The sequence below is a fragment of the Quercus robur genome, chromosome 10, assembly GCF_932294415.1.
Source record: "Quercus robur chromosome 10, dhQueRobu3.1, whole genome shotgun sequence".
NCBI classification, from domain to species: Eukaryota; Viridiplantae; Streptophyta; class Magnoliopsida; order Fagales; family Fagaceae; genus Quercus; species Quercus robur.
Window position 1 is genome coordinate 44,184,690 of NC_065543.1, and position 53,447 is coordinate 44,238,136.

Genomic DNA, 53,447 nt, shown 5'->3' on the forward strand with positions numbered 1-53,447 from the left:
GAAATTGAGCTTATACATGGATGCTGGTGAGAGGACAAATGCCCGTATAAAAGGATAAGAGAGGCAGTGTGAGAAGGGGGGGGGGGGAGGGGAGAACCCGTCCTCCCATCCATGGTGTCCTAGAAACAAGGAGAATAAGAAGAGCATAGAGCTCCCCAGACTCCTCGGACGAGATTCACTGACCGGAGCCAACCCGAACTACCAATCGGTGACCAAGACCTAGCCTTTCAAACCCACGCTCTATAAATGATATTGTTCGGGTCTTTTTATGTGCGAACCTAACATTATTATGGGTCGTTACAAATTGTGTCCTTACATTTACTAACTAATGTATCATAAGAATATGATTAATGTCAATTCAATAACATAATATATATAAATATTTGAATTTTTTTTTCTTTTGTAATTAATGATGCATCAATTTGTAAATTTTATATTATAAAATTATAGTCTCTCTAGCATCATTCTAAATGTGATAGACATTATGATAAGCAATAGTTATTCTTCATTTAAAAAAAATAAAAACTAATCCTAAATCCTAACTATTGCTCATTAAATATATAAATAAATATATATATATATATATATAACTAAACAAGAGAATAGTTATTCAATCCATTACAAGTTTACAAGGTATATTAATTATTGCATACCAAACAAGTCTTTGAGTGATCATTCATGAAGAAACATACACTTCTCTCCAAAGAGAAGGAATTTCAAGTTGACAAAGGAACGATCACATTCGTGGGATAGTAGAAAAAGACGAAGACCTCCTAGTAAATATATAAATTGCTTCAAAATCAAATGTGTACAATAATTTTGATTAAGATTTCACAATCAAATAAAGATACTATTCCAGCAACAATGTCCCATGCACCCGCTAAGAAAAGAACTAAAGCACCAATAAAACAATAAAGAACTTCCATCTTGATCGATAGATTCGATATAATAGCTAGCAATATTGAGATTTGAGTATCAATAGAAGAAAAAAGAAAACATTATTATGCAAGATAATAATGCAAAGACAATAGAAAGATAGCTTCAAATACTCTGACAAAGAAGTCATTTTTGCTAGTGCAATCCGAGAATAGATTTCAATACATAAACTTGCAGCCTCAAACGCAGAATGCAGCTAGCTGTATGAACAAAAAGTCTATCGAGCTGAAGACCATGCCCACCAGGCACAATGCTCTTGAGCTTTTGGACTTTAATTCGAACTAACCTTTGCCTTCTTCTCCTCCTCAAACCCATTCTTTGGTTACATAAATACCTCCTTGGAGCTAAACCCATTATAACTCTGATGATCAGCAAGCTCAACAATTTCAATAAAATCTCATGCACGTACACACCCACATCAAGAGAAATAGACTATAGGGAATGGAAGTGAGTTAAGGGTTTTTTATATACAAAGTAAGTAAGATTGATCAGGTAAAAATTGAAAGTAGCCATGTGAGGCCTAACTGGCTATGGGTTTGATTTTGTGGAGAGAAATGTAACATGAGTCTAGAAGCGGCCCAGTTATTTGTTCCTATCCGAAAGAAGTCAATTTTTGAATCGGTTTGGAAGGGACTACTCACGTGTATGGCAGCTTTTGAATTTATTAGCCACTAGTTTTTCTGAGATCATGACAATATATCTGTCCTCGGAATCCTCGAATTCTGGCACCTGTCTTTCCGTGATCACATGCATGGAACTGAGCTTATTAATTTGGTCCCCCACAATACGAGAAGATCGAATCGATTAATTGGCTGACAAGATTTGAATGATCATGATACAATTCTATTGATCATTGTGTGCATATAAGACAGTATTTCAGAAATTGCAACAAAGAAATGGATGAAGCTTGTGAGTTGTGTGACACTAATCTTTCTGTCGGTTTGGAAAAAACAACTTCAGCACAACATCTTAGTTTTCAATAATTTTATCTTCTTCTTTTATGGTCTGTTAGTGAGGCCATTTCTCTACAAATCTTATTCTTAATCACCTTAAAGGATTGAGTTTAAAAATGGCAATGTAAGTTTATCTTGGCCCAAGAGAATGAGCTCAAACATGTTCATGTATTGAGGTAGGGAAATCTTTTTTCCTAGGGTGCTAATCTGCCCACCAAGTAATTCATTTCTAGTTAAAAAGGGGAAAAAAATGGATTCAGCTCAACAAAGCATGATCATTATGAGATAATATGTATTGAGTGTTGCAGTACACCATGATTTACTCGATGAGATAATAAGTAACAAGCTCTTTAAAACCAATTTAATTAGTTTATTTGTTGTTGTAACTTGTAATGTAGTACACACTGATTCTATCTAGTTCAGCTTTATCTCTGTTAATTAGAAAGTGGTAAACATTCATTTCTGTGGTTTATTCAGTCCTATAACGAATTTTCTTTGATATAATTTCAAGATAAATTTAGTTATTCCTTCCTCCTCGAATATGCTCGAAGCAGGCTATGCATGAGTTGAACTAATTTTCGGGTTTACTCAACTCAAACCCAACCTAACTATATTGGTTTTGCCGATAACACAAATTAACCACCAACTTAATTGTTTCTAAAAATAAGTGAATAAAACAAATAGAGAATTATGTGCATGATAAAGACACACATGACGTACGTTTCAGGTTAATTTGGCTATGTAAGTTTAGTTTTAGATATGCCCTTCAAAAATAGAAAGTTTAGTTTTAGATATAAAACTAAATTTTAGTTAAGCTCGTTTAGCTTATCAATCTTATGAAGAATAAGCTAAATAAGGAATTGACCCCTAATTAAAGAAATTTTGAAGTAGCCTACTCTTAAAATCTGCATTGATTTATTCATACCACAATGGATTAAGTAGCTACTTTATCCATTCTCCTTTCTCCTTAATTCTAATCTTGACATTATGCATAAACTCTTAAACATGGGCACTAGGTTTTACACAATAATTGGCAGAAAATCAAAGTCGCTGCAATAAATTCTAGATTTTGGTATATATAGGAAGATATATACTCTTGCATACATTGTCTACTCTTTGATGAACTATAGGAAGAATGAAAATGGTAAAAGCTGCGATCAAAGTGGTTTTCCTATTTAGGCATTATCATAGTAGCATAAATTACAAGAAATTATTCTTGCATGCATCATCTACCCTTTGATGAATTTATTTGTGTTTTCCTTGTTCTTTGTAGATGTTACATTAAAAGTTCCTTGGGTGGATTTTCATTTACCTAAGAAACACAATTCCTTCCATATTAACTAGCTTATGGCCAAGAGCTTAATTGTTCAACTTAATTATATCTCCTAGTGTTTCCAACAAAGATGTTAGGAAATATCTAGGATTTAAATCCACCCCCCCCCCCCCCCCCCCCCCAAATTGCAATTATTGAATTTATCAAAAAAGAAGAAGTAAAAAAAAGTATATTTTCAGCCCTTTAAGTTTGAGATTATTTTCCTTTTAGCTCTTTACATTTCTAAATTTTCATTTTGGCTCTTCATTTTTATGATTTAGTTTTCATTTAAACCCTTAATTGAAAACAACCCTAAACTTTAAGTGCTACGAGTGTACTCTAGTTATTAAAAAAAAAAAAAAACACACAGAAGTGTAATATATATATATATATATAACTTTTTAGTATACATAGAAGTGTAATAAGTTCAAATTAAGGTTTTTTTTTTTATTAATAATGTTTTCTAAATTAGATGTATGAATTTGCACAAAATTAGAGTATAATTGGAAGCATCTTAACATAAAATTGGAGTACATTGAATTCAAATTTATTTATATTTTCTAAATTTAAATACATAAATTTGCATGTAAATATTATTAACAAAAATTAGAGTATAATTAGAAGCATCTTGACATAATTGGCTCACATTGAAAACTTAAAAGGTAATTGCTTTTGCGATTATAAGACGGTAAAAAGTAGCCTTTTTGGATGCAGCAAATTTTCTTGGGAGAAGTCTCCGTCTTGGCACCCGACAATACCTTGAAGGATTAGTCTTAGAATAAAAACCTAGGGACATATTGGAAAACCAAAAAAAAAAAAGTTAGTTTTTTGCGCTTTTTTTTTTTTCTTTTCCCCCTACCATTTATGGATTCTAATAAGGTCTTGTAATAATGAAGCTTCTTTTTTTGTTTTTTTTCTACAGCTGATTGTTCAACCAGTTTTGGATCTATTTGTGGGTCCCAGTTTTATGTTTATGTTTAAAAAGTTATGTCCAATTAACTATTTGTAGGTCTCACTTTACAATTTTGTTTGGAAGTTAGATTAATTAACTATTTGCGTGTCTCACTTTATTTATGTTTTTTATATATTTTTTTGTTTCAGTATTTTTAATAAAAAATCAATCAATTTTATTTAACCTTTAACTTTATAAATAGTATTTTCAACGATAACAAAATAAAACTTTCAACAAAAAACTAAATAATTAGTTGTTCTCAGATGAAAATCAAATACTGTTCTAACAGCCAAATTTTTCCTAGTTTATAGTTCATGTATGTTTAAACCAAGTTGGACGCAATATCTTTATCTTGTTTTCTACCGATTCTTCCATGAAAATTATGCTAAATTGCTAATAGTTTGACACAAGGTGAGAAATTTTCCACTTCCATTTGGACTCAAAAAGTAAAGATGGAAAAATTAAGAGTAATTAATATCAACTTAATCATGAAAACTTACGTTTCAGTCTTCTGCTATCTAATACATGAAACTTCTAATCCCACACGTGTTCTTTCTCTTCATTCATTCCCTTCTGTCTATCTACTTCCTTCCAGCTCCAACCAGCTCCAGTGGTTTGTGAGGGGATAGAAAACTCAAGTGGTGAATAATCATGCAAGTCATGAAGCAGAGGTGGGGATGGTGTTGGCACTACAGAAGGGAGTTTCGAGAGGAGCGCCTCGAGGCTGCTCATTGAAGGAGTAATCATCAGCTGCTGATTGAAGTTAATATTATAGAGATGTTCCATTGTTGATAAGGAAGAGTGAACTGTATGAGACGGTGAAGTGTAATGTGGACTCCAATGGTTGAACTCGTGAAGCTTGAATGGTGTTGTTGGTGATGATGATGATGTTGGGTGAGGTAGGAGGAAACCAGGGACACCATGAAAATAATTGAATATATTTTGTACTTGAGCAACGTAGCTGGGGTCTTCTGCTACCTGAAATGCCATGAATGAGAGAGATGATGGATATTGATGTATGTTGAGTGAGTGTACAGACATGCATATCTAGCTAGTTGGAGGGAGAGAGAACCTTGTTAACAGCTCCCAATTGAAGAACACCTTCTTTTACTGCAATTAGAGAGATTGTCTGCAACATTTATGGAAAATATCAATTAATATTTCAAATATTTTCTTGTGCGTAAATATGGTTTCCATTTTTAAGATTTTATTTCATTTACGTGACACTGACTTGGTGCACATCTTTCTTCTTCTTCTTTTTTTTTTTTTTTTTTTTTTTTAAATAGAATTCTACTCTAATTTAATCTAAGCGTATATATATGTGAAACTTCTTCCTTAAAACTTAAACCCCGGCTTTTACCCCACACCTCACAAATACTTATACTTATTCTTAGTGCACATCTTAAAATGTGTATTACTAATCTAAACCATTAAATAGTTCCATTTCTTGGTGAATGGAACTACTAAGACCATCACAAGCCCATGATTTTTTTTTTTTTTTTAAAGAAACAAACACACACGGGACATTAGTTGCACTTAATTGTAGTAACAAGTATCTCTCTCTCTCTCTCTCTGTGAATCTGTAAGAGGCAAACTCGAAATTATAATATGTTGGAATGAACATTCTACCGTGTAATTCATTTCATGAACCTCCAAATTCTTCCTTACTAACTTTCTTATAGACTTGTTTTATTATTATTATTATTATCAACATACGCTATTAGGCCTATTCAAGACCCGACCGGCACTAACAAAACCAGCTGGTGCCAATCCAAACCAGTCATTTCAGGGCTCTACTATAGGTGTCTGGCGTGGTGGTCGGCGGTATTTTGGAGGTACCAAAGACAGCCAACATGATTAGCAGTTGCTGTTTTTACACTTTAAAAAGAACCTATAAAAAAATGTTGTTCGAGATTTCAGTTTAAAAAACTACCTATAATTTTTTAAAAATATATGTAACACCTCAAGGTTTTGTTATCTCTATAAAAGAAAAGCTAATGCTTAATTAAACTATGTCATTTTGGACTTGATATTAACATCAAGTCTAAAATGATGTTGTTTTAGTATCAGATTATTATAAAAATAAATAAATAAAATCATACAACTTCATTTTAACATATAAGCCACTAAGCTTTATACAAAGTCGTTTCAATTTGAACCATTAGGTTAGATTTAATTAGGTCATATCAGACATTCACCCTCTCTCTTGTTAGCCTCCCTAAAACAAGTCTCCCCCTCTTCTCTCTCTCTCTCTCTCTCTCTCTCTCTCTCTCAACTTCCATCGTTTGCTCCCACAATCCTCTATTGCTAGATGCCACTATTCTCAAAGTTTCCCGTTCTCCTCTGTCCTCTTTGTCACAACTATTTTTAATTAAAATTTTCTATAAATGGTTTTGATACTCAATCCCTACTATGCTCCTCCTTGCAATGCTTTCTAACAGGTTCATTTGTGTATTCTATTTTCAACTGTTTTGTTTTTATCTTTTATGGGTTGGGTTTTGTCTTTATTATTTGTTTTTACTTTTTTTGTGATTTGAAATGGGATGTTTTTGAGAGAAAGATTGTGAATTTGTGTCTTTTTTTGTGTGGAATATTTGGATTTTCAATGACTATGATATGGTTTAGGGTGTTGACTACACTGTGTCTAGTTTCAGAGAAAATTGAAGAATAACCGAACTAACTACATCGAACCATTACGGTTCACCACACCTTTTATAGACCGATTTTCACCCCTCCACAAGTGAGGTACAATTAGGCACGAGGGAAAACTACCTGGTAGCCGGTAAGTGTAGTGTAAAATATACATATATGTATATATAATAAAAAACTGGTTGCACCACACCGTGTACAAACCTAGCCATTATTTATTTTGTGTGACGAATAGGTACAATAATTAGCTGTAAGTCCAAGGACTCCATGAACACCAACACCGCCACAGCAAATATCAATAACGATGATTATGATAATAAATGTTGCGTCGATGCACAAAAAGAGTACCAAGAAGGTTAGTAGGTGACTACTAGATAACATAGAGGAAAAGTGATGGTTGTACTCAAACCTTTATACCAGATTGAAACTGAGCTTTCCATGTCCTTGGCTGATACAAAAAGAAATGCAGTTCAAGATAGTCTCATGCATTTAGTAACGATGGATGGATCAAAGCTTTTAAGTATCCAAGAAGGCATGCATCAAGAAGAACTCACCCAGTCTCCTATGCTTTTCCATGCAGATGAGTTGTGTTCTTGATCACTGAATTCTTTGTGAAACCATCTATGAGTACTGTTATCTGCAGCAATTTGTCCAATCAAACTGCAAAGAGAAAATTGGCTTTTTAAAAAATTTAATTCGTTTGATTTTGAAAATCCTAACAAAGTGAGACATATACATGCACACGATGGTTGTTTAAATCTTACCCTTCTCCAAAGTTGTAAATTTCATGGGACATCTTGAAAAAGAGCTCAGGTTGCAGTCCAAGTTGAGGATCAAAGTTTTTGTGAACATATGAGGCGGTCCCAGAATCAAAGTCAGCTATTGGTTCAACAAAGTTGCAGAAGCCATCCTCCCATGCCAGCATCCTGAGCATATTGGCCGTGAAGCTTTACTTTAGTGCCTTATATATTGCATAAGAAAGTGCACAAACTAAAAAGGAGAGAAGAGTGTAACTTTGACTGAGTACCAGTTCCTCTTATTTATTCTTGATCTGTTTTTTGCTACTCCTTGGAATCCCCAACTGTTAAAAATACACAAGGGTTTAAAAGCAGAGAATATGAAAAAGCCTTGCAATTAATTTGGAATCATGATCATATTATCGTTTTTGTCTTCCTGGTAGAGACAAAACTCACTTTTAAATGTGGTGATGCTTACTTGGGTGGAGGATAATTTCTAGGTAAGATTCTCCAAAAGACTGCATAAACCCATTGAGAGTTCTCTTGTATACACAAGCTTCTCAATGTGTGTTGAAGGAGATGGGTGATAGGTATTGGAGCTAAGTATTCCTCCATCAAGCCTCAAATATTGATACCTCTCTGTCGTTTGTGTCTAAAGAGGAAATTCTATTATCAAAAGGAACTTCTACATTTATATCTCAACATTTTTGTCTCTTTGAGCTATCCCTGTTCATTTCCTCCCTAGTGAACTTTCCCTTCATCATTTTCATTTCTTCATCATGTAGAGAAAGAATATCGTGTGGTGTTGAGGATAAGGGCATTTACTATCTGGTGTCAGTAATCTTATGTATTATTTTTATAATTATGCATATGTTATTATTGTTTGTATTGGAGGGAAGGTGTTCACACCAAAATAATGATGCACCCTCTCACACAAGATTTCATATTCATGTCTCCTAGAGAATTGGTTTTAACTTCCATGCCATAGTTAGTAAAATACGGCACGTGTACATTACGGTAAGTATACAGACGGATATAATTCGGCATCTTTAAGAAAAGTACATTTCAAAAATTTGGCAGAAAAATACGGAAACGGAGAAATAACGATACGCGTATAGTACGTGTATAATACGTTTATTATTAAAAAAATCGCCATTTAAAATACGGAAACATTTGTCATAGAGCAATACTACATCCACAATATTTTCACAATAATTTTACAACAAATCCTAGATAGCTATTAGTGATATTAATGGTGACTCAAATTAGAACCATTAATAACTTATCACTTAAAATTTGTTATAAAATTACTGTGGACGAAGCATTACTCTGTCAAATACTTTCTTTTTTAAATTTATTTATGAAAATATACTTCTTTTTAAATAAATACAATAATTTTTATATTGCATAAGATTCTCACCAATTTAATTTTAAATAATCTATTTAATATAAAAACTGTTTTTTTAGAAATAAACACACACACAAGGGATTCAACAGACGTTAATAGCAACATTATTAAGTACTAATTGATATTCATTCAAAAGCATAATTGAATTATTAGCTATCATTTATTGCAATTTTTTAGGAATTGTTTAATTGCTTATTGCTATATTTTAGGAATTGTAACAAAGGATAAGTGTTTCACTCTTTTAAGGCTATTTCTTAGGAATTGTTTAATCATTTATTGTTGTAGTTGACTTCAACTTTTTCTCTTTAGTATTTTATGGCCCGTATGTTTTTGCAGTTTATAACTTTTGTGCGTTACAAACGGAAATGAAACTCTCATTCCAAAATAACGCGTAATTTATCGTACAGTTGGAAACAAATCGACAAACGGGAGTTTTATTAATTGTTACGTACGTACGCGTATTTTACATGTAACATACGCATAATTACCAACTAGGTTCCATGCAGCTAGTTTCTTTAGCGAAGGGATGTATTGGGTATTGATTCTCACACATTTTTTATTGTACACCATCTATACATATTATCTATTTCACATTTTAAATGTAAACATAAAAAATTTGATTATTGTGCATGAAATTATATACGTTGTGTGTATACAAAGTATACATTAATGAGCGTAAGAGAGCAATTATGGATTTTTATTTTATGTCACAAGGATATATCCAGTGGCAAAGCCATATTTTATTTCCAGGGTTGCCAATTCATAAAATTACATATATTTTTTAATTTTTTATTCTGTAAAAATTACAAGGAGGAGAAATTTTTAAAAGTTAGGATGGCCCTTCCCTTCCTTCGTTTGCTAGTAAATATATCACACTTCTCACACATTGGATTTGATCTTCTCTTTGGACGCTTCTTACTTCTTAATTACGTTGATGGGATTGGGATGCAAAGGATTAAGCTTGATCATATGCTCAGGGTGACATTTTAGTTATAGAACCAAGGTTTGGGAGTACTAATGCAAGACAATGAACTCTCCAAAGGGAACTTGATGTTTGAGGAAACAAAAAGAACAAAATGATAGGACTTAGGAATCACTATTTCACTACCAAAGTAATGAAAACAGAACTTAGGAATCATTACCCAGGATAACTTGGAATCACTACCAAGCATGAGATAAAGAGAAGAACCCTAACTTCATTAGCCGATGATCTACAGTCCACAATAGTAAGTCCTGGGATGACCTTTAATTTAATAGGCTCGTGAAATTACATCAAACATAGAAACATAAATAAACTCAAATGAGATTACATAAGTTATGGAAATAAAATCAAATCCCTCCAATAACATTAATCAACGTCAATCACCATAAATCAGGTCTAACGAAATTAATCAAACATTAACAGTTCCAATATGTTATTTGCACCAGAAACTCTATACAGCAACACCATCAAATTGACCCATCACAGAGTCTATTTTCTCCCCCCCCCCCCCCCACCCCCCTTTTTTTTCCCTTGGAAGCTGCTTACCTCAAAGCCTTGCAAAAGCAAATGTAGACACATATAGGGGTGTCCAACCCACCCGCCCAACCCAACCCGCCACCACCCGATCCGATTGCTCCGGTGGTCGGACGTGGGTCCCAACCCCAACGGGATGATTAAGGTTCTCCTCTTTCAAAACCCATAAAACTTGACCCACCCAAAATACATCGATTTCGCCAACTTTTCAAACATTCTAGACTAGATCTGTTGAGATCTCGTCGAAATCTAGTACAGATCCTTCAAGATTCGATAAATTCTCGTTGTTATCCAACGAAATCTAAGTCATATCTCGATGGATCCAGACAAATCTCGGCCCAAGTGACAAAATTCAAAACCAACTACTACAACCAAACACTTGACAAGACTCAAACCGGCCGATCTAACAAGTCTTCCAGGTCAATTTCGGATTACGTTTTTATCCATCCGAAGTTTTCGGTTTAAGTCCAGATTGGCACAAACCCGTCCCATGAACAGCCCTAGATGCATATATTTGCAAGAATAATATTAAAATCCAAATCAAGTTTATAGTAGAGAGAGAGAGAGAGAATAATAATGTATGTATAGAATCTTTCAGAGATTAGATAACTTGTAAGGTAGGCGGGGCCCTTTTGAAAGAAAATGAACTTTGCCTAGTGCCAAAAGAAAAGCGTGACAGACCATTATTTGATTTCACACTGACAAGCCAATAGGCATCAGCCAAGAAAGTATACTTACTGACAGTAAAATTTCTAAGGTAAAAGAGCCTATCATATCAAATTTGTCTTCCATCTCTTGATAATGACAGGCATTACTATTCAGCCCACGAGAGAAAGAAAGAATCAAAAAGACAACGCCTGTGTAAAAGTTTGTCACTTCTATTCTCAGAACAAAAAAAAAAAAAAAAAAGGTTGTCACTTCTTTTTAATCAATCTATCATAATGTGGAATATCAGTTCCTGTAGTTCTGCCTTCTGCGTATGACCCTTTTTTTATTTTTTAATGAGAGCATACGAGCAACTTGGGTGAACAGAAGTGTGATTTGAGCTGCAATTATATGAGGGCACTGAGCAATGTTTGTTTGCAGGAGTGGTGGCCAACCAAGAAAACTAATAGGTGAACTTTCTAGGGAAAAACAAACAAAACAAAAGTGATTGATGCATTTGATATGCACACAATTATACTAAACATCAACAAGAAGTTTATTCTTAAATAGTTTGCAAGGAACCGTGCAGGTGCGATGCTTCTCACCACATGCAAACAAGGGAATAATTATTTGTCGGATTTGTTATATTTGTGACTTAGTAGAGGGGGGGAAAAAGTAAAAAACTATTCATGGCAATAAAATTGCATTAGATGACAATATATTTGATCAGGATGGTAAGATTTAATTAGCAGGCCCATCCGAATGTCTCTGTAATGGATTTGTTATCACTTATCATTATAAAATTGTACTTGTGTTACTAGGAATTGGATAAATTGTTTAGCTTTTGAATCAATCTTATTTATTTTTAGCGTATAAAGATGTGTTTCTTTTAATTTGAATGTCATGTTTATCTTATAAAATCATTTATTTATATAGGTTGATGTTGAATAAGAAGGAAAACAAATTACTCTTTTTATGTTTTGATTTGTTCATTGTAAGGTGCTACACATAATGATTAGGGTCAAAGCTGCTCAATGCGTAAATTATCCAGAACTTGACTCTTATACCAATTAGGGTTGTCTAACCCTCCCGCCCCAACCAATTTTATCCAACTCGAAAACCAACCAACCCAATCCTATGGCAGACAGTGGCAAAGCCGATTTCAACCAACCCGACCAATCTCTATCATCTAGATAGTGGAGATCCCATAGTTCCATTACTATCTCATGTAGTAGTTATTGATGTAACCACAAGTATCTCTGAATCTACAAACTCTTCTATTTTTGTATCTGTTGCACGTGAATGTCCACTCAAGACTTCAAGAACACCTTTCTAAGGTTTAGACTCACAACTTAGTTGTAGACTAGTTGCAACAACTTCACTTTTGTTATCAAAGAATAATACTAGGGACACAATCTTTATCACAACTTTTGCCACAACTTGCTCACGTGACAAGTCGTGAGTGGTGGAGTTGTGAACTCACCACTTTTACTCCACCACTCATGACTTGCCATGTGAGCAAGTTGTAGCAAAAATTGTGTCCCTAACATTTTCCGTTACCAAAAGTTGAAATCACCAAGCTTCTAATTGCTCAACATGTGAATTATCCATAACTTGGCTCTAACACCACCATCAAGCTTAGCTTCTAGCCACTCAATGTTTGAACACCAAGCTTAGCATCTGGTACTCGATGAGTGATATTGGTATTTGTGGCACACTTCACAACATAAAACAAAACTTGGTTTCATCAAAGGAAACCAATGTTGAAAGTGATATTTCACTCAATAATAATAATATTTTCTAGCCTACTTTTCCAACATCAAACCATAAAATAAATGATATTATAAGATAAACATAACATAAAAAATTTATTTAAAAAAAAAAAAAAAAAAAAAAAAAGCTCATATTTGTTCATAGACTAATGTAACAATTTATCCATCCTTATTTAATTTATTTACCCAACTCCTAATAACAAAAATAAAACTATAAAACAAGAAAAAGACACTTGAGTTCCAGTTTGCTAGAGTCTCAAGTGTATACAAAAAAAAAAAAAAAAAAAAAAAAGGTTTGTTTTGGAGAAAAACCCTTCAAACTCCTCATATATCATTTTATTGGATGTGAATTTTGAAAATCTAACCGTTGAATTGCATGTTCCTTATATTCTTAACATGCATATCAAATTTTGTTCAAATCAGATGTTATTTACTATTTGATCAATAAACTTATTTCTTATACACAATTTTATATTACAAAAACTGGAAATTTAAACATTTAATTGATGACATAGCAATTAATTTTTTATCTTTTTGAAATTTTGCAAACATGAAGGGTATAATAAGAACATGCAACATAACGATTACATTTTCAAAATTCACACTCAATATAAAAATATATGAAAACTTTGAAAGATTTCTCTCCAAACCTTTTTCCAAAGTCACATAACAATAACTATAGCTATAGCCTTGTTTATTACCACTAAGATAAAACTAAAGGGCCGCTTCAACCCTGAAGTCACTAACTGGCATGGTATCCAATATTAATCTGTGTTCAGATACATAAAAGTTGCAGTTCCTTTAGCTGACCCTTAATCACCTCAAAGGGCAAAAATATGTGACCAGTTCAAATTAGTTAGGCCATCCCACTGGACCACAAGTTTCAAGATATGGAGCCCAAAGTGGACCTTCGATTAGTGTGCTTCCGTGAAATGAGCATCAAATATTTCACTCAGATTTCAAATAAGTCGTAGTCCTATACAACAGTGATGATGACCGATGATAATGCGGGAACATGGCAATCATCCAAGGTCCTTTTGTAAAACATGAAAATCTATGATTTGCAGCTCTTGTGTGGTTGGACACACACAAGTGGTACAATCGTCAAGCAGGTACACTTCAAAAGAAATGCCAAACTGCAGTTGGGGTGATTCATATATATTGAACATTGGCAAACAAACAAGATATAGGCCCCTCCATGCCCGGGGGTAAAATATAGCCATAAAGGCCCCCATTTTTCATTCTCAAAAAAAAAAAACAAGATATAGGCCCCGGCCCATGACAGGCTTCTTTTTGAGTTTAGTGGTTGACATGGTAACACCAGAGCCCTTCAGCTGTGTACTAGTGTTTGAGGGGCAAGCTCTTCAACCTCAAAACTTGACCAGTGAAGATCTACAGCAACCATGATACATGAAGGACCGACATGGGCTACTAAACCCAGCACCTAATCCATTCACTATTAACATGTGACGAAATTTGTCATATGAGAGCCTTGCTTCCTTTTTCCTTTTTCCTTTTTTCACATAATACTAAATCTCACTAATTAAATTTAAGATAAACTCACCATTTATGTTTCCTTTTTCCTTTTTTCACATAATACTAAATCTCACTAACTAAATTTAAGATAAACTCACCATTTATGTGTGAGAAGATAACATTGCTCCCAAAGTTTTAAATAATTTTCCATAAGAAAGACTGCAAGCCTTTTTTGATCATATAAAATCATATATACCTCGTCAAAATTGTTTAATACAGAACATCTCCAATGTTATGAATTTTTTAAAATGCTCTCATTTGAAGTTCCTTATTCAAATCCTAACCTGTTGGAGTTCAACTAAAGATACTTGCACTACTTCATCTAGGACAATTGCTATATTCAAGAACTAGTCATTCATGCAATAATTATCTTTGTAGAAAAAATCAAACAAATTAGGGATAATTACACTCTTTCACCCTAAACTATACCCTATTTTACAATTTACCCTCCAAAGTATCAAAATGCACGCTTGACCCCCTAAATTCATAACCCTGTAACACTTAACCTCCTACCATCTACTTTGGTGTTAAGTATACCAGAATTTAGCAATAAAAAACCAATTTACCCTCTATCGGCTGTTTTGGAAAGAGGGGTAAATTGGTATTTTAATGCTAAATTTCATTAGACCTAAACCCAAAACAGACAGCGGCTGTTTTGGAAAGAGGGGTAAATTGGTATTTTAATGCTAAATTTCATTAGACCTAAACCCAAAACAGACAGCAAAAGATTAAGTGTTACAAGGTTATAACTTTAGAGGGATAATCGTGCATTTCGATAGTTCATGGGACAAAATGTAAAATGAGGTATAGTTTAGAATGAAAAAGTGAAAATTTTCCAAAAATCTGAGCCAACTTCTTTTCCATCTCATCTAGATTCCAAAATATATGGTATATTGCAAACTTCCTAAAAACCATTCAAATTACCAAATATTGTCTTATTTTCTGAAGACCTCATCTCAGCCATGCTTTATATTATAGCAATCGAGTGACCAAAGATAGAATCTAGAATCAGTTGTACATGGATGGAATGCCGCGAGCTTATTTAGTTACTCATCAGACATAGACTAATAGCACTCATTCTGGATCTCTCTGTAAGGTTATTTTATTCACCATAGCTAATATATTGGCATAAAATTGCATTTCAAATTTGCGTCAAATGAAGTTGTAGAATAACATTGACTGTTGCTGACAGACAAAATCACCATCAGCTGGAGAGCTGGGGAGGCAGGAATCAAGAGCAGTTTACAGGGTCTATTTAGATCCCCAAGGACTCTCCCCATAGTAGTAGGCAGTACCAACCATAAGTGCTACTGTAGCACCTTGGGCAACCACACGAGCTCTCATTAGCACCTGACCCAACTGAGAATTGCCTCTTCTGAAACTGACTAAGCCAGCTGTGAGCACACCAGCTGTCATAAGTGCACCTGAAATATTTACATCCATCAAACAAACAGATACTGAGTATTCATTGGAGAGAAAAAATAAAACATTTTAGGTAGTGATGAAAGGAAAGTGTGACATAAATGTTGAACTTCAGAAAGTCAGCTTATAAAACCAACAACACACAGCTCAAGAATTACATTTTAAAAACCAAAGCCAGGTAAAATTTATTTATCTTACCCCCGAAAAAAATCTGTGATGGTAAGTAAACATTAAAAGACCAACACAAAAACATTGGAGAAAGAGAATCAACCAACAATCTAAAACGTATAACATTTAAGTGAACGGTTCCAACAAGCAAAGATTATGAAACCAGCAATCCAAAGACATAACTAAACCCTTGAAAATCCAGTTGCTAAAAAATTCATTAAGAGGTCAGGTTCATGCCAGGTAACAATGAAGTCCAGTTGAAAACCCAGCCATAATCAGTCCAACACAGTTATACTACTGAATTTAAATGATATATTTGGTAACTAGCCCCAAATGCATTCAGTTTGTGTTAGAATTGAAATTAGAGTAGCAAAAAGTTAAAGAAAGCATAACATTATTTCAGCCTGTTAATAATGTGGATTAACCTGACTCCATTTATTAGCAAATCATTAATAGTGAGAGGATTTAGGCCAAATCTTGCTACCTATAGAAAATGATACTTCCCATGAAAAGTAGGGGTAGAAAAAAAGGGGGGGGTAGAGGAGACAAAAAACTCATAATACTCCTAGCCTACACTCCACGAAAAAGAGTCTTCAGGTTGGAAGTTGGTAAAAGCAACAGTTAGCATTACATTTTTATGTCCAATTTACCATCCAAGATATGCATTGTACTGAATATCAAAGCCATTTTGCAAACCTAAGTGATCTATGTTTAGAGTAACATTCATAGACCTGAACAAATTGGGAAAGTCTTCCATTAGGTTACCATTACCACCCTAAATGTCTTTCTAAAATTCACCTTCGAGATCAACTTTGAAGTTTGAAATACCACCCATTATGAAATTGATTAAAACATTTTGACATAGCTTCCAAATGGCCAACCCCACAGCTTCCTTGAAGCTCCTTGGAAATCATTCCTCATCATACAACCATATTTCAACGCTAGAATAAACCCCCACAATCTGTCATTAACCAATCTCCAAAGCATTTCATTGCAAAAACATGAATCTTAGAGAAGCAATCAGAGGGTTAAAAAAAGGATTAATGGTATCCATGAAGCCCAACAAAGCTTCCAATTCCCAATCAAGGACAGCCCTGAAAAAACATACATCCCAATGAAGGACCACATTAATGAACTTCATAAACTCAGCCACACTTGCCTCCTTATCTCAGCAGATTCCAAATAATGATGTATTCTGTAACTAACCCCAAATGCATTCAGTGTGTGTTAGAATTGAAATTAGAGTAGCAAAAAATTAAAGAAAGCAGAACATTATTTCAACATGTTAATAATGTGGATTAACCTGACTCCATTTATTAGCAAATCATTCTAGCGAGCGGATTTATGCCAAATCTTGCTACCTATAGAAAATGATACTTCCCATGAAAAGAATGGTAGGAAGAGGGGGAGCGGGGTGTTTAAAGAGGAGGAGACAAAAAAAAATCAAAATATTCCTAGCCTGCACTCCACAAAAAAAGAGTCTTTTGAGTTGGAAGTTGGTAAAAGAGACAGTTATCCTGTTACATTTTCATGTCCAACTTACCATCCAGGATATGCAGTGTACTGAATATCAAAGCCATTTTGCAAACCAAAGTGATCTATGATTAAAGTAACATTCATAGTCCTGAACAAATTGGGGAAGTATTCCATTAGGTTACCATTACCAACCAAAATATCTTTCTAAAATTCACCTTCGAGATCAACTTTGAAGTTTGAAATACTACCCTTTATGAAATTGATTAAAACATTTTGATATAGCTTCCAAATGGCCAACCCCAAAGCTTCTTTGAAACTCTTTGGAAATCATTCCTCATCATACAACCATATTTCAACGCTAGAATAAACCCCCACAAACTGTCATTAACCAATCTCCAGAGCATTTCATTGTAAAAGCAATCAGAGGGTAAAAAAACAGACTAACACTGTTCTTAGGCAAGGAAATGGAACCCTGATGGACAACATAATACTTATAGGGATAAGATAAAAATTGAAAGAAAATATTAGAAGACAAGAGAGAGAGAGGAGCATTGTGGATCAAGATCATAACAAACTAGCTGACCAAGGAAGCACAGATATGGGTATAGGTACAACACAGTGACACAAGCAATTTCTGAAAAATTATAACATAAAACGGCCGGTACGACACCAATATGACACAGATACAACACAGGTACGGAACCCTAGAATGTGACATATGATTCAAATAGATACAATTCTCCACGAAGTATGCAGTCCAAAGCTCAGAGCAGTAAGCTTTCACAATGGAGTAAGACTATAATAATTAATAACAATGGCAAAGAAATAAGTCAATAGAGAACTCAACCAGTAAAAAGAAAACCATAGGCAGATTACATAGAATACCACCGATTATACCCGAAAAATATCGACAAAATATTTTCCAAATGACCAAGAACATTTCTAACATTAGAATTTAGAACAATCTAACAAATACACCCAAAACAAGACAAACCATCCCACACCCAGATAAAATTGCCTCAATCTGCACCAATTCTATTAGACCCACAAACTGAGACTTTCCCCCAATATCTCATACAAAGCTATCTCTTTTTCCTCTTATTTAAGGAAACCCAGATGAACATAACCTAACCCAATCTCAAAAAGATCCCAAATTTACATAAACATGTCATCAATATTAATAAAAGTCAAGACTTTACAATCACATACACATGTTAAGGTTCAAACCAAAGTACAATGAAACAACAACAACAACAACAATAATAACAAAGACAAAAATATATGGAAAATTAAGGAATCAAAAATGGGGTTTTACCAATAGGGACAAGAGGGTTCCTGATACGCTTCCTCTGCTCAAAAAACTCTTCCAAATTGGGCTCAGTCGCACCCACCTTCTCCATGTTAGTATAGTTATAAAAAATAAAAATAAAAATTTTAAAAAAATATTAGGAATTTAGAGAAAATGGATCAGATTCAGACCACACATAGACAGGAACAAAGGAGAGGCTGCAAAATGCCTTTAAATTTCAACAGGTTGGTGTTGGAGTTGGTGTGGGAGATTGGAATTCGGAGCGGTGGGGATTGTGATATTTTCAATACGGGTCTGGATGGTCCATGTTGGGATTGGATTTTCGGGTTCTAACTTTGAACAGACACCTGTGACCTGTTGGGCTTGGATGGGCTAACTGGCTAAGTTCATGTTATTATCGGGTAAAAGTTAATCAATGCCTCCCAAGAACATTAAAATAGAAAATATTTTTGTCTAAAAAAAAAAATAGAAAATACTTTTAGAAATTTTTTATGAAAAAATAAAAGTGGGTTTGAAGTAGTTTTAATAGGTTGTGGGTTCCAGTTAGCTCAACTGGTAAAGTTTCTGATGGTTGAATAAGAGATTTAGGGTTCAATCCCTGCCTACACCAAAAACTGATTGGTGTATTGGTCTGATGACAAAGAGCTATCACCAGGAGCGGATGCCATAGGTTGAAACTCTCTTAAAAAAAAATAGTTTTAATAGGTTATAGGTAATTTAAATTGGGGGACACTTGTAGAAAATTAGAACATTAGAAATCTAATTGGAATAGTGGCAGTTTCACAAAAGATCTATATTTATATATTGAGTTGAGTTCAAGTTACACCTAGTGTAACTCTAAGTGATATTACACCACTTAATAACTTATTATTAAATGCAAATTTTGACAAATCTACCGTTGGATTATATTATATTCATATACTCTCCATGCTTGCAAAATTTCACGATGATCAAAGATTAATAATCATGTTATCAAACATTTTTTTAAATTCAAGTTTTTATAGTTTAAAATAATTCATAAAAGATGAGTTTATGGATCACAAGGTAAATAATATCCGATTAGTATGAAAATTGACATACATGTTAAGCACATATAGAACATGTAATTTAACGGCAGAATTCTTAAAATATGAATTTTATAATAAATTATTAGGTGGTGTAACATTACTTAGAGTTACACCAGGTGTAACTTGAACATCTCTCTTATACGTTAGTCTCATCACAAGCACAAGCTTTGCGTGTGCAATGAGAATTTTTTTTTTTTTTTTTTGGGTTTAGTGAAATAATGTTTAAAAATGAGATAAAAATAGTGTCCTAATTTTTAGGATTTTTCTCTGCATAAGAGTTTATAAAAGTTTAAAAGCCTAAAACTTAAGAACTTTTTTAAAATAGTAAATTACTCTTTTAACAAATTTGTGTTTTTGAATTTAAAATTATCTAACTAAAATATATGAGTATTTTAAAGAGTTTAAGGATTTGTGTGAGGATATTTTAGTATGCAAAATAATAAAACTTAAATAGGAAATCCTTTTATTAGTAGTATAGATGATACATATTTAATTAATTAATAAAATTTAAATTATAAAAATGGTATAAAATAAGCCTAATTTAATTAAATTTGTTTATAGAAAATCAAATTCGATTTAATCAAAAAAATTTAATTTTTGATTGCTTTATCCAAAAATATAATGAGTTCTAATTTGTAACTTCTCTCTCCTAGCCTCCTTTCTCTTTCGCAAATCAATTATTGATTATCATTGACCTACGGTTGACCAATAGCTGACGGGCATTTACTGACCATGAACTTTCTACTAAACGGCATTTTTTACTCACACCTGTCACTATTCCATTTAATTTTCGTGTAGATTCCAAATAGATCAAAATATATATATATATATATATATTTTTTTTTTTTTTTTTCTATTTGGATACGTTTGTTAATTAAAGTTTTGGTTCATATAATTATTTATAGAGTAATTCTACGGTACTCCCCGAAAAAAGGGGGAGTACGGTACCCATTAGTAGGTAACCTATTATACCATGTTACTTTTTTCTCACATTTGACGGTTCCATTCTCACATTATGCAGTTCCAACATCACATGTGACAGTTCTTTTTTCACATTTGATGGTTCCTTTACTTTTTTCTCACATTTGACGGTTCTATCCTCACATTATGCAGTTCCAACATCACATGTAACAGTTCTTTTCTCACATTTGGTGGTTCTCTTACCTTTTTTTTCTCACATTTGACAGTTCCATTCTCACATTGTGCGGTTCCAACATTACATATGACAGTTCTTTTGTCACATTGAGTGGTTCCCTTAATTTTTTCTCATACTTGATGGTTCTATCCTCACATTGTGCAGTTCCAACATCACATGTGACAGTTCTTTTCTCACATTTAGTGGTTCCCTTACTTTTTTTTTCTCACATTTGACGGTTCCATTATCACATTATGCAGTTTCAACATCACATGTGATAGTTCTTTTCTCACATTCGATGGTTCCTTTACTTTTTTCTCACATTTGACAGTTTCATCCTCACATTGTGCAGTTCCAACATCACATGTGACAGCTCTTTTCTCACATTTGGTGGTTCCCTTACTTTTTTTTCTCACATTTGATGGTTTCATCCTCACATTGTGTTGTTCCAACATCATATATGACAGTTCTTTTGTCACATTAAGTGGTTCCCTTAATTTTTTCTCATACTTGATGGTTTCATCCTCACATTGTGCAATTCCAACATCACATGTGACAGTTCTTTTCTCACATTTGGTAGTTCCCTTACTTTTTTCTCACACTTGACGGTTTCATCCTCACATTGTGCGGTTCCAACATTACATATGACAGTTCTTTTGTCATATTGGGTGGTTCCCTTACTTTTTTCTCACACTTGAAGGTTTCATTCTCACATTGTGCAGTTCCAACATCACATGTGACAGTTTTTTTCTCACATTTGGTGGTTCCCTTACTTTTTTTTTTCACATTTGACAGTTTCATCCTCACATTGTACGGTTCCAACATCACATATAACTGTTCTTTTGTCACACTGAGTGGTTCCCTTAATTTTTTCTCATACTTGATGGTTCCATCCTCACATTGTGCAGTTCCAACATCACATGTGACTGTTCTTTTCTCATATTTGGTGGTTCCCTTACTTTTTTCTCACACTTGACGGTTTCATCCTCACATTGTGCAGTTCCAACATCACATGTGACAGTTTTTTTGTCATATTGGGTGGTTCCCTTACTTTTTTCTCACACTTAAAGGTTTCATCCTCACATTGTACAGTTCTAATATCACATGTGACAGTTCTTTTCTCACATTTGGTGGTTCCCTTACTTTTTTTTCTCACATTTGACGGTTCTATCCTCACATTGTGCGGTTCTAACATTACATATAACAGTTCTTTTGTCACATTGAGTGGTTCCCTTAATTTTTTCTCATACTTGGTGGTTCCATCCTCACATTGTGCAATTCTAACATCATATGTGACAGTTATTTTCTCATATTTGGTGGTTCCCTTACTTTTCTTCTCACATTTGACGATTTCATCCTCACATTGTGCAGTTCCAACATCATATGTGACAGTTCTTTTCTCACATTTGGTGATTCCCTTACTTTTTTCTCACATTTGATGGTTCCACTGTCACATTAAGTAGTACCAACATCGCATCTAACTCTATTTTTGTCACATTCAGTGGTACCCTATTTTTTTTATTCTCAAATTTGATCGTTCCGTTATTACATAGGGTAGTACCCACATTACTTCTTACCGTACTTTGTCACATTCGGTAGTACCCTAATTTTTTTCCTTACAATTGACAGTTCAATCGTCATTGTAAGCACTACCAATATCACATCTAACCATAATTTTACATTTAGGCATATCACTAAGGTCACTTTTTTACTTACTAATAACCGCTCATCACAATAATAATTTTTTTAAAGTTATTAAAAATTTAGATCTAAAATCAAAAACCAAAAAAAAAAAAAAAAAAAAGCATCCCATGAATTTAGCCCAACCACAATAATTACTCTTGTTTACAAAAAAAATCAGCTGGAATTATCTTGGTTTCTTCCACAAATATTTGAATATACCAATTAACTTCCTACGTATCTCCCTTGGTAGCTTCCATCACATTCAAGGTCATACCTCCCTATAAAATAACATAGTTGAGGTCATGTTCTTGATGTTTATATTTTTATTATTTATATATGATGGTAAACCAAAAATTAGACTATCTCCAATTCATCCATAGTGTCGTTCAAGACCAGAAAGGTCATCCAAGTGCAAGAAGGTCATCCAGCATGGAGTCACCTGGACGACCGCCAAACACTTCAAAATTTTCAGAGTAAATCTATATCCAAAAGCTTATGATTCAGACCATGTTCTACTATTCAGAAGTAGGAGCAAAATTCTTGTTCATCACTCTAACTTCCCACTAAGTTCTTAACTTCTGATGACAGTTGCAGAAATTAAGTCTGAACCTTCTAACTTCCATCCACGTTGAGGAAGTTACTAAAGAAGTAACCACTCCAAAGCTCACTATAAAAGGACTTAGCCATATGAAATCAAAGTAAGTTTTTCACCACTTATAGAGTTGGAATTCCTGATTTCAAGACAAAAAACTAACTTAAGCATTAGAGGGTTCTTGGCCAATTCACCCCAGTCATCTTTGATCTTGTGCTTCTTTCTTTTTAGGCCTTCCAAGCAATCTCAAGCCCATTGAAACCCGAAGCATTCAGCCTCCTGGTTTTCTATGCGTCATCAATATATACTATAAAATCGAAGATGTATAATCTTATGTGCTTTCTAATTGTTCTTATACAACATCTGCAACTTAATCACAGTTGTGTGTTTATTGTGGTGTCTAAGGTTGGAAATAGGGTGACTATACAATTAGCAAGTTATGCAAAAAATCAAATACAAAGATTGTTAACAATTTTAAAATTTTCAGTAAACACTTGAATTAAAACTACAGATCTAGTATGAAATAGTCATCAATCAAGGCTATTATACTAAATTTTATATTTTTTAGGCATTTTCATTAGATCCACATGTGCGAAAATGTCAAATGACTGTGTCTGACATGGGTATAACCACCCCAACTAAAGTGTCTATGCAATTTTGTTTCATAAAATTATTATTACATTTAGACCCATCTAAAACAAAATAAACATCCCAAAAAATTTCCACAATAACAAAAATTACCAATAAAAAAGCTACAAACAATTAAGGACAATTGGCCAATTTTACCAAAAACGAACAACCCAGTCACTTTAAAAAAAATTATCAAAATAATTTTGTCATTGAGAGTTCAGCATATTGACCACAGTGATAAGTGTGAGCCTTATTTGAGTTAGCAAAGCCTACACTAGCTAAGTCTAAGAGAGTCGTAATAGCAATGAAATTTTTTCGTTGTTGAAGACTTATCGATGCCACAAAACACTTCTCTCTCTCTCTCTCTCTCTCTCTCTCTCTCTGGGTTTCGCAAAATTTATACAAACTCGTCATTCTAAAGCCATTTGGTATTTGTTCCTATAAAATATTGGAACGTGTAATTTGAACATAATTGTCTGTTAAAAGGTCAATTTTCATTTTTATACTTTGTTCGAATCAGCATGGTGGCAAGTCGGTATATTTTTTGCCGAGCAACTCTGGTTCGAATCCTTCATGCCTGCAATTTTATTTTTTTGAATTTTCAATTTTCGGTCCATAAGTTGAAAAGCCCACAAGATCCTACACCCAAGAAAAACCCTAGTTCATCCCAGATCTTCTTTCCATCAATGTCGGTGATAACAGCCACTAATTTTCCTCTCTTTCTATGCCCTTTTGTTCGAAGTCTCCACCGTTTCTTGTCACTAAAATCTCAGTACATCTCATCCTTATTCTTTAGGTTTCCATTTGGGGTTTTTGCTGTTTGACATTTGTATTGCTGAATTGTTATTAATCTTGTTTTGTTTTTGTTTTCCTTTTGGTTTCACAAGGCTAGGGACAGACACAAGTGGGGGCCTGGGCCCCTCTGGGCCATTTTTTTTTTAAGTAGGTTAATTTTCAAAAAAAAAAAAAAAAAGACTTGGGCCCCCTTACAAAAAGCTTGGCCCCTTCTGAAATTGTAACCCAGCCTGCTAGTCCACATGTAAATAAAAATAAAAATAATAATTAAGTAGGTTAATTTTCAAAAAAAAAAAGAAAAAGAAAAAGAAAAAAGACTTGAGCCCCCATACAAAAAGCTTGGACCCCTCCCAGCCGGCCAGCCCACATGTAAAAAAAAAAAGAAAAGGGTTTAGTCCAAAAATGTAAACCCAGCAGCCTGTCTCCGAAGTCCAAATGGAAAAACAAAAGAAAAAAAAGAAAAGAAGGCTGAGGCAAGACAGAGAGAGTGACAGGCTTTTCAAAAAAAAAAAAAAAAGACAGTGAGAGGGGAGAGACTTTGCCGCTGCCCACGCCGTGAGTGAAGTTGCCAAAACGCGAGGTGAGAGCTTGAAATCTTGCTGCTGCCCACATCGTGACGCCGCCACCACGCGAGAGCGACGAGGCCCATCTCGCAGACCCACGCGACACCCACACGACCACACCCACCACGCGACACCCATCTCGCCGTGACGCCGCTGCTAGCTTTGATCTGCTCCAGCCTTCACAGTCAAGTATTTAATCTATCCTTCAAAATCTCAAAATCTGTGCTTGTGGTTTTTTTGTTTTTACTGATGAGGAATTTGTGCCTGTGTTATTTTTCTTTGGCTTTTTGGCTCTGTGACTCTGTGACTATGTGACTATCTTACTGATGAGTCTATGTTTGTCTTTGTGAATTGTGACTCTGTGTGACTATATTATATAGATAAGAGAGAGAGTAGAGTCTCTAAAGATTAGAGAAAATATCAGTGTTTGACTGTTTGTTGTGTGGTAGTTGGACAACAAAATAAGGACAAGTTAAAGGCTCACAGCAAAAGGAAAACTGAATCAACTTTCAAAGAATAAAAATGGTAAAAGTGTTTGTCGATAGTGGATAATAAGTTCATAGTGTCGGTAGTGGGATTGGTGAATGGGTCAGTGACAGAAAAAAGAAAAGAAAAAGAAAGATAATGGCAAAGAGACAAAAGATAAAAGACAAAAGACAAACATAAATCATATAATACTAGACTCTGAGCACGTGCGTGAGCGCGTGCTCAGAGGCTCTTCTATTTTCTATTTATTTGGTAAATTTTAATTATTTTTTGATCTCTTTACACAGAATGTACTAAAAAAATTAAACATGTGAATCTGGGCTTACTAAACTCAGGAAGACACTTCCCAAATCCAACTCCCACAATACATTCTAACATATATTTACATCCAGACAACATGAAATAATTACCTCTAGAGATGATGTTGCTCTGTTAGGAATGTAGACTTTATAATGAACTTTAGCAGCCAAGTTGTCAACATGAAGGGACTTCAAAATGGTGGCATATCATTTGTAGCACGGACTTCACGTCCCCTACCCTTTGATTGCAAACTTTTATCCTGAAAACATAAAACAACATTTATTACAAAGGCTACATACAAAAATAGTTGTTGCTATGAAGGATAGGGATGGAGGGAGAACATTATAACTACTTAATGATAATGGGCGGAAGTTTGAAGTTGTGTTTGTGAGAATTTGTAGACAAATTTTTTTTAAAGCGATAGTTCATCGTAGTTTATCTTATCCAATTGTTAACTTTTTTTTTTTTTTTTTGCTGGGAATATATATATATATATATATATTTTTTTTTTTTTTGATAAAATTTTTGTTGGGAATATTGGTGGTTATTTAAGGAATAAGAAAGAATTTTGAACAATTAATTAATTTTTCTTTAATAAAAATAAAAGACAATGATTAGAAGTTAAGAGTAAAGCTTCAGTTGAAATTAGGAAAAAAAATATTGAATTCAAATAGGAGAACGTGTAACTGGGATTTGAAGAGGTATGCTAAATTTTAGGAAGATGGGTGAACGTGGGATTTTTTTTTTAATTTAGGATATGTATAGGATATGTAAAAAGTGTGTGGAATGTATCTAAATAGAGATAATGTAGGCGGATTTTTAGGAAAAAAATGTGTCAAACTTTTGAAATTTGTTAAACCGTTTAGTGATAAAAAGTTGTAGACAATTTCATTTTTGCAATTACTTAGAAAAAAATTGAGGAATCCAAACAGATGAAACCTCTTAAATAGTAGTATAGATAATAAATTGTCACAAAAATTTATTAAAATCATAGTGAAAACTCAGAACATTATAGAGATGTTTACAGGGGATCATGATACAAGAATAATATATTGGTCCTCTTTATTTCTTTATTTTTTAATTGAAAATTGTACATCTTCTTTGTTTAGGAATAATATATTGGTTCACATGGATCATGAAACGGAGAACGAAGGGAAGACTGATTTTATTGATTTGGAAAAACATTGGAGTACTATTCTCAAAAAAGGAATAGATCAGTTGATTGATGACCAAATAACTGGTTTGAAATTCAGTTCCCTAGATGATGGTGGAGAGTTTTATAACACATATGCAAAGTTGGTTGGGTTTAGTATTCGTAAAGATGAGATAAAGCGTAATAAAGATAACATTGTGACCTCTAGAAGATGGGTTTGTGCAAAGGAAGGGTTGCGAATTAGGAAAAATGAGTCCAATGTAAATTGCATGAGTGAGAGACCAATAACAAGAAGTGGTTGCAAGGCCGCTTTTCGTATTAGATTTGAACGAAAGTTAGGTGAATGGGTGGTAGGAGAGTTTAAAAGGGAGCATAATCATGACTTAGTTCCGCAATTTGAGACTCAATTTCTCCGTTCACATAGGACTATTAAGGATTCTGATAAGGCTCAGATTATAGCATTGCATAATGTTGGGGTCAAATCAAATCAAATCATGGATCATATGATCCAACAAGCTGGAGGATACGAGAATATAGGGTTCACTTCAAAAGACCTCTACAATTACGTAGCGGCAATTCGCAACAACAATACGCGAGATGGTGATGCTGAATGTGCTTTGGGATATTTACAAGCAAAAGTAGACATGGACTCCTCATTTTTTTTTAAATACACTGTTGATGAAGAAAGCCGTTTGGCTAATCTGTTTTTGACAGATTCTCAAAGTCACTTAGATTATGCATGTTTTGGAGATGTAGTCGCATTTGATACAGCATATAAGACAAATGTATACAAAAAACCCCTTGTTATATTGGTAGGAGTCAACCACCATTGGCAAACTATAGTATTTGGTTTTGGACTATTGGTTGATGAGACCGTTGAAACATATACTTGGGTGTTGCAAAATATGCTTGTAGCAATGAACAATAAGACTCCTATTTCAGTCGTGACAGATGGGGACAAAGCAATGAGTAAAGCTATTAAAACGGTTTTTCCAAAGTCTCGACATCGTTTATGTGTGTGGCATCATGAAAGGAATGCTTTTGCAAATCTACATGATAAAGTATATGAAAGTTTTATTAGGTGTATGGTACGATATTTTACACCAGATGAATTTGAAGACATGTAGAAGAAAATGGTCGACAATCACAATTTACATAACCATGAATGGTTGCATGAAATGGGCTGAAGCTTACATGAGAGGTCATTTTTTTTCTGGGTGCAGGAGTACACAATGTTGTGAAGCCATGAATGCATTCTTGAATAGATTTCTAGATAGGAAGACTAGGCTTTATGAGTTGTTCCAGCAAGTTGATAGAGCACTTTCACGTATTAGACACAATGAGATGGGGGCAGATTTTTCTTCAAATTATACTGAACCTATTCTGATTACTGGGTTAGCTGAAATAGAGAAACATGCTGCTACTATATTCACAAGGGAGGTATTCAGCATGGTTCAAGAAGAATAATTGAATGAACAAAAATTCATTGTGCTTTACTACATAGATAAGGAAGGTTTTCGTACGTACACCTTATCTCAGTATGCATCCCCTGACTCAAGATGGGAGGTTGTGTATTGTCAAGCTGATCAATCTATGAAGTGCTCTTGTTTGCTATTTGAGTCATATGGATATCCTTATGGGCACCTATTTGCTATTATGAAGGTTGAACATTTGAAACAGATTCCACCGACATGTATAATGAACAGATGGTTGAAAACAGCAAAGTCCGACCTGCCTTACAAACTTGAATCCCAAATGTCTCCTGATATCATACGTATGGCACGGTTTAGTGCATTGTCTGCTAGTTGTTGTCAGATGTGTTACTTTGGTTCAAGAACAACACAAGGCTTCAAAGAATTGAAGGTTGAAATAGCAAGGTTGACACGCCGCATGGAAGAACTTTATAATTCAAGTAAAGAAGCTGCTGAAGATGGGATACGCACTGCATCCAATAAAGCAAACTTAAATGTTCGTGATCCAGCCATTGTTAAGACTAAAGGTGACCATGGTAGCACGAGCAACAACCACAGCCATGCGAAAGTTAGGCGATGCAGCAGTTGTAAAGATGTTGGACACACAAGGCGCACATGTCCATCTACACATATTCAACAAGGTGAACATGTTGATGGTGACAACGTCCCTGAATCCATGGAACATCCAGCTGTTGGCTCACCTGATTTGGAAACAAATTATTATAATTTTCTTTAATAGTGAAATGTCGATGGGATATTTACTAGACAACATTTGAATTTTTTTTTTCTGGCTGTTAGCTTTTTTGGTTAAACTTCATTTTTGGTTATTATTATCACATTGTTAGTTTTTGGAATAGAGTTACTGGATTGGAGTTGGTATTAAGTTCATCTTGTTACCACTGGTTCTTTTTAGTTGCTTGCTTTATGTTTTCTAATATGAAAAACTCTTTGAGTATTGATCTTAGAAGCAAACCTTGAGTTCTTAGTCATGTGGCTTAATGGTTAGAAATTTTCTGTTCTAGGTTCTGTTTTTATTTTGATATTCTAATTATGTATTCCAGGACTAGTACTGTTAGTTTTATATCTATATAGGGATCATTAATGAATTGCAATGATATTGAAATCCTTATGAGATAGATATGTGCTGTTCATGTTTGAGCTATTTAGATAGTTGAAGTACATGTAGGCCCTTTGACAAGAAGCAAAATCAAAACTGAAACATCTGTGGGGCAGAGCTACATCATCCAGAAAGGTGTGGTGGATCCACCTATTTTCTATTACCATCGATACTTGCTCCTTCAGTTTTTCTTATTTTGGTCAGAACTTATGTTAGTTTTTCTATACTTGATGCACTTGGTATATGGTAATGTAGCTTCAAAAACTTTTTTTCTCTCTTAATATTCATTCTGTGAGCTACTTATCCAAAAAAAAAAATGTATCCTATGAGCTGGGAAGCCTCCGAAATAGTTTATTTAGTGTCTATATGCTAAGCCATTCATAAAAACAATGTCAGGCAAAAGAAGAAAAACAAGAAGAAGTGAAAAGAACAGGCTAAAGAGGAAGAGGCTCTTGAATCTGGTAACAACACCGAAATCAATGTTCCTATTGAGGATGAAAAGCAGCCTGAGTTAAAGAGGAGTTCCAATCTGAACCAAGCTTCACCTGTTGAGAATGATCGTGATCATAAGCTATCTAACAAGAAGTGAGAACAGATTTCTCATTTTTTTTAGTTGATGTATTTGACTATAAGGACAGTTGAGTATATATCCTGTATGCTCAAACTGTGCCCTTGAACTTTTCTTGTACATCTTGTTAAATATATGCATTTACTCTATACTTTATCACAAAAAAAGAAAAAAGAGAAAAAGAAAGAAAGGGAGATTTCTAATTGCTTATATTGTTGAAATTCATATAGTTTACATGTTATTAACATGAGTTTTGTCTGTACATGTGCACAGGGACCTTGGTGTTGATTTGGACAATGTTACTGGGAAAAATTCCTCGGAGGAGAAAAATAGAGAAGAAAAAGAAGAAGTCGACAACTGAGGAGGGTGAAGGAAAAGCTATTGTGGATCAAACTGTTTCAGCTGTGGGAAATAAGGAGGTAGAGGAAAAACAAAGTGAAGTCAAGTCATCTCGAGTGAGAACCTTTGCAAACGGGTTGGTTATTGAGGAGCTACAATTGGGCTGTTTCTTTGCGTTTCCGAGGGTGAAGGAAAAGAGTAGATGGTGATTCTTTTGTGTGAAGAGAGAAAAAAGATTTTAAAAAATCATGAAAATTGATATTTAATGAAATGGTTGTATAGATAAATAATCAAATGTGGGTGTTTTGAAAAAATGGTTAGGTAAAATATAAAAAAAAATAGGTTCATACAAGTTTTTTTTAAAACGTTTTGCTTTCCATTTTTATTGTCTTGTTTCTTGTATGGTTCCACCTTTGGTGGGATGATAAGTGTTGATGCACTCTTTCTGGCTTCTGTTTATTTTTGGTTCTAACAAGCAAGGGCCTCCCCCTACAAAGCTTTGGATGTCCCAATCAGGCATATTTATATAAATTCTTTTTATGCAGCTATGGAGCTAAAAGTGCAGGGAAGAAACCACCAAATTCATGGCTCATGTTTGATGTAGAGTTGGTTGATGTTCGTTGATGATGTTGCTTTTGTGTTTTCCTTGTAAGTTTTTTGAGGTTCTTGCTTTCTGCAAAAATTAGAGGTTTGTTATCATGAGGATGTAAGATTACGAAAAAAAAATGGAACCATTGTTTCAATCTGGGAACTGGTTGAGCAAAAATTTTATTTGAAAATTATTGTGTTTGAATTATATATCAATTACTTTACTCATAAACTGAGTTATAAAAATTATTATTTTGCGCAATATTTTCCAATTATACAATGTGCAATCAAAGTGCTCGTTGATATGTGCTCACTTGGATTACGTGTAATTGTGTAGCATCTTCGTTGAAATTTTTACATATAAATGTTACTTGGTTTATACTTGTGAATCATTTTTTTTTTTTATGGAAAACTTGTGAATCAATTGAAGACTAAGAAAATACTCCTGTATGTTTGAAGTTATGGGAACATGAAACATTGTATTGGGAATGTGAATTTTGAAAGTACGTTATAGGTCCCACATGTTTTGGCTTTTGGATGATGAAAACTAATACAACTTAGTTTTCACTAATCTAAACACCATCTAAGATCCTTCAAAACCGAAGACAAAACACTAATGACTAACGTGACATTGAGATATTTCAAATATTGAAGTCCGAGTGTAACAAAAAGGCCCACATGGGGGACCATCTACAAGGGGAAGCAAAAGGAGTCAATGAAAAATTTTCCATTAACAATAGACATATTCCTTATTAGTTATTATACACTCACCGTCCACACAATACCACATGAACCAATTTATGTGCAAATTGCAATATTAGTAATATATTAAAGTGTGCAATAGTAGTAATGTTGTGTAGTAGTAATACAAAGTGTGCAATGGCAATAATGCTGAGTGTATTAAGATTTTCCGTTATGTAGCTCTTACTCTAATAATGCTGAGTGTATTAAGATTTTCCATGCAGTAATGGCAGTAATGCTGCATGGCCGTCTTCTTACCATTGGGCCCCGTCTTACCAATGTGCGATGTAAATGTGACAGTTCTTTTGTCACATATGAGCCCTTCTTACCATCCTAACATTCATTTCTCTACTTCTCAATTACATCTACTTCTACCAAATCCACGTAGTTAAATCTTTCTAGAACATCCCAGAGAGACATCATTATTCTTTTGTAGAATAACATAAATCCTAAGACAAACTTTTCGAGTCCTAGCACTTAAGGAAAAAGTTTTTAGTGAAAGGCCTTATATGCCCCTTATAATATTGCTTCAAAAACAGAAAATTCACTTAAAGACTCTTAGACTTTAGAGCCTATAAACATGCGACAAAGGAACCCTTTTATACATTTCATCTTCTAGATAACTACGACCAGGGCTTTCAAGTTGTCTGAAATCAAGGTACCAACACTATACAAACTCTCTTAAACTGAGATGGTTGTTGACAAATATATATATGCATCTTAGCATCCTCACCAATCAAACAACATAAATTGATATCTAAAAACATGCAGTGCAACTCACATAAACAAGGGTAGTGCAACTCACGAAATTCAATCTCCCTTTCAATCAAAAATAAAATTCAAATAAATTGCAGCATTTTCCAAAAAATTCAGTTATCAAATTATACAAATCAAAGTCATTCCAATGACCGAAAAATATCTTGTAGTGTAGTTTTTCTAGCATTTTCTATTTTTTTTTAACGTTGTTCATTTTCCATTGAAAGCACTAGATTTGATGCCAACTTGTATCGAATACGTTTCGACCAACTCTCCTGAAAAAAGTAGACATTGTTGATGAATAAAAGGCTTAAGCAAATTATGCGAAAACTGTAAAATATACTTCCAATAAATATATTACCATCAAGGTTAGATTCTGTTTGATAATTTTTGTATGTATGTGCTTAATAACATACATGCCGCAATCATACCTAAAATATGAAAACAGTTAAAATATAAAAAACCTAAAGATTCACGCAATAGTTATCCATATGTGCAAATCTACAATTTAGTACGTACCCATTATCTTGTATAGGATTCAACGGGGGTGATTTCAATGGAAATTTGGTAATACTATTAGTATAGTTGTCTTTCTTTAGATAACTCAATAACTTATCGAGGCCTTTTACCTATCGCAAAGTGAGATTATAAGCAATTATTACGTACAAAACTTAAGTAAACCACATATCAAAATTATTATTGAAAAAAATAGAAAAAGAGACAGTACCACTGTTTGCACATTTTTTATTCGAATGTCTTGCCTAGTTGTGCTTGGCAAAGAGTCCAATATATGTATACATTTTTTTCTTGAACTAAAGTCAATGACACATAAGTACCAGTGACTATTATTGTCATTCATAGGGATATAAATCTACAAGTACAAACAAGCAATATATTAGCATGTGTTAATTTAAAATACACAAGTGTGTTGAGTAAATTTACCTGTTCACAACACATCAATCTTGACATATACTTGTCATCGTCCCTATATGTCCTTTTAAACCATTCCAGTGTGGGATTTCCATCTTCTTCAATCATTTTTTGCTACAAACATATATATATATATATATATATATATAGAAATAACTAAGGAATGAAATACTATAAGCACAACCCGAAACATATATAAAAAATGAAAAGTAATATGTTAATTAAATACTATATGCACAACCAAAAATAATTAAGCAAACTTACCGAGAAATGTGTTGGCAAATGCCACGCATATAGTGCTCCATACTTTTTCTCTTCCAAAGTCATCATGCAAATGGTCAAGTTAATAATCTAGCATAAAATATTATTGTTACAATTAGTGAATAAATAAACAAAATTAATATTATATTTTCCTATTTTAATTTCATAAACTAACCTGACTGCTTATCCATTGGTTAGGGAGCAATGAAAAAAAAGCCGCACGATCACCATACTCATATTTCATGCTAGAAAGAACTTCACTGAACATTATTCATTAACATAATATTTAGTTAGATCTTATTCAAAAAATGCATTAATATTAATTTCTATATATAAACAAAAATGACAAACCTCCCATCTAGATCCTTATTGAAAATATAATTGCATATGATCTTCTCCAATTCAGTAAATGGTGCGAACTCATTGATACTCTCCTCATCAACCAGTCCAAATTCCTAAAACAATATAATATATAATAATTAACATAGGAAAATATGTTGTATTCACACCCTAATTTATTAACGTACACATTAAAGGATTCACCTGGGATGTATCTTTGATTTTTTTCATCTTTTTCAAATTTGGAACTACAGCTTGGGAGGTGACAATTGGGCTACGTTTTAGAGATTTGGTGACTTTACTCTTGGCAGAATGTGTAACACATGATGCAATAATTCTATTGTTATGTGAGAAAGTTAATTGTAGCATATCCACATCCTGCACAATATATAACAAATGAACAAAATTAAAAAATTGTGTAGCTAATAGAAATTCTAAACTATTTTAAAATAATTAACTAGCAATTATTGTATTGCTTACCACATTACGAGATAGGACTGTTTTGCTACCAGGTTTTTGTATGGATTTGCTTAGCCCAACCATGTGAACATTGCGGTCATTCTCTATTGTGTCTTGTATTGGAGATGGTGACACCGTCTTAAATTCTCTTTTAATGGGTACTGTATCATCTTGGTGCATTTTGTCTTGAACTGGAGATGTAGACTTTTTCTTAGATTCTTTTTTAACATGAACTGTATCATCTTGGTCCATTTTGTCTTGGACTGGAGATGTAGACTCTTTCTTAGGCAGCACTTTTGTCTCATTTTTAAGCTCTTCTACAATATCATTTAGGTCCAAATCAATGGTATGTCCAGTATGTTCCCTTTTTGCTACATTCTTTAACTCCAAACAAATAGGTTTGGATGTATCATCTTGGTGCCTTTTGTCTTGAACTGGAAATGTAGACTTTTTTTTAGATTCTTTTTTAACATGAACTGTATCATCGTGGTCCATTTTTTCTTGGACTAGAGATGTAGACTCTTTTTTAGGCAGCACCTTTGTCTCATTTTTAAGGTCTTCTACGATATCATTTAGGTCTAAATCAATGATATGTTCAGTACATTCCCTTTTTGCTACATTCTTTAACTCCAAACAAATATCATTCTTAAATGTTTCCGTATTGTTTGCAAACACATTCTTTAACTCCAAAACAATCTCATTCTTAAATGTTTCCATATTGTTTGCAATGACATTCTTCAACTCCAAAACAATATCTTTCTTAAATGTTTCCATATTTTTTGCAAGGACATTCATGGTGTTATGCAAAACTAGCATATCATCTCGAATACTTGTTAATGATTGCTCAAATCTACGAGTTGCTTCATCAGAATCCTGTGGATTAATTTATAGGAACAATCATAAAAACATGTCCATTATCAAAAAATCATCAAAGTCATAAAATTTATTGAGTGGAAACAATACCATATTTGGCTTGTGTTCATCCCTACATGGCATAGCATGAGATTGATTAATATATTGCTTTTCCAATGGAATATTGGCAGTCTCATATCCACCCTCCATTTGTGTTACTACTAACTATAATAAACATAAAATAAATAATGTCAACTACATACGGTAAAAATTCAAATAAGCACTAGATTTAATAGAATAATAAGTATTCAAACATTATAAAAAATCAATTGTTACCTTAGGACTATCAAAACCTCCAATTGAATGTAATTTCAGCATCCTTTGCTTAACTTCCTCTTTTCCCCCAAAAACAAATACGTGGTCGATGTCGTTTGGAAACATGTTCAACGTCAATTTCAACATTAACGTGTTCAAAATAAAACAACTGCAAATGTATAAAATGTTATAAATTTATAATCAAGATTCATAGAAATTTAAGAAATAAAATTGTATTCTTGAATGTAACTATTTACTACATATTACCATTAATAACAACACGCAACCATCAACTGCTATAAGATTATTGTCTTTATGTTTGCGTACACCTTGAATGAGAAAATCTAGCACGAACTTCGCCCAATTCAAGTTTCTAATCTCTTCAACATTACGGCAAATTAAAACAAAAGACCGTTTCATATAAGATTTTGTAGTGGGACATAATAAAATACCCACTATAAACAACAAAAAATAACTCACAAATTCATTTCCAGATGTTTCCATCTTATTCAACTCATCCTCTAAGAGCTTAATTGGTATATCCCCTTCCACATTTAATCCATATTGTTGGCACATATGATTTATCTCTTCTGCGCTCCCAACAATAGATATATCAACCCCATTTGATTTTATTCCTAAAATATATTCTACATCTTCAATGGAAATCGGTAACCTCTTACCACAAATATCCAATGCACATGAATTTTGGTCAAAATGATCAATTAACCATTTGCATAAGTCTCTATCCAAATTTATAAACTTTAAATCCAACAAACTACCAAACCCTAACTCTTGAATGACAGATTTTTGTCTTAGATTCAATTTGTGAATCATCGAACGAACGCGACCAAGGGTACACCGAGTATCTAATGAAACCTGCATTATAAAATGAATAAAAAGGGTTTTATAACGAAATTTAATACATAGTGATGCATTCTAAAAGTTTCGTAGGTAAATACTTACTTTACGTGGTTTGCAAGGAATATTATGTTTTAAATTTGCATAATTTTCACAATTCTCACGTGCTTCCCTCCTATACTCTAATTTAGAGTCGTCATCAAGATTATTCCACTTTTTTGTAATCTCATCCTTAACCTGTAATTTTAGATTTTCATACTCAAGTATGATGTCCATGAATATGTGAACTAAAAAATAATAATAACCTAAAAAAATATAAGTATTATTCAACTTACAGCTTTGCTTATCTTGACAATGCCTTAAGCTTTCATCATTTCTACTTGCTTTTTACTAAAAATCCAAATTGAACAAAACTCACTTTCTTGAATATAACATTAGGATAAATAAAACAAGTGAATATATACTAAATTGCGTGAATCTTACTAATAAATTATAAATGCTCCAAGTGGTCTTTTCGGGGGCCTAACTTGGGGAGCATCTTGCTCTTCAATGTTCTTCGCTCTCCCCATACTCCTATCGCAATATAACATGAAAAAAAAAAAAAAACAAGGTAAGCAATAACATGCATTAAAAAGTAAATACATTTCACGGTTGAATTTTGAAACTAGACAGAAGGTGAATTTTGAAACTAAACATAAAATAAATTTGTGTGATGTGGACACAAGATATAAGGAGTCTACTATCAATTGGGCCTAAAGACCTAAGCCCAATCTCTTAATTAGTAATTTTCTTTTCCTATATGGATCAGGAGTTAAAGTTCTTTTCTTGTAAGCAATGTTTTGGAACTCTATTAAGAAGCCCTGGGTTCAATTTTATAAGACAAAGTTTAATTGATAATAAAGTTTTCACTAGTGTTATTTCAATTGCTTGGTGCCAACCCTAGCCAACCCTAGGTGTTGACTCCTAGCATTTTCTTTCACTTGGTTTTGAATCCAAGCAAGCCAAGGTGCTAAATCCTAGGTCCCATCCTTTATTTTCTTATTCTTTAATTTATTGTTGCAAATTTTTCGTTTGTCTTTCATCACTGTGTACTTTATAAAAGAACATTAGGTACTCATGTTCATAGTGGAGGAAAAAAAGTCCAACTGGTTTCAAGATACAAAGAGGAAAAGTGATTAGGAGCTCAAAAAATAGAGTCCCAAAAGATTATCAGGATTTTTTTTTTCTTTAAGTAAGTTTTTATTCACATAAAAAAGAGCAAAGATGAAACACCATCAAATACATGGGTTGTGAACTGAAGGTGCATCTAAATCCAGCAAACTAGAGACAGAATGACCACTTGTGGGAGCCATCCAATCATACAAAGTATGTAGAAAAATCAACTTCACAGCCAACATTAATCATTCAAGGACTTCAAATGTCCAGTTATTTTGTTCCTTCCAAATAATCCACATGACACAAGGATTGCATTCCAAATATCACCATTTTTCTGCTTAGAAAACTGCCCCTTCCAACATGCCAACAAATCTACACCCTCTTTGGCATAACCCACTGCACCCCAAAGAGGCATAAAATGAAAGACTACGGATCTCTATCCATAGAACAATTTAACAATAAGTGATCATAGATTCCCTAGCTTGCTTACACATACAACAACAATCCACTATGATAACATAAGCATGCCTGGCACAAGAACTAGGTTATGGATGAATTCCTTTTATACCAAAAAAAAAATGGAGATAATAAGTGAAAAAATTAAAATAATACTTCTTTAATTAGAAGAGTAACTAAGGAAATGCAGTGAAGTCAATCAAGAAGTGTTTCTGAATAAAACCATATTCTCAAAAATTTGACAACTCCTAATTTTACTCCCCACAAACTTTTTTCGAATCTAATTGTAGCTATAAACTAGTTGATGTTCACTACAATGCACTTGTTTTAGCCAAAGCATCAACCTATGCAAAACCTGCTAAATCATCACAATCTATTCAATATTCAACACCCCTAGGCCTTGGCTTAGTAGTAGCTTTTTCATCAAGTAGAGGAAAAAGCGTTGAAATGATTTTTCAACTTTAAAAAATTTTAAATTTTAAATTTGAAAAAAAAAAGGTAATAAAATGATATTTAACAGCTGATAGTGTAGTTTTAAAATAATATAAAAAAATTAAATTAAAAAAAAAAAAGCATCAACAAATATCCAAATAAGCAGGGCCAAGGAATGAGAAAGTTGAGCAAGGAATCAAACAGAGGTGGCATCAATAACAAATTCATCCCATTTTTGTTTGATCTTCTTGAATTGGCTTAGAGAATGACTCCCATGTACTCCCTCTTTCAATAATGTAAGTTTGAGTTGCCAAATGCTCTTATTTGAAAGAAAATAATTGATGCAGAACAGAGGGCTTTGATATTAAAATTTATAAAAGACAGAAGAATTCTCAAGGGGCTATGCAGAGCCACACTGCTAGAAAGTAGAAAGTAGAAACTAATGCTAAAAGAGGGACACAATTTTGATATAGGAGATGATCTAATTCGGAAGGCTGTTTTTATTACAACTTCAATTTATGGTGAACATCATCCAGATAAAATATCTGCTCCTGAAACTCTGAGCAAACTCACCAGGCTTCTTTCAAATTCTAAATTTTAGAGAAACCAACTCTAAAATAGGAAACCAACTCAAAAAAAAATAGCACAAACCAACACTGAAATTGGTGTTCTTACTGCCAAGGTGGTCGGAAAAAAAAAAAAAAAAAAAAAATCTCCTAAGTCCGTAGGTTCATAGTATCGTGTCCTCCCCACACTACCAACCAAATCTAATCTTATCCCAACTTATGGATAAGGGTTCCCACGTCTCACATTCCAAACTCAAAGTATAAATTTTTTTTTTTTCTTTTTTTTGAGAAACCAGTCTGTGAGACAGACCGATGCTTTTATTATTAAAACATAAGAAAACTAATCAAACAGAGCAAGGGGGATAATGTCCCTAGGTAAGTCTTCAACCCAAACCTGAAATTCTAATTCTAGCCCAACCCGGGATTTCTTTGCCAAAGCATCGGTAACCTAATTACAATTTCGTTTCACATGGCATTAGTGATCCAGGCAATCAATGGTGGACTGACAAGCCGTGTAAAGATTAATTTGTCAAATATATAAGAACCGAAACTTAAACAAAACAATAATATCATAAACCCACAAAGTTTAGAGAAATAATATAAACCCATATCAGCGTTAATCATATGTAAAGAGAGAACCTGAATATTGTGGGTGGCACCGCCGATTTAGAATGGAAGAGAAGAAGCACCGCTAAGTCGTCCGGGAAGAGATGAAGCGCCGCCAAGTTGGATTGGATATGAGTGCACCGCTGATTTGAATATGGAATGGAAGAGAATAAGCTAGAGAGCGGCGTCGACAAGTGGATTGGATGAGAAGAAGCGCCTTCGATTTGAGGTTGTGGGTGCGCCAGGCTCTGAGTGTTTCGCCGGGCTCTGAGGGTTTTGTGGGTTGCGCCGCAGATGTGGTATCAATGATTTGAGGGTTTTGTTTAGAGAGAAAAACAGAGCAAACGATTTGAGAAACAGAGCAAACGATTTAAGGGTTTTGAGGCAAACAGAGCAATGGGTAGAGACGCAAACGTGAGACAGGAGAAAGGCTGAAAAGGCTGATGAATGTTTTAATTTTTTTTGTTTATATTTAACCTGTTTAACCAGTAACCTAAAACCTTTAAAATTATATCAACGGACAAGATCAAAACCATAAGACATTAACGGCTCAGATATAGGTGGGTATCGTACCCTCCTTTTTTTGGGGGGTACGGTAGAATGACCCTTATTTATAATTACAAAAAATATTAATGATTTTTCGTACAAATCAAAAATAGAAAGTGATTTCTGACTCATTTTTAGGATTGCAACTAAATATTGGAAAACAAGTAAGTTTTCCACACAAAATTAAAACATTTTTTGAGAAAAAAAATGTGATATGTCGAAATAAATAAAGCATATATGTGGAACCTAAAATTAAGATTTTTAAGACCTAACAAATTTGGCTATCCAACTCTAGCTCATAAAGCTTGGCTGTTTAAATTTGCCTCTGCATCCACCCAATGGTCCTCTCCCCCAAAAGGCTGGGTTAAATTCAACTTTGACACTTATATTACCCAAATAGCTCATACCTCTCCACAATTGTCCATGACTCTAATGGCCAAATTCTCTCAATTTGCATTGCTAAGGAATTGCCTCACTCAATTGGGCTGAAGCCAAAGTTGCCATTGGGCGTTTTATAAAGAAGTTGATGAGTCGATTCCTTGAGATGTTCCACCTTCTTTGGGGCTTAGGCCTCTCCCCTTTTAATAATACTGTTGTGTAGTTTCATGTATATGCATGGATACAATTAAAAACAATTACAATTATATGATTCAAATTACGCATTTTCTTAGAAGATGTTCAAATTATACATGGTATTAGTTTACACTTTTTAAAAACCATATATTTTCTAAAAATATGTAATGGTTTCTCATTATATGTATATATAATTTAGAATTTAATTGTTTTTAGATTTTTCGATTTTTGTACCCAATAATTCATTTGTTACAAAAATTAAAAATTTAAATAGACATGTAGCAGAAAATTGGACTCCAATTGAAATCTAATTTAGAATCTAATTTGATTTTGACTCTTCAATTTTTACAATCAATAATTCACTTGGCACAAAATTAAAAATTAAATGGGATACGTGGCATAAAAATTGAAAATTAAATTAAAATATAATTAAATTTTCTCTAAGTTTTGGCTATATATATATATAATATAGATTATCTAGAATTATCCCAAAAAAAAAAAACAGTAATTCTTCAATTAGGCACTAACTCCTCTTTTATCTATAACTTATAATATATATAAAATCAAAGAATTTGGCTTTTTGTTAATCTTGTAATATAATGACATTTAATTTTAAAGAAATGCTATATCTAAAATATTTTAATAATAAATTATAAGTGGCAAGTTGTTACTCTCTATTACTAATAGACAAAAAAGTAATTTTAAAGATGGGTTCAAATTAAAATTAATAAAAATTTACTACTTTAGATTTTTTGTGAAAATATTATGAATGTAATACTTCCCTAAATTTTAAGGTCTTACAATTTTAGACTTCACTATTTTAATATATATATTTTTAGTTGAATTTAAATTCTATAGAGATTCTCTATAGCATTTCACATAATTACACTCTTCATTGGAATATTGTCAAATTATTTTTCTAAAGCAGATAATTTCATAATATAAAAACACATTTATAATAAATACTTATTAATGGCTATCTTAATCATCAAAGTTTATAATAAGAAGAAAAAAAGAAAAAGTGCTAGTTGAACCTTTTTTTTTTTTTTTTTTTTTTTGAGAAACATGTGCAAGTTGAACTTAATGCACGAATTTCAATGTCATTTAATAAATGCTAAACATGCTCCCTCCTTTTCAAATGTCTAAAGAAACATTTTATTTTATACAAACATTTATTTTATCCTAGTACCAACCAATTGTCGGTGTGTAAAATAAATTCCAATACGTAACTTTTTTTTTTTTTTTTTTGGTTTAATAATACGTAACTGATTAACATATATTGTTGTTATTGCGGGTGATTATTAAAAATAAATACAGTAAAATATTTGTCCTATGCTGGAACTTCTGCCATCCACAAATGGAACTGGGGAATCCCAAAAAAACACCCAGCATTTGGACTTTGGAGATGGACTGACAGAAACAGAGTGAGAGATGGGGATTAGATCCTCTTTGTTGGGTCTTCTCCCATTTGCAGCCATGGTGATGATTGAGTGCCTGGATGTGGGTTTGACCACACTCAGCAAAGCAGCCATGTCCAGAGGGATGAGCAACTATGTCTTTGTTGTCTACTCAAACGCTCTTGCCACTCTCATCCTCTTTCCCTCTTCTTTTATCATCAACAGGTCATCATCTCCTTGTTCATTACTCAGTAACAAAGCCTCTGACTTTCTTTCTTTCTATCTTTCATTGACACTAAAGTTAAGTTTTTTCCTTTTGTTTTCAGGAACAGCAGGCCTCCGCTGACAATCTCTCTCCTCTGTAAATTCTTCCTTCTTAGCTTTGCTGGGTATGTAATTTACTTTATAAGAGCTCCACTTGATGAATTAAGAACTGGGTTTGATTGGTTTTTTTCAGTTTAAGGAGAATCTGTTACCTCTTTTGGGTTTTGCAGGATAACAGTAATGCAGAATTGTGTATTCATTGGCGTAAGCTACAGCTCTCCTACACTTGCATCTGCTATTGGAAATTCAGTCCCAGCATTCACTTTCTTGTTTGCTGTCATCTGCAGGTTCTTTTCTTCTCCTTATTGTTTTATTCACTGTAGTAGAGAAAGAGGAAACTGGAAAGTGCTTGCCCTTCAAGAAATTAAGGGCTAAAGGCATAATATAAGAAGACTTTATGATAAACCATCTGATCACAATAGCGAAATTTATGACTTGGCTCTAACAACATCAGAAACTGAAAGATTTGAATGAATATACTGAATGAGTTACATAGTTGAGATAAGATTTCCAGTTTTACTAAATCTGAGGGACTCTTATGGTGAAGGGTCTTTCTTATGGGAATTAAAGGGCTTACAAGTTAAGTTACAACTTAAGAATTTTTGTGTGTAATTTATTGTGTGTTTGTTTGTTTTTGAATGATAATTAAGGCTTGAAAAGGTCGATTTGAGAAGCTCAAGAAGCCAGATCAAGATCTTGGGCACCCTGGTATCAATCTCAGGAGCATTGATTATTATCTTTTACAAGGGTCCGCGAATTGGCGCTACGCCAATTCAAGTCTCTAATAACTCTCATCGGTCGCAACAATTTCCATCCACTATGCTTGCAACAACAAATAATTGGATCATTGGAGGTTTTTTCCTTGCGACTGCTTCTTTGTCTCTTTCAGTGTGGACTACTGCTCAGGTAATATCTCCAATAAAAAGAACACTTTGGAGCTATACTTCTCTTTTTTCATTCATAATCTGTGTGTAACTGGAACTGATTTTAATTCCGAGTACTAAATTTGAAGGCAGCAATTCTAAAAGGTTACCCTTCAGAGATGACCATAGTCTCCTTCTATAGCTTCTTTGGGACAATCCAATGTGCAATGGTTTCTTTAATTGCAGAAAGAGATCCAAATAAGTGGAAATTAAGCCCTGGTATTGAGCTGGTCTCCATCGTCTATTCAGTAAGCACTTAGGAAACTGTAATGATCTTTAGAGATTGTCTCTGCATGGCACCCTGTTTACTAGAACATCTTATTTAGCAGTTTTTCATTTTGTGTAGGCTGTTTTTGGAAGTGTGGTGACATTTAGTGTAGTAACGTGGTGCATACATAAGAAAGGGCCTTTGTTTGTCACCATGTTCAAGCCCTTGAGTATCGCTATTGCTGCTTTTATGGGTGTCATCTTCCTTGGCGACACACTCCATATTGGAAGGTAATGTTTTCTCTTTCTGGTCATGATCCATTATGTTTTGTTGTGCTGCCAATATTACCAATTGAGTATGCTACTTATCTAGCCTAATTAAGCAAGTTTAAATGTAAATTGTGCTGTATCAATTAGCGTGCATACTGCATCTTGTCCTGTTGTGTAGTTGGATACCACATGGAAAACCAAAAACAAGAAGGATATTATCACTGCCTTTTGTCTTTCATTTCTGCAAAACATGCTTCTAAGCTAAATGGGAAAGAAAATCATTTTATAGAAGTGCATTTCACAGCTTGTTGGGTAGAATAGCTGTATGAAATATTAATACATGGATGTTGTGGTGCAAGAGCAAAATGCTAAGAACACCCTTAAAAGTACTCAATACTAATCAAGTTTGTTAGTCTGTTGCAGTGTAATCGGAGCAGCTGTCATTGTTGCAGGATTTTATGCAGTGTTATGGGCACAATCCAAAGAAGAGGAAAAGGGTAAATTCCATGAAGTTGATAGGCTACAGTCACCCTCCCAGCAGACCCCTCTCTTGGAGAGCCAGACACATGAATAATAAATAGTTGAACTTATTATATGGTGAACATATTCAAGAATCAAAGGGAATGCAGATGTAATTATATAATACTAGGCTTTCACCTCACATTTATATCAATATATATCTAAAAGTTAAAGCGTAGTATTTATTGTTGTTATGCTTTAGTTGAGCCACATCACTGGAGCCACATTAGCGTCCATGTTATTATCTTTTTTTCATTCCAATTTTTCTATAATTGTTTTTAACATTTATTTTTTTAATATTTACATTTCTCCAACCTTTCTCTCTCCCTTACCTTTTCATTTCCTCACTACTTCTCCAACTTTTTTCTCTTCCTTAGCTTTTCATCTCCCCACTATCCTCTACATTAATATAATTTTTCCTCTTTTTCTTCATCTTCCTTTATTTTTGTCTTTTCTTATTCACATTCTATTACTATAAATTTGTCATTATCTCTTCCATTTTATACATAGTTTTTCCTCACAAAAAAAAAAAAAAATGGTTCTCTCTGTCTCTCTCAATATTTTTTGTGGATTTTTTAAAAATTTTTCTTGCAACTCTGCTTTAGGTTGATAATTTTTTATATTCTTCAAAACTCTACTTTGGATTAATGCAATTTAGTTTTGTTTTTTAAATTGTTGTTGTTGGTTTTTTTTTTTTTTTTTTTTTTTTTGTTCTCTTTAATTGTTAAATATTATCTTATTGCGTTTTAAAGAATTAAATATAACATATAAAAATATAATATTATTTTATTATATAGCATGATTTGAATAACTTGGTATTTATTTTATTATATAGCATGATTTTTTATAGTGCTCAATTTAGATGTTAAACTATGAAACTTTACTAATTTTTGTTTATTTTTTAATCTTTTGTGGTGGACAAAGTACTCTTAATAGTTGTATTAGAAGTATTCTATAATGTCATTTATTTAGAAAAAAACAAAGGTTAGCCAAACGAAAATAATCGGATGAATAACAAATTTTAGCTTTTGCAATTTTAATTTTATTATTATTATTATTTTATAACAATGCATATATAAAAATTTAATTCTTAGATTTTGCTAATAATTGTTTATTTTATAATATATTTTGGGTAGACGAAATTACAATTTCTGCAAAGAAAATAACCTTAATAGATTATTAACAACGAATTGTTTTCCTAATTGGTTCAATTAATAATTGTTAAGTTTTATTAATTTTTTTAGTTACGTTTTTCAATGTTTTGGATTGTAGACAGAAAAAATAAGGTTTGAGAAAATTTGTTTAAAACTAAAAAAATAATTTCCAAATTTTATATTCTTTTTAAGGGGTAATTACAGGAAACTCACCTATGATTTGGCTTGAATTCACATTGCCTACCTGTGATTTGAAAAGTGTCACTTTGTCTAATTAAGGTTCACTCTGTTAAGGCTTTGTAACCTAACTCTGTTGAAAATAGAGGTAAATATGTATTTTTGCTCACATTTTATGTCTCTCCTCCTAAAACATAAAAAAACTAAAAAAAATAAGTGAAAAGAAGATCAAACACAAAGAGACAGAGACAGAGAGTAACGTCTAAAATTGATATGAAAATGAAATTGCATGATAGTTTTTAAAACCACGACTGGGTTTTAGTTGATCTGATTGAGATGGCAAGTGTAAATGCAAGGTTGAGTTGCTAAGGCATTACCAAATTTTGTTTTACCAATAGCACTTTTAGATATTCTTTTCTCTTATTTTTTTAGTTTTTCTATGTTTTAAGTTTTTCTATGTTTTGGAATGAGGGAGACATAAAAAGCGAGCAAAAATACATATTTATTCATGTTTTTAATAAAGGTAGGTTATGGAACCTTAGCAGAGTGAACCTCAGCTAGGTAAAGTAATACTTTTCAAACCATGAGTAGGGAATATGAATTTGGGCCAAACCACAGGTGAGTTTAGTGCAATTACCCCCCTTTTTAATGATTCACAAAATGTTATAAATAAATTTTATTAAAAAATAAATAGTTTTGTTAACTTGCCTTTTGAATTTCTAAAAAATCTGAAAAAATTTGTATTATTTTTATTTAGATACGACAAAATTTATATTTATGATTTATGATTGTTCCTATATTACATTTATGATTGTTCCTATAATAAATAAAAATATGATAACGAAATACATTACTCATTATTAAATTAATTTAAATTGTAAATTTTTTTTTAATAAAATCACCATAAAAATAATTATTACGCGCAATATGCAGGTTCGCGGCTAGTTTTTGCTTAGAGCATTTGCAGCAGTGTAGCTATATTGTTATATTTTAGCTACACTGTTGCTAAAATGATGCTCCAGCAGGGGAGCTAAATCTAAAAATTTTAGCTCCACTGCTACAGTGCACATCTAAAAATAGATGTGCACTGTTCATGAGGAGCAAAAAAAAAAAAAAAAAAAAATATATATATATATATATATTTTTTAATCACCCGGTGGATTAAAATAATGCCTCTCATTTACTCTCTCTCTCTCTCTCTCTCTCTCTCATCTTTGAACATCACTCACTCTCCCACTCCGGTCTCTCACTCTCTCACTCCGGCCTCTCACTCCCTCACTTCGGCCGACCTCTCACTCTCTCACTCTCTCAACTCCGATCACCCAAGTCGCCGCTCTGTCACTCCGATCTCTCACTCTCTCAACTCTGATCACCCAAGCCATCGATCCACCCCTTCTGTCGACCCAGCTCACCGACGTGATCGGTGCTTGCTCGTCGTGGGTTTTTTTTTTTTCTTCTTCTTCTTCTGCTGTGGACTGGTGGTGGTGGTGTTGGTGGTGGTTGTGGCCGTGGCTGAGGAAAAAGATTGGAGATTTGGGTTTTTTTTTTTTTTTAGTTGTGGACTGTTGGTGGTGGTTGTGGTTGTGGAAAAAGATTAGAGATTTGGTTTTTTTATTTTTTTATTTTTTTATTCCTGCTGTGGACCGATGGTGGTGGTGGTGGTTGTGGCTGTGGCTGATGGTAGAGGTGTTTGTGGTTGGTTTTTTTGGATAGTGGGATATATTATTTTATTGTAATGGTTATATTATTTTATTGTGATGTTTATATTATTTTATTGTGTTGAAAGCTAAAATAGATCCACTACTGCAGCATGTGTGTAGGTAAAATAGATAAAGTCAGTTTTGGTGGTGCTAAATAGCTAAAATTATAGATCCATTGATGTGGACGCTGTTACAATTTAAACAGAAACCAGTACTTGTCAGGCATGGTGAGTTGAGCCCATTGTTTAGGAATAATACTTAACAAATAGAAGGGCCTGTTTGGTAGCCCATTTCAAGCAATTTTTTGAGCATTTTAAATGCACTTACACACATTCCACATACTTTTTCACCCACATGTATATCAAAAACACTCAAACGACATTATTCAAACTCTTCTACCAAACTCCCCAAACTTTTTTAACCTTGTATCGATATTAAAACCAAAAACAGAAAAGAAAATCAATTTTTTCTCCTGAATGAAAAATCAATCACATATGCAATATGAATATACGATTGTCTAAACAGATTTAGCCCACTAAACCAATTTTTTTTTTTCCTAAATTCAAATGCTACAACCGCAATGTGAACAAATAACAACTGGAAACAAACTCATTAAAGTCATATACAACCAACAGATAAGCCAATCTAACCCTATAAGATCCTAAAGATAGAAAGCTCATAAACTTTGTGGATACATTCCTATATTCAATTATTCAAGCATGTTAGTACATAATGTGAACTATGTGTATGCAGCTCTGTCCTCATCTCCTTTGCTCTCATCTTTCAAACGACAAGCCCGTTCTCTCTCCCTCTTCCCAAATCTGACGAGCCTCTTCTCTAATCAGCTTCTTTAAGTTCCTTTCCCTTTCTTTTGCGCTAGTCCTTGTGGCACGCAGCTGATCCACAATTGTTGCCAATTCAGGTCCCATCTCTACCATTTTCTCCTCAATCTTCTTCCATTCTTCGACGTCAAACCTTGCCCTTGACAAACGGATGCACCAAACAATCTTCAATCTGTTCCTCAACAGAAACTTGATAAAGCCAAATATACGAAATTGGAGAGGTGGGAAATCATAATATCTGAAAAGCAACAATAGCCTCCATTGCATCCAATCAACACCCCAGTCATCACCTTCAGCCAGTATCTTAAACACATCATTCGCAATCTTAAAGCTTTCTGCCAGTTCAGTATGCACAAATGCTTCAAAGATCTTGTCTTGAAGCCAATGAGAACCAATGCTTAGAGCAGCAAGGCTCATAGTCTCATATTTTGGTTCCATTTGCATGATAGTCCCAGAAAAACCATAATTGGATTCCACTTTCACCGCATCATTATCCTCCATAATCATATCAACATCATCAAGATTGCTCTCCTTATCCTCCTCAATCTTAAGTACAGCCTTTATCTCATCAGCCAATATCTCAACATCGTTACCAACCCCAAAGTTCTTGGGGTCAATCTTTCCCCATAGATATTTGGGCTCACCACCCAGATGTGCCATCTTGATCTTCCAAAACAATCTCACAAGTCAACAAACACTACGAGCAAAGTTTCGTTTCTTTCTCCCTAATTCCCTCTATTCTAATTTGAACGCTTATTTATATTAGGCCTAGGTCGGTTTGGTTCCGTTGGATACTAAAGGTGGATTTCCTTTTTCTGTTCGGAAAAGGAATTTATATAAATTTTTTTTTTTTTTTTTTTTTTTTAATAACAAAAGGGATTACTTTATTTTTAAGAGTTAAAAAAAATGAACGGACCAAATTATTTAGAGTACCCAAAAGATTTAATTTTTTTTTTTTAAAGGAGAAAAGAAAAGAGAATGATTTTTTTTTTTTTGGGGTTTGGTTTCATTTGATTAATAAAACATAAATTCAATTTAGTTATCTAATTACAATTAACTCAGATAGTAAAGTCTCTTGTAGTTGAATAAGAGATTTAGGGTCCAAATCTCATTTAAACTAAAAATCAATTATTTTCTTAGCCTGCTACGAGTGGATGCAATAGATTTAAATTCTATTGTGTCTATAAATTTTTTTTTACCATTAGTGAAACATGCAAAATTTTTTATTTAGTTTCTCGTAATAATTACAATTTATTATCAAACTAAGACGTCAATTAGTCAATTAAACAATTTTAAAGTCAATAACATGTTGATAAGACATAAATGTATAAATGGAACACTAATAGAGAATTAAAGAGACAACGAGAGAAGAAGAAATGTTATTTTTGTCTTTTATCCTTACACTAGTTGCAGATCCCACGTGTTGCGACTGATATTATTTTTAGGTGGTCTCATTATTATTATTATTATTATTTTGTAGTTTGGACTAATTTAATAAATAGTAATGTATTCATAATCATCTATTCATTTATTATTGGGACAAGCACAAATGTAGTATATATAATTTTTCTCATACCAAAATGAAAACAATACAATATTTCTCAAGAATTCAAAAGGTGGCAAAAATACTAATTTTTTAATAAAAATTAATTATAACATTTTGTGTATCATTAATATTGTGGGGGCCGGCCCAAAAATGATGGGCTATTCCAAACTCAGGCCCGTCCGAGGAGCGTACTATCAGAGGAAGAGCCTCGTATGCAGCATTACCCAATCCCAGTAGCTCCAAGGAAACCCGTCCGAGAAGTAATTCGTCCTCGGACATCACGAAGCCCAGACGAGAAACTCTGCTCAGCCATTTCAGCTCACCTTCCCCAACATATAAAACGAATTAAATTCAAAATATCTCACGGAAGGCTACCACCACATTAATTGCGCCCCAACCACCCTCTTGGCCGCATTAATGAGGAAAAGACTCCTGAACAGTACCGCCTTGGCCTCTGCAACTCACAAAGGGTCTGATGAGGGCGTCTGATGTGACAGGTGCTCGAGTGGATGCTTGGATGATTAACAGGTGTAAGGCTGGGATGAAAAGAAGAAAAATATATAATGTAGTGAAGTCCCTCAAAGAAGGGACGGCAGAATTGTAAGAGGAACAAAAGAAATAAAATCAGACTTGAGGAATCCTTTTTTGCGTTCTTATTTCCTTTCTGCAAACAGTACACTACATGCATTAGACTTGCTAGTTTCACTGAGGCCAAGTTCTTTAACCCATTCTCTACAAGTATTTATTGTGGGTTGTACTTTGGGCCAAGGCCTGATCAACAGAAGTTGGGCCAGGAAAATCGTGCAACCACAATTGGCGCCGTCTGTGGGAAGAACTAGGGCATCAGCTAGTGCAACGGTCAAGCATGTCAGAACTAGACCCGCACCAAGAGGATCCTCACCAAGCTAACTCCCAACGGACACGACATGCCGAGTCCCAGAGGCAAAATAACCCAACTGGCCCAGGTGAAAGGGGGAATCGTGAAGGGAGTGTGCATACCACCCGGACGAGCCAGAGTCACACTCAGATAGGAAGTCACGTGTCTCAGAGGCGAAATAGTCACCAGGCCATGCAGCGAGAGATAGATGACCTAAAAAGGAAGTTACGACGTGCGCAGCGAAGACGATCTCCCTCTGACTCAGGCGAGTCTTCTAGTCCGGAAGACGTGAGTTACAGACGAAGGTCAAGGACCCCACCAAGCGAAACCTTTTCTTACGAAAAGGAACCACGCCTTGTACGAAAGTATGAGCGCCCGTCCAGCAAAGGCTCGGGGAGCGACGCCATGAAGAAGGCGTTGGATCAGGTTTCAAGATCACCCTTCACGAATAGAATCGAAGGGGCTAAGATGCCAAGACGCTTCAACCAACCGGCGTTCGCCATTTATCACGGCAAAGCAGACCCGGTGGAGCACGTGAGTCAGTTTAATCAAAAGATGGCAATTTACTCGCAAAACGAGGCCCTGATGTGCAAAATCTTCCCCTCTAGCTTGGGATCGATGGCAATGAGATGGTTCAACGGCCTGAAGACAAACTCCGTGGGCTCCTACAAGCAGCTCACTCAAGCTTTTTGCTCCCGTTTCATTACAAACACTAGAGTCCCTCGACCTCTCAGTTCGCTGCTGTCCTTGTCCATGCACGAAGGAGAAACCCTGAAAGCGTATTCGGATAGGTATTGGGAGGTGTATAACGATTTAGATGACAACCATGATAACATTGCTATCAGCACGTTCACAAGCGGCCTCCCCACTGGGCATGGCTTAAGGAAATCCCTCACCGGGAAACCAGCTACTGACGTCCAACAGCTGATGGATAGGATCGACAAGTACAAAAGAGTGGAGGAGGATCAGCTGCAAGGGAAGGGCAAGGAGAAGGTCGTCCCCTTTAAGGCAAATGATTTCAGAATGGAACGTCACAATCCTGGTCAGCCGAGGAGAGATTTTCCGCGACAGGCTGGGCAGAGCACCCCGCAAACAGTGAATGCCGTATTCAGAGAGCCAGTACAACAGGTACTGGAGAAAGTAAGGGATGAACCCTATTTCAGATGGCCGGGAAAGATGGCTGGAAACCCTGCCAACCGTAATCAGAACCTGTACTGCCAATATCATCAGGACCACGGGCATACTACTGAGGACTGCAGGAGTCTGTGGAATCATCTAGATCAATTGGTCCGAGAAGGAAGGTTACGTCACCTGCTGCACCCATCAAGCGGCCATCCCGGCCAAGCAGCACAAGAACCTCGAAGGGACGTGTCTTTAAGACCCCCCACCGGGACGATACATGTCATCCTCGCTGCACCAGGAAGAACTGGGCCGCCCATCCCCAGGGTATTAGCCGTGGATCATTTCCCCTACATGGGCAGGCAAAGAGAGCCCAAGAGGTTAAAAAAGGGAAGCTCTTTGATACTGGGATTCTCGGATAAGGATAAAGAAGGAACAATTCAACCTCACGATGATGCCTTGGTGGTCACCTTGCGGATTGGGGGTTTTGATGTTAAAAGGGTGTTAGTAGATTCGGGAAGTGCGGTGGAGATAATGTACCCCGACCTATACAAGGGGCTAAACTTGACGCCAGAAGATTTAACAGCTTATGATTCCCCCCTCCTCAGCTTTGAGGGGAAGCTTGTCACGCCGAAGGGGCTAATCCGACTGCCCGTACAGACTGGGGTGGAAGTGGTGGAGGTGAATTTTATCGTGGTCGACGCTTATTCACCCTACACTGTGATAGTTGCAAGGCCATGGATCCACAGCCTAGAGGCCGTGACCTCCACACTTCACCAAAAAGTAAAATACCCATCCCAAGGACGAGTAGAAGAGATCCGAGGAGATCAGGCCGTGGCCAGGAAGTGTGTGGTGGCCGCCATTTTACATCGGCCCTCGGTCGAGACCTCGGACTCAAAAAGCTTATAGCAACCAGCCTCCTCGGTGAAGCATAACGAGGGGCTGGCCGAGGAGATAAGGTGTGAAGGCCTAGATAAGATTGCTGTCAGCGATGACCCGGAGAAGTTCTTTCAGGTCGGCTCTGAATTGCCCTTTCAAGAAAAGGAGGAACTGGTCAGATTTCTCAGAGAAAACGTCGACGTATTCGCTTGGGACGCCTACGATGCCCCGGGATTCGATCCCAGCCTTATTTGTCACCACTTGAACGTCAACCCCTCTTCCACTCCGAGGAAGCAGCCACCCCGACGCCCTTCAAAGGAGCACGCTAGTGCCGTGAGAGACGAGGTGGCGAAATTAAAAAGGGCAGGGGCTATCAAAGAGGTCTTTTA

General features: G+C 34.3%; 6 protein-coding genes across 11 annotated transcripts; 2 read left to right on the top strand and 4 right to left on the bottom strand.

Moving 5' to 3' along the window:
* Positions 1-906: 906 nt before the first annotated feature.
* On the bottom strand, positions 907-8,274 carry LOC126702565 (protein RICE SALT SENSITIVE 3-like). Of its 4 annotated transcripts, none has more exons than XM_050401309.1 (8): positions 8,018-8,272; positions 7,830-7,883; positions 7,567-7,728; positions 7,357-7,462; positions 7,212-7,250; positions 5,226-5,282; positions 4,654-5,131; positions 907-1,297 (listed from the first exon to the last, which is right to left on the bottom strand). In XM_050401309.1, exons 1-7 carry the CDS (start codon positions 8,152-8,154, stop codon positions 4,688-4,690), a joined length of 999 nt encoding a protein of 332 aa, XP_050257266.1. In that variant the 5' UTR covers positions 8,155-8,272; the 3' UTR covers positions 907-1,297; positions 4,654-4,687. The 4 variants fall into 4 exon arrangements, with proteins under 4 accessions (XP_050257266.1, XP_050257267.1, XP_050257265.1 ...); XM_050401308.1 differs by lacking the exon at positions 907-1,297 and adding an exon at positions 3,791-3,987; XM_050401311.1 differs by lacking the exon at positions 907-1,297 and adding an exon at positions 3,792-3,987 and having other exon boundaries at positions 7,996-8,118.
* A 7,012-nt stretch (positions 8,275-15,286) lies between these two features.
* Positions 15,287-19,100, bottom strand: LOC126702569 (RING-H2 finger protein ATL48-like). The gene is made up of 2 exons (XM_050401314.1): positions 18,798-19,100; positions 15,287-15,840 (listed from the first exon to the last, which is right to left on the bottom strand). Exons 1-2 carry the CDS (start codon positions 18,880-18,882, stop codon positions 15,668-15,670), a joined length of 258 nt encoding a protein of 85 aa, XP_050257271.1. The 5' UTR covers positions 18,883-19,100; the 3' UTR covers positions 15,287-15,667.
* An 8,070-nt stretch (positions 19,101-27,170) lies between these two features.
* LOC126704216 (protein FAR1-RELATED SEQUENCE 5-like) lies at positions 27,171-29,403 on the top strand. Its single transcript, XM_050403235.1, has 3 exons — positions 27,171-28,318; positions 28,419-28,635; positions 28,858-29,403. Exons 1-3 carry the CDS (start codon positions 27,171-27,173, stop codon positions 29,401-29,403), a joined length of 1,911 nt encoding a protein of 636 aa, XP_050259192.1.
* A 3,465-nt stretch (positions 29,404-32,868) lies between these two features.
* LOC126702050 (ubiquitin-like-specific protease ESD4) lies at positions 32,869-34,466 on the bottom strand. Of its 2 annotated transcripts, XM_050400655.1 has the most exons (8): positions 34,319-34,466; positions 34,143-34,227; positions 33,971-34,057; positions 33,719-33,820; positions 33,504-33,647; positions 33,296-33,405; positions 33,138-33,207; positions 32,869-33,051 (listed from the first exon to the last, which is right to left on the bottom strand). In XM_050400655.1, exons 2-8 carry the CDS (start codon positions 34,209-34,211, stop codon positions 32,977-32,979), a joined length of 657 nt encoding a protein of 218 aa, XP_050256612.1. In that variant the 5' UTR covers positions 34,212-34,227; positions 34,319-34,466; the 3' UTR covers positions 32,869-32,976. The 2 variants fall into 2 exon arrangements, with proteins under 2 accessions (XP_050256612.1, XP_050256613.1); XM_050400656.1 differs by lacking the exon at positions 33,719-33,820 and having other exon boundaries at positions 32,897-33,051.
* Positions 34,294-35,560, bottom strand: LOC126704217 (uncharacterized). Its single transcript, XM_050403236.1, has 3 exons — positions 34,787-35,560; positions 34,511-34,684; positions 34,294-34,422 (listed from the first exon to the last, which is right to left on the bottom strand). Exons 1-3 carry the CDS (start codon positions 35,558-35,560, stop codon positions 34,294-34,296), a joined length of 1,077 nt encoding a protein of 358 aa, XP_050259193.1.
* A 6,893-nt stretch (positions 35,561-42,453) lies between these two features.
* On the top strand, positions 42,454-44,942 carry LOC126702051 (WAT1-related protein At4g15540-like). 2 transcript variants are annotated; one of them, XM_050400658.1, is made up of 7 exons: positions 42,454-42,746; positions 42,857-42,910; positions 43,016-43,132; positions 43,496-43,751; positions 43,858-44,016; positions 44,115-44,266; positions 44,669-44,942. In XM_050400658.1, the coding sequence occupies exons 1-7, from the start codon at positions 42,556-42,558 to the stop codon at positions 44,817-44,819; spliced, it is 1,080 nt and encodes a 359-aa protein (XP_050256615.1). In that variant the 5' UTR covers positions 42,454-42,555; the 3' UTR covers positions 44,820-44,942. The 2 variants fall into 2 exon arrangements, with proteins under 2 accessions (XP_050256615.1, XP_050256614.1); XM_050400657.1 differs by having other exon boundaries at positions 42,456-42,746; positions 42,848-42,910.
* The last annotated feature ends 8,505 nt before the right edge of the window (positions 44,943-53,447 follow it).

Excerpts from the sequence above, each read along its gene's own strand:
- LOC126702569 (XM_050401314.1), bottom strand. The coding sequence starts at position 18,882 with ATGGAGAAGGTGGGTGCGACTGAGCCCAATTTGGAAGAGTTTTTTGAG. Across the intron at positions 15,841-18,797 it reads GAACCCTCTTGTCCCTATTG|GTGCACTTATGACAGCTGGT; the intron begins GTAAAACCCCAT and ends TAAATATTTCAG.
- LOC126704216 (XM_050403235.1), top strand. The coding sequence starts at position 27,171 with ATGGATCATGAAACGGAGAACGAAGGGAAGACTGATTTTATTGATTTG. Across the intron at positions 28,319-28,418 it reads CCAGATGAATTTGAAGACAT|GAGTACACAATGTTGTGAAG; the intron begins GTAGAAGAAAAT and ends TTCTGGGTGCAG. Across the intron at positions 28,636-28,857 it reads CTACTATATTCACAAGGGAG|GTTGAACATTTGAAACAGAT; the intron begins GTATTCAGCATG and ends GCTATTATGAAG.
- LOC126702050 (XM_050400655.1), bottom strand. The coding sequence starts at position 34,211 with ATGAAATATGAGTATGGTGATCGTGCGGCTTTTTTTTCATTGCTCCCT. Across the intron at positions 33,648-33,718 it reads GATTGATGTGTTGTGAACAG|ATTTATATCCCTATGAATGA; the intron begins GTAAATTTACTC and ends TTGTACTTGTAG. Across the intron at positions 33,052-33,137 it reads AACAGAATCTAACCTTGATG|GAGAGTTGGTCGAAACGTAT; the intron begins GTAATATATTTA and ends TACTTTTTTCAG.
- LOC126704217 (XM_050403236.1), bottom strand. The coding sequence starts at position 35,560 with ATGAATGTCCTTGCAAAAAATATGGAAACATTTAAGAAAGATATTGTT. Across the intron at positions 34,685-34,786 it reads CAGTCCTATCTCGTAATGTG|GATGTGGATATGCTACAATT; the intron begins GTAAGCAATACA and ends TATATTGTGCAG. Across the intron at positions 34,423-34,510 it reads AAATCAAAGATACATCCCAG|GAATTTGGACTGGTTGATGA; the intron begins GTGAATCCTTTA and ends ATATTGTTTTAG.
- LOC126702051 (XM_050400657.1), top strand. The coding sequence starts at position 42,556 with ATGGGGATTAGATCCTCTTTGTTGGGTCTTCTCCCATTTGCAGCCATG. Across the intron at positions 42,911-43,015 it reads TTCCTTCTTAGCTTTGCTGG|GATAACAGTAATGCAGAATT; the intron begins GTATGTAATTTA and ends TGGGTTTTGCAG. Across the intron at positions 43,133-43,495 it reads TTGTTTGCTGTCATCTGCAG|GCTTGAAAAGGTCGATTTGA; the intron begins GTTCTTTTCTTC and ends ATGATAATTAAG.
- LOC126702565 (XM_050401309.1), bottom strand. The coding sequence starts at position 8,154 with ATGGAGGAATACTTAGCTCCAATACCTATCACCCATCTCCTTCAACAC. Across the intron at positions 7,729-7,829 it reads AGAATAAATAAGAGGAACTG|GATGCTGGCATGGGAGGATG; the intron begins GTACTCAGTCAA and ends CAATATGCTCAG. Across the intron at positions 5,283-7,211 it reads AGTTTCAATCTGGTATAAAG|ACAATCTCTCTAATTGCAGT; the intron begins GTTTGAGTACAA and ends TAAATGTTGCAG.